General features: G+C 42.9%; 9 protein-coding genes across 11 annotated transcripts; 3 read left to right on the top strand and 6 right to left on the bottom strand.

Annotated features, from left to right (window-relative positions):
- Positions 1-2,366: 2,366 nt before the first annotated feature.
- Positions 2,367-22,085, top strand: LOC131266913 (protein unc-79 homolog). The gene is made up of 27 exons (XM_058269603.1): positions 2,367-2,497; positions 2,691-2,810; positions 3,452-3,784; positions 4,893-5,401; positions 5,787-6,951; positions 7,017-7,159; positions 7,251-7,379; positions 7,469-7,564; positions 7,734-7,866; positions 8,835-8,882; positions 9,604-9,683; positions 11,382-11,499; positions 11,577-11,925; positions 12,823-13,556; positions 13,673-13,744; positions 13,851-13,996; positions 14,167-15,033; positions 15,787-16,330; positions 18,045-18,454; positions 18,518-18,883; positions 19,294-19,472; positions 19,540-19,694; positions 19,756-20,087; positions 20,166-20,552; positions 20,618-20,796; positions 20,969-21,392; positions 21,469-22,085. The coding sequence occupies exons 1-27, from the start codon at positions 2,443-2,445 to the stop codon at positions 21,760-21,762; spliced, it is 8,367 nt and encodes a 2,788-aa protein (XP_058125586.1). The 5' UTR covers positions 2,367-2,442; the 3' UTR covers positions 21,763-22,085.
- Positions 22,086-22,132: 47 nt separating this feature from the next.
- On the bottom strand, positions 22,133-24,814 carry LOC131266914 (probable glutamine--tRNA ligase). Its single transcript, XM_058269604.1, has 2 exons — positions 23,262-24,814; positions 22,133-23,196 (listed from the first exon to the last, which is right to left on the bottom strand). Exons 1-2 carry the CDS (start codon positions 24,757-24,759, stop codon positions 22,376-22,378), a joined length of 2,319 nt encoding a protein of 772 aa, XP_058125587.1. The 5' UTR covers positions 24,760-24,814; the 3' UTR covers positions 22,133-22,375.
- A 370-nt stretch (positions 24,815-25,184) lies between these two features.
- LOC131266708 (small ribosomal subunit protein uS9m) lies at positions 25,185-37,869 on the top strand. Its single transcript, XM_058269321.1, has 7 exons — positions 25,185-25,345; positions 25,443-25,829; positions 25,897-25,985; positions 26,065-26,309; positions 26,412-26,527; positions 37,411-37,573; positions 37,662-37,869. The coding sequence occupies exons 1-7, from the start codon at positions 25,277-25,279 to the stop codon at positions 37,751-37,753; spliced, it is 1,161 nt and encodes a 386-aa protein (XP_058125304.1). The 5' UTR covers positions 25,185-25,276; the 3' UTR covers positions 37,754-37,869.
- On the bottom strand, positions 28,065-33,030 carry LOC131266707 (transient receptor potential channel pyrexia-like). The gene is made up of 2 exons (XM_058269319.1): positions 32,857-33,030; positions 28,065-31,698 (listed from the first exon to the last, which is right to left on the bottom strand). Exons 1-2 carry the CDS (start codon positions 32,988-32,990, stop codon positions 28,524-28,526), a joined length of 3,309 nt encoding a protein of 1,102 aa, XP_058125302.1. The 5' UTR covers positions 32,991-33,030; the 3' UTR covers positions 28,065-28,523.
- A 620-nt stretch (positions 37,870-38,489) lies between the features above and the next one.
- Positions 38,490-43,494, bottom strand: LOC131266097 (ionotropic receptor 25a). Its single transcript, XM_058268455.1, has 9 exons — positions 43,428-43,494; positions 43,128-43,333; positions 41,324-41,588; positions 41,014-41,251; positions 40,577-40,937; positions 39,913-40,505; positions 39,370-39,555; positions 38,970-39,299; positions 38,490-38,895 (listed from the first exon to the last, which is right to left on the bottom strand). Exons 1-9 carry the CDS (start codon positions 43,477-43,479, stop codon positions 38,490-38,492), a joined length of 2,637 nt encoding a protein of 878 aa, XP_058124438.1. The 5' UTR covers positions 43,480-43,494.
- Positions 43,495-44,358: 864 nt separating this feature from the next.
- LOC131266396 (phosphatidylinositol 3-kinase catalytic subunit type 3) lies at positions 44,359-48,441 on the bottom strand. The gene is made up of 14 exons (XM_058268904.1): positions 48,317-48,441; positions 48,049-48,237; positions 47,819-47,978; positions 47,614-47,763; positions 47,427-47,549; positions 47,267-47,362; positions 47,110-47,195; positions 46,769-47,032; positions 46,592-46,694; positions 46,421-46,520; positions 46,122-46,355; positions 45,757-46,039; positions 44,950-45,308; positions 44,359-44,870 (listed from the first exon to the last, which is right to left on the bottom strand). The coding sequence occupies exons 1-14, from the start codon at positions 48,376-48,378 to the stop codon at positions 44,425-44,427; spliced, it is 2,655 nt and encodes an 884-aa protein (XP_058124887.1). The 5' UTR covers positions 48,379-48,441; the 3' UTR covers positions 44,359-44,424.
- Positions 48,442-49,022: 581 nt separating this feature from the next.
- LOC131266399 (PP2C-like domain-containing protein CG9801) lies at positions 49,023-51,877 on the bottom strand. Its single transcript, XM_058268908.1, has 5 exons — positions 51,475-51,877; positions 50,818-51,407; positions 50,669-50,752; positions 50,375-50,590; positions 49,023-50,310 (listed from the first exon to the last, which is right to left on the bottom strand). The coding sequence occupies exons 1-5, from the start codon at positions 51,606-51,608 to the stop codon at positions 49,340-49,342; spliced, it is 1,995 nt and encodes a 664-aa protein (XP_058124891.1). The 5' UTR covers positions 51,609-51,877; the 3' UTR covers positions 49,023-49,339.
- A 560-nt stretch (positions 51,878-52,437) lies between these two features.
- Positions 52,438-56,006, top strand: LOC131266397 (myotubularin-related protein 10). Of its 3 annotated transcripts, none has more exons than XM_058268906.1 (10): positions 52,438-52,576; positions 52,674-52,744; positions 52,831-52,882; positions 52,956-53,104; positions 53,184-53,336; positions 53,422-53,546; positions 53,673-53,910; positions 53,975-54,205; positions 54,290-55,009; positions 55,082-56,006. In XM_058268906.1, the coding sequence occupies exons 2-10, from the start codon at positions 52,682-52,684 to the stop codon at positions 55,499-55,501; spliced, it is 2,151 nt and encodes a 716-aa protein (XP_058124889.1). In that variant the 5' UTR covers positions 52,438-52,576; positions 52,674-52,681; the 3' UTR covers positions 55,502-56,006. The 3 variants fall into 3 exon arrangements, with proteins under 3 accessions (XP_058124889.1, XP_058124888.1, XP_058124890.1); XM_058268907.1 differs by having other exon boundaries at positions 52,526-52,572; XM_058268905.1 differs by having other exon boundaries at positions 52,452-52,744.
- Positions 56,007-56,082: 76 nt separating this feature from the next.
- LOC131266400 (pyruvate dehydrogenase (acetyl-transferring) kinase, mitochondrial) lies at positions 56,083-59,603 on the bottom strand. The gene is made up of 8 exons (XM_058268909.1): positions 59,438-59,603; positions 58,612-58,819; positions 58,309-58,499; positions 58,072-58,233; positions 57,713-58,009; positions 57,532-57,641; positions 57,364-57,462; positions 56,083-56,291 (listed from the first exon to the last, which is right to left on the bottom strand). The coding sequence occupies exons 1-8, from the start codon at positions 59,538-59,540 to the stop codon at positions 56,220-56,222; spliced, it is 1,242 nt and encodes a 413-aa protein (XP_058124892.1). The 5' UTR covers positions 59,541-59,603; the 3' UTR covers positions 56,083-56,219.
- Between the last annotated feature and the right edge of the window lie 3,268 nt (positions 59,604-62,871).

Raw genomic sequence — 62,871 nt, 5'->3', positions numbered from 1 at the left:
TCTTTCGTAATTCTTGTAATATTTCTCATCAACTAATGATAGCTGATAAACATTCGTATTGATGCTCATTCGCAAAAAAAAATGCTCATTCGCTGTGTGCTATGAATCCTTCGAGCCTTATCGAAATTTTATTGTTTTAAATGAGCGAAATACTAAAATGCAACATAACTTTACAATAGATGGCTGGTTTGCTGTTTTTCAAAACCGATTATGTGATACTGTGTATTATAAAAAAAATACAGAACAATGAAACAATCAAATACAGCAAATCATGCAGAGGAACCAATGAAAAAAATCGAAATTAAAATGTAAAACTTTTCATGAACCATACGATGACGTCTAAAAAGGGAAACCAATTCAACTAAGTCAATTACTATACTGTCAAAGCTAACACGAAACCACAATGAAAATAAAATACACAGCTAATTGCAAAATCTAGATGAACTAAGGTTCAGATAGGAGAACAGAACTAAACTACATCAGTGCATATTATATCAAAACAGTAGAAGTAGAGCAAAAAGAGAACGAAATGACTGACTTGAAATTGTATATTTGATAATGGTAAAAATAATCTTAACTGAACGAAATGTAAGGATAAGTATCGTTGTAGCTTATCGATAACATTACTCACTATTGTATGATTCATAAAATCATAAATTTCTATTATTAAAAATACGCGTATATTTACGATTATGTTATTATTCTTATACGAGGTGAAATTTCTCTTTTTCACACATGTCCTATACACATAAATGTTACTGCTGAAACATTTTTTTGAAAATATCTATATATACTGGTAAGCATAGATTTTATTAAATGATTGTAGTGTTTCCAATCTAACAACTCAAAGAATAAATTGAGCATTTAAGGGAAAGACGGTTTTTGTAAAAAGGAGAAATTGCATTTTTCCATTTCGGTTTGATCGGAAAACAAACGTAATGGGTCTGCTGTGCTTTTCCTGGCAGGTATCTCATTTTGTCACCTTTTACAGTAAATCGAACATTTAATGTTATCCGTATAGATGTTTTGAAAGATATTTGTAAACTACAAAGAAAAATAAAACATACAAATAATATGTACAGCGTGTGCCCCCGAAACAGAGGTATAGAAGTGGAAAAAAAGGTTTGTGAATAAGTTGAAAAAACCAAAATAGTCAATAAAATTGAGTTTTTTCTTTTACTATCCGCGGGCAATGGGCTTTGCCTAAACAAAGGACAGTTTTAGTATGTACAGTTGCAATTGTAGTATTTGTGCCGAGAATGATGGATCTTGGATTATTCGATTTAAAAGAAAAACCGAGCGAGAGAAAGAGAGCATTAATGTGACAGCCGTAATTATTGTAAGAGCAGTGCCGGATTCGGAATGTGAATTTCGATTTCCCGCTTTAGGACCGTATTATTAGCAATAAACATAAAACAAACAAACATTTAATCTGAACCAAAGTATTCTATTATTTGCTTACTATTAGCTCCATGCTACAGAAGTATCCGAAATTGGTTCATGAATGCTTCGAATATGTTTCTTCAAATCTACTCGATGTACAGGACATGCAACAGGTGTGTGTTGTGTGAAGTTGTTTATTGTGGAATCTTCAGCTGTAACAATACTTTTAATACATGCAACTTTCCAATGTACCCGAAACTATGAGATGGCGACTCAAATCTTCGTGCGAGTATTCCATGCAGATTTTATTCTATTCTACAAATTCCGATTAATTAACACATGCCACCCCACAACGATGACTTAGGAAATATCTAAGCACATTATTTCGTAACCTGTAGGGTTTGGAGTGTAAAGAAGGGGATTAATTCTATGGATCCTTACACTAGTACCACCGTACGCCGGCATCAAAACAAGATGCAACAAATTGTAAACATTCCAGTGATCCCAACTGCGCATGACCGCTTGGAAAGTTGGAAAACGATTTTGACAGCAGACCTACTCCTACATCCAAACCCAGCAACTGTGGCGAGGACGGCTTTGGAAGATTTTGCATGGACAGTGGAGTGTTGAACTTGTGCGCGATCGGAAGTGCCCTTTAAACTCGGTCAGAAAGTTAGGGAAAAAGAGCAAAAAACGATGTTGCCAGCGGAGCGCATATTTGCTGTGCCAGTGCTTGCGTAACAGGAAAATTTGCCAGAAAACTCGGCACTGGTCAAGTCGATATTCCAAATCATGTATGCAATTCCACGCTTTGTTTCTCTTTTACTATGAATTCAACGAATCTCGGTGAACAGGAATAGTATTTAAAATCATTCGCTGAAACAGACAAGAGAAAAGTGCTAGTAGAAGTAAGTTTAATCTGGGTGCTGGGTGAAAATTTAGATCTCCTCCATGCACCTTTGGTGGAAAAATTTGCGAAAAAGAACATTCAGGCTACCTGAAAAACTGGTTGGTTAAGTTTGGCAAACGGAGCGTACGTCGCAAAGACAACTTATCTCAATGACGGGCAGTTTCAGGATCCAACTAATCAATATGGGCACCCGTGGAGCAGCTTGTAAGTAGGAAAAAGGAGCGGTTCTGGAACGATGAAGATGACAGTATGAGTGTTGTGTGTGGCATAGAGCGTGCATGTATTGTGGGTGGAAAAGAGCGAGAATATGCGTTGAGAAAAAAGAGATGGAAAATATCTGTTTACTAACGGTTTTATTTCGGCTTTTTCAACGGAATGCCAACGGATGTAAATCCAGTTCAAGCGAAGCTACGGTGTCTTCACGAGTACCACGTGCGTTTGCTAAGCAACCAGGTGCCAGCTCCTACAGGTTCAGACGTTGCAAACACTATCAAATACTTCTCGCAAACGTTGCTAAGTAAGTACTGTGCCGTCGAGTCGTTAAGAAATAACACAAGAACAATAAGTCCACATAATACAATATCGTTTTAATTAACGTAAGCTGTTTATTTTCTATTAAATTTTCCATTTTCCAACAAGTTTTGTTGCGATGAAAATAAGTATAATAAAAAATGATGAAATTTTTATTGTAAAAGGAAAATGTAATATCTTTCCAAATAAGATTTTTTCGTTATAGAGTTAAAACTAAACTATTTGCCATTTTATTCTAATACTGATCATGGCATGGATTTTTAATAATGAAGTTGAAGTTGTAATGTTGTAAATTAGGAGTTGAAGTAATAAGCTCCGGATCTTTTGGTTAAAGTGAGTTAGAATGTATTACAATTTGAATTTGAATAATTGTTCCACCATTTAAAATATGATTATGTGTGTGAACAGCAGCTGAAAGGTAATTAAACCTGTGTAGAAACTCATATAGTTTTCAATATAAAATTTACAATGAAAGTACTTGTGCCAAATATTTAAAACACATGTAATGGTAGACCTTTTTTACATAAATTGTTTGAACGAAATACGCAATTTAAACTGAAAGGAAAAAATTACATGGATACTCGTATTAATTCTTTCACCCATTTGAACATATTTTTTGTATTGCAGCTGTGCTGAAGGATGTTCCCTGCTCGCCGCTTGAAATGATCAAAGATCCCTCGCTGGATCAAATGCGGATGGCCAGCTATCCTAATCTGGAGTACCAGAATCTGTACAACGCATTAACTATGCTGCTCGACGTAGCTTCCAACATACAGTCTGGGCTGTACCTCTTCGGAAAGGCGTTCCTACAGTGCTTGGGCTGCATATTGCCCTTTCTTGATCGCGATCTGATCGACAATCTGCCGTATCTAACTGCATCGAGCATTTCTGTGTTGCCGGCATCGCTCCATCAGGACATCATAAACTACCTTTGCTACTACATTCTTCCTTTTACCATCAGTAAGTATGGCTGCGCTATTTCAATCGAGAATACGCAGAGCAATCCATTGGGCGGTCTTTTTGAACACCGGAAGAAGCAAACAAGGCCCTAGAAGTGAAAACTTAAACCACACCAAACGACAGTGGCTTTTGCTGCGCGTGAGAATGTTGAACGTTTGTTCATGCGTGTGCCGGCGTTTTTACCAGCTCAGTTGGCGGATGTTAGTCTTCATTCCTGAAAGACTCTCGTTTTTTTTTGGTTGACGGTTTGGTGTAAGCTGTAAAGGAAGTTAAAATGTGTATTGTGTTGGGAACAAACGGTTGTTTTGACCCAGAAAAACATAACTTGAAACAATTGTGTGTCTGCTAACTGTGGATCATATGGAATTTTCGAAACAATGTACTACAATTGGCCACGCGAAAAGCGTACAATAAATACTTTGTAAAAATAGATAAGATAACTTCTACATCTGAATCAGAATAATGTTTTGAATTGTTTTTGATTGTTTTTGAAATATTATTTAGCTGTTTTCTATTAGCGACACTGAAATTGGTACTATTTTTGTTGAAAACTATGCTGTTTCATTAGATAAAAAAGTTGGAATGATTGATTGATAAAGGATTAGATTTTCTCGAAAAAGTATGCCATTTATTCTTTTTATTGCGGTTGAAATGATAATGGAATGTTTTATTTATCTACGTTGTCACACTGGTCTCCAATGGCGGTATGACGGACTCACTGGACTTGTATATTGGTACTTTGGGACGTGTAATACTATTATTTAGAGGTTTCCTAAAACCCTTATTAAAGCACGACCTCGAAGATGAGTATGGTGTTTTTGATTGAAGGTGTAAGAACCTGCTTATCTATTCGATAACAGTGAAGAAATGGTAATGTCGAGGAAAAGCATACAATCTAACAGGAGTAATCCACGGGTCAAACGTATCATTTTTTCAGATGTTTCTAATTAAACCCTCCATGATAAAATGCGCTTTTACGGCATGACTTTTGCTTGCAGTGTTGCATGTTCCCGTAAGCGCCAATAATTAAAAATCCCTGAAAACGAACACGACGGGTCATCATGATTCCTTTATGGTCTTTTTCTCTTTCTGCGATGCCCCGGTATAGCGCGCCAAAGTGACGACGATCAGGAATGTCACGCGTGCCAATCGGTATCGGCCGTCATTATGCTGGTGTTCCAGTACTCCACCAATCCAGCGCACCACTGCCAGCTGCTCGAGTGCCTGATGCGGCTGAAGCATAACGTCGCCAAAGATCTGCTGTGCGTCATCGGCTACGGGACGGCTATGTCGCGCGCCTCAGCCGCCAAGCTGCTCTTCTACTACTGGCCCGCGTTTGATCCGAACCTGTTCGATCGTAAGGGACTGCTCTGCAAGTTCACCAACGACCTGGTGCCGTTCGTCTGCCAGCGCGAGTCCTGTCCGAACTCTGGAAACGCCGAGGCCGTCAAGGTGTGCTACGATCACTGCATCAGTATTCTGTACGCGTCGGACGCGCCGCCGCCGCTGTACTTGTGCATCGAGTGCGCCAACGAGATCCACCGCGACCATCGGAATCTAACGTTCGGTGACATTTTGCACCCGATGCAGCAGGTTTCTATGGTTTGCGAGAACAAGGTAGGAGCCGGCCGGCGAGAAACCGATACCAAGAAATGGTCTTAGCCCTTTCTCATGTCGTTTGCGACACTGTTATCGTTACCCATTTAAAGTTGAAACGATGCTACAAATTGTATATTAGAGAAAATCAGATAATCTCTTAATACCCACTGATTATTTCAATTCACTACAAGTAGTCGTTGCCTGATTTTCTTTTTTTTTTATTAATGAGCAGACCAATGAGAAATCGTGTGCTGTCTGAAAAAAAAAAATAGATTTGGGTTTTACATTCTTGAGGTTGTGTTTAGTAAGTGTTAACAAATCTCCTCATCAACAATAAAGCAAGTGGATTTTTAATACCCCAGTCGCTGCCCTATGAGGCTAATGAATGTTCCACCAATTCCAGAACTGTCGCTCGCACGAAAAGTCCGCTGTTTCCATCTGCTTTTCCACCGAGTGTGCCAGCTACAACGGCAACCATCCTATCCGGTACTGCCTTCAATGCCATGGAAATCGACACAACAGTAGACGTGGTATCGACCACATCGTGCACCGCAGTCTGCCACCGATGATGATGATGGATGCGGAAATGCAGACCTATCTGGTGGAATCGGTCATCAGCCTGCTGCGAGAAGCGAAGCCACTGAACGTAGATTTTCGCAAGGACTCGTCGAATCAGGAGGCGAAGTCGAATGCTGGCCCCAATGCGAATGGCGCCGAACTATCAGTGGATCTGCTGACCCTGGAGGAGCGGCAGCTGCTTGGCCGATACGGCATTTGGCTGCTAGTTGGGCGCTGCACGCCGACCGTCGACACGCCCGTGGAAATCCTGGGCCGGCTGTTGTCGATGCTGTTCCACTGGTTCCACGTGACGGCTTACTCGTACGACGGTCAGACGGAGATCACACTCGAGAAGCTAAAGCAGGACCACATTTGCAGTTGGTTGAAGGAGGTGCGAATCAGCCACTACAAGGAGTTCATCGACTGTCTGCTGCCCCATCCACCCGAGTACTCACGCGTTGGCGGACACTGGGACTCACTGGCATCGCGCACGTCCCACCTCAAAGAGGGCCTGCAGCGACTGATCTGCCTGATTCCGTACGAGATTATCACGCAGGAGATATGGGACACGGTCATGCCGCACTGGATGGAGGCCATCACCAACGATGTGCCCGAGAAGGAGTTGATTGAGCTGAAGATAGTGCTGAATAAGATTTTGGACGCAGAGATGTCTCCGCTCGGATTTGACGCCAAGGCAATGTACAACTTCGTGGCGATCCGGTTTGAGAAGACCACGGCTAAGGTGCAACAGCAAGCACTGTACTGGTTGCAGAATCTGACCAAGCTAGAGATCGTTATCCCATTGCCGCAGCTGTTTGCCATGTTCGGTGACGGTGTTCGCATCATGAAGCACGGCGTGCAGGCAGAAATTAACAAGTCCAAGGACACGAGTCGCGGAAGTGGCGATGGCGGGATAGGCAAGGGATCTGGCGGTGGTTCCAGTGGAGGAGGCAGTGGGTCTAAATCGAACAAGGAGCGAGATCTACAGCCACCGCGGCGTAGCTCTATTTGTGAGTATATGTTGAAGCATTAAACACCGTATTGAAAATCGAGCTTGATCTTCGTCTTCGCATAGCTCCTGTCGTCGAGGATGAATCGGGCAACACGTCGGCCATCTCGGACGACGAAGTGCCGATAAGCAAATGCATGGAGTTCTCGACTGATGCCGAACATAATCTTACCTGTTGTGTGCTGATGCTGGACATTTTGCTGCGGCAGGTGAATGTGCCATCGGGCCTACGAAATTGGTTCCAACTAAACATGTCACGTAACGTGTTATCCCATTTTTTCACCTTTCTTCCTTTGCCAGATGGAGCTGCAAGAGATAGAGATGCACTCGGGCATCTACACGACTGTTGCTGAAAACGTGTGCCGTCTGCTAAAATGTATGGTGACAGCCGCCAACGTCGGGATGGGCAATCACAGTTGCCGGCTAATGGTATTACCTATTAATCCTTCCAGTCTTCCTTCGATGGAGATTAAGTTCTCTTTTTCCTCCTTTATTTCGCCCTTTGTATCATATGACAGGATTGTGCGTACTGTGAAACATCTGTTATGTGGCATCAGCTGTCGACCAAGTTAGTTCAGTACATGGCACCGATTCATCCCGTCAATCCACCTGACGTAAGCATTCAGTAGCACCCTTATAGTTTTATTGTTTGTTTTAAGTTTTGAGAAATCGAATGAAAATGTTTCCACCACTAAACGGAAAGTGTCTTATAATCGGACTAGTGATTGCACAAAAATAGGGATTTAATCAACAATAAATGATTTTATTTTTGTTGTAATACAGCCACCAATCCAGACTATAATCGACGACGAAAAAACTCGCAAAAGCCCGCCAGAGCTGGAAAAAGAGAGCAAACCAACTGAACGCGACATGTCGCTGTCGATGGCCCCGCTGCATATACCACTTGGTCCATTAGGTAAGCATACGCAAAAGTGTCCATAAATGGTTTGTTGGTATGGTATAGTTTCCTTGGTTTAATTATAATCACATTTGTCCAATCAGTTTCTTGGTCTGTCACGATAGGGTTTTAGTTAGTGGTACATTTTATTTGGTTCTGATTTTTCATTTTCAACTCTACCATCCGTTCGAGTGAATCACGGTCGGTTTAGAACGTGACACTTTTAGCAAAACTGTCCAAATCACTGCTTCGAAATGTGTAGACAACACAAACGCTTTTTCTTTCAGTGAAAAGTGTCTCGATTTAATTTTTTTCCCATTAGGTATATGCGATTTAAATTTAGTTCACAACTAGAAACATGCAACAGACTTTGAATTATGCATCAGTTAACTTTTGCGAGAATACATAATAACGGTTTTTGAATGTACACAATTATTTCAGGAAAAAAGTCCTTGGAATTTAATTTTGCACTTTCTTTGTCAACCTAATCTATTTTTCCGCCTAGTTTATGAGTTATTCCTTCTAGTCCCTTTTCAACACAATTCTGCATTTAGAGTAAAATACAGGATAGCCAGCCTTTTTATGTTTGTAAAATTTGTCTATTAGTTTGTAATTATTATCGTATGTTTATTGGATCACTGTTACGTTTTGACGCTATAAGAACTGTTTTATGTTAAAAATAACATACTTTTGGATTGGTCTATGACGAAGTTAGTTGCAATCGACAGAAATTTCGTCCGTCCTCTTTGCTGTTTAGATGAAATAACTCGCGTATCGTTCATTCCATTCCTAATGTATGTGTATATATGTCTCTTTTTCGTTCTTTTTATATATGAACTGCGACACACCAACATACCATAACTATGACACAATAAAAAATAAACCATCGCCTTGTCAACACGAACATGTAAAAATTTTAAAAAATTCAACACTACTCATTCGTACAAACAAAATACTTCAAAATCAAAAACAAACCCAAAAATAAGTCATGCCTTCTATTCTTGACGATGCCGGAAAAGTTATTATCATGGCAGGTGAATGTTTTCTATCGTCTAGCAATTTATTATGCATATTTTTGTTATCTAATGCCTCTATGATACAAGTATCAAATAAATTTTAGGAAGATTTGTATAAACGAATCGAGCAATATTCCATTGTTCTGCTTTTATTTCATAACTTCTTTTGTTGGTAGTACACCTGGTTTGGCAACATTACATTTAGAAACGATGAAGAAATAGAGTAGAGTAGAGTAGAACCATCCTGTAGAACATTATCGTAAAATCACTAGCCATCTAACAATATTAGGCGGAATGTCCACTAGTTCTTGAATTCGTTTGTTATTTTGCTGCAACTGATCGAAACAAATAATTATTTTTTGGTATTGTGTAGAACCAAACAGGATGAACTCTACAAAATCAAACCCGAAATCAAATTAATGAAATTTAAGCACATGTAGCCTAAAATATTTATAAATGGAACAAATTTTATGTTTATTTCCTACGTAGATTATTAAAATATATAGATTGAAATAAAGTTTTGCATGGTTATAGAGTTACGTTGCCATTTTGCGTTGCAGTCAATCGCGTATTGCGCTTCGCTTATGCTCCCGATGCACCACCGCATTTGCTTATGGGAAGAGAATGCAACTTTCAACACTAAACATTTATCTCGTAATAATATATGCTTTTCTTTTCTTTCTCTCTTTTCCCTTGTCCCTTGTCTTTATGCATACATAAACATAATTCTTCTCTCTAGGTCCAGTGCCGGTAGCAGTTCCACAGCCGGAACCTCACTCGGTTGGTGGTGTATTAGTACATATGCCGCATGTTTGTTCTGTATGTATTATATTAACTGTCTTCTATCTTCTAATACAACCATCTAAGCATCAACAAGCAAACGTCCAAAATGCACTTGTCACGTTTAAGTGCCATTGAAAACTTGTCTTAGATCATCTACCTAATGATAACCCTACCGTACCCCATACATTAGCCGGTTTGACCGAGCGTCCATTTTATCATATACTTAATAGCACAGGCCTGAACATGTCGAACATATCTTCCTCTAATTGGAGGAGGCTCAAAACTCGATATTGAATAATTTCTTGTTTAAAAAAAATAATTTAAGACTCCACGCCCAACTGCTATCTATTCCAAGGTACAGCCCCAAAAGCAAAACAGTCTAGTTTTTGGTAGATTTCCTTAGGCCATGGCATAAGAGCAAATAATATGTATCACCCTAAAGCGGGTGGATCCCGCCTTACAGTAGATCCATCCGGATTCATAGCCTGCTGCATTTCTTAGCGCATTTCGAATGCGATTTCAACGGCGCAGCTTAGGTGCTGGGGCTGGGGATCCAATAAAATAGAAAAACTCCCACGGCCATGACCCACAATGATTCAGAATGAATGAAATGTATACGAATCTTGTCCAGCTCGACTTAATTGTCGATTCATTTTCCCAAGAACGATTGTTCGGGGACTAGAGATTTCGCCTGACAATCTTTAAAATGAAAATTTTTCTACTTGAACATATGAACTGAGATCTTTTAAATTTGTTTCTTTTTTATTATCTATATTGCAATGACTTCAGAATTTTTCTAGTTGAAATTGTCTAATTTTAAGAAGTTTTAAATTAGTATGGTAGTTGTGGAAACTGAAAGCAACTCTATGTGGAATTAAAAGGATAAATTATTGCCGCTAAAATGGATGTGCGAGCTCTGATAAATAATTATACCTTCGCACACGAAAGGGAAATGGTTCATGATCTTTGTACATTTCTTTGGGCATTCGTCCGGTGCAATATAGATTGTGTGTCTCAGCACGGTTTTCCCTTTGGGTTTCCTCTTCGAGTCCCCGTTTGCCCTTTATATTGTCATTGTCAGGTGTTTCCTATATTCGTGCTGTGAATATAAATCAATTGCTGTTGTGATCTTATTGCAAATCCTATATCCAACTTTTCCAAATCTTATATTCAACCCATATTCCTAACCAACCGCTGACTCCCAACGCCATCACCAACCATGAACATAGGGTCAAGATTAATTTATGCACCTTGTTTGACCTGGTCCGGCTCTTCTCCGTTTTTATTTGCGTGTGTCTTTTAACGTCCTTCTTCCATGACACTGTGTCTGTTTAGATCAGTTTCTCGTGTTTCTTTTGCCTTACTGTCGTGATCTGCAGACTGTCCCCTTCCACAACTTTCTTCGCGTCTCATTATTGTTTCTCTCTGTTCTCGTCCACTTGCGATCCACTAACTGTAGCATTTGTCTGTATCTTGTTTCTACTTGATGTGCCAAACTTTTTGCTTTTGGTCCCGAATTTAAACGCGAGCAAATGTGGCATTATTTTTTCCATATATATATATATATATACATATATCTATTTCTTCGTGTGTATACTGAGTCTCCTCCTCTTGAGTGTGCTAATATGTTAAACCCTGTGCGAAAAGAGCCAGAGCCACTGGAAAAACCTCGAACGAAGCCCTTATGCAATCCTGCAAACGTGAGAGTTTACATTTGTTGTGCATTTCGAATAGATCATGACGGCAACTGTGGAGACTGTGTCTGAGCAGTTGGACTTGGCAGCCATAATGCCGTCGGAGAAGGTTGTACCGGCCGTGGCTAGATCCGTCACTTTATCCGAAGCCGACGTAGGTGAGTAGGTGACACTCCAGGCACCTTCCAAAACAAAAAATTAGCGCTTTTTTTTTCCCCGCACCTTTATCTTGCAGCTACGGCAACGGTTCAGATTGCCAAACCGACCGTTATCGGCGAGAGCAGCTCCGAAGGCGGTGGACTAGACTCGGAAAACTTGGACGGCGGCCAGCCGTTCGATGGCGACGAAGAGTTCTGGCACACGTCGGTCGGCAAGTTTAAGTTTTCGATCGACACGCTCCCCCAGTCTCTGCAATTTATCTACCAGCTACTGAAGGAAATTCCCCACATCGACAAGGCGGACATCCTGTACTACGTACTACAGTGCCTCAACGTGATGGTGTTGCACGGGGACGCATTTGTCAAGGCGACTCGGGACAATCGTGGCTTCTACATCTGGTGCCAGGAGAATATGCTGATCAAGAAGTATGCAAAGGGTTGAAAAAAGAAAAAGCACAACTAGCATCTCGTAATGATACCCTTGCAATTGAGACCGGTTTTGTAACGTGTCGGAGCTCTACCGATAATTTTTATTTCCCTTTCTTCCTTAATTCATTATGAAAGATTTACCAAATTTAGATATGCTTATTACGTTATCGTATCGGATACTTTGAATTGCTATTTCGTTTTGTGAAGCGAAAGAGGATGGATGAAAGCGATCTTTAATCTTCATAGTGGCATTGCATGTTTGCCTGCTTTTATTTGCTATGGGTATGGGTGCTTTTATTTGCTTTTTTATTTGCATAGAGGTACTCTGATTCGAACATGTTTAAGTTGAAAATTTTATTTTTGTCTTTTAGTTTTTGTTGTATGTCATTCCGTTTACCTTCACTTAAAATTAATTTAATTTAATTTGACATACAACCAATAACATCTTAAGTAGTTTACAGCAAAATATTTGATAACTTTATTCTTACAACGATTAATACTGAAACATAAATAAAGAATACTTAATTCTTTATCCTCTTTTACACTTTAATAACTAGTAAGCTAAATAAGTTGTATGTTTCCATTATATTTTTATAGACTGAAATTCAAAATTTTACTGTTAAATGTGTTGTTATTACCGGCTACATTATACTTAATTTACTAGAGTTTAAACTTTCATACTAGTGGAGGTTAAATTGGTGGCTGGGTTATCTAGCAAAATCTATGTCGGATGATTTTAACCCACAACAGATTTCGCTAAGTTGGAAGTTGGAAGTGATTTCGCATTATGCAATTATCGATACGAACAACTAGTCTCTAGTCTATTGTCGTGTATTTTGATTCCCAAGTTGAGATATTCCACTGATAGATTAATGATGTGAACTGTCGTTCTAGCCTGTGGGAACTGTGCACGGCCGCCCAGTCGCACATATGCCAAGTGACGGTACCTATTCTGCTGCATTGCATCACTCTGCCAATGGGATCGGACGTATTCTGGAAGGTGGTACAAGAGGCGTTCCACGATTCCGACTGGAGGGTGCGATTCGAGGCTGTAGAACGTGTCACAGTAATCACACGATTCATGGATAGTACGCCACTAAGGGCGGAAGTAAGCCTGCAGACGTCGCTGGCCACCGCCTTCTGTCACCTCATCGCAGCCTGTGACGACCTGAACGTGCACGTGGCGCAACGGGCTACCCTGTACCTGGGCACCATCCACGACTACGCCATCCAGGCGCTCCTGTTCTGCCTCGAGAGCCAGTTCGACAAGTTCATCGTCGACCGACCGGTGGTGTTGCAGTCGATCTACCAGCTGCACAACTCGCTCTCCGACCGGAAGGTGCTAACGTGGGACTTCTTCCTCAATCGCTTTGATACGCTGTTTGTGGAGGCGCAGGTCAACCTGGAGCGTGCCGGAGACATCTCGTACTTGCGCGACCTGCGCAACAGCGAGAACGGCAGCGAGATCCTATCGACCAAGATCAGCAAGGCCCGGGAAGCTCTTAGCCAGTCCGACACTACCGGAAGCATGTCGAAGACGCTGAGCGCATCCTTCGGCACTAAATGGCCGTACAAGCGCACAATGTCCGCGCCGGCAACGATCATACCGCGACAGGAATCGAAAGTCGGTATGTGGACGCGTGGACTACCAAAATCTGGAGGGCTCCTGAGATTGCTTATCTTGCCACTCACGTAGGCCTAATTTTAATTTTTTTCCGTTTTTTCGTTTACTCTTACTTTGCAGAGAAGGAAAAGGTCTACAACCGGCAAGTGTCCGCACCGATACTGAAGCGGAAGAGCTCACGATTCGGCTTGGGTATGTAGTGCGCATGGGAAGGACGTAAAGATTTGAAATTGATGTTTTGTGCCTTGGTTTTTCCCCTGTGCTTCGGTTTTGTATTATGGCTTAATCGATCGTGCAGATGGACATGTCCATTCGATCAGTGGAGCGAACGACGATTTTCACATGAGCAGCCTCTACCGAGTTATCGATCTGGAAGAGGCGGACAAGGAAACGATCCACCTGCTCGTCTTTCTGCTGATGCAGTTTATGTCTCGGCCCGATCTGGTAAGTGTGCCCGCGTTCTTCCCGGTTTTACTTTGCCCCATGTTCTGCCTCTTTTTGTTGTTGTTGTTGGATTGTTGTCGCTGCATTCTCTCACTCTCATGCTTTTGTACCCTTTTTTCCGAATCGTGGCCCTAAAATCGCACCCCGCGTCCGCGGCCAACCCTGCGTAGGCTTATCCGACGGATGAGAAACCACTGTTCAAAATACAGTCGATCGTATTGCGGCACCTGTATCTGCTGCTGGGGTACAATCAGGGGGAGAAGTTCTTCCACGTGTCCCCGGCCCGGCTGCGCTGCTCGTCGGTCTTCAACGCGTTCATGGCCAACCTGCCGCAGGTGCTCGACCAGAACCACCAAATGGGTTGGCTGCTGCTGCCGACCGTCATTCAGCTGCTGCTGTACGCGCCGAACCAGGCGAATGGGGGTTTCCTGCAAACGGGCGCGGCCGGGACCGCCGGTTCCACGACTGGGACTGGCACCAGCGGTGGGGCTGCAGCGGGGGCTGCCGACCAAAATCACCACAGCGTGGTGACGTACAACTTCTCCATCTGGTTCCTGGAGCCGCACGTCCGCCGCAATTGGCTGATGTCGCTGCTGGTCATTCTGTACAAGTATCAGTACAACCAGGCGTCGATGGCGGATCAGGTGCAGAACCTGATCCGGCTCGTGATCAACTCGCTTGACGCGCAGTTCCACAAGTGCCGCCGCATTCCGACCACCATCATCATGGACTACTCGGCGACGCGTCTACGCAATCAAAGCCAGCCGTCGCTCGGCGCCACCTCCGAGCTGGACGATCGGCGTATGGGGACCTCCGATGGGCCCAGTCCCCCGCACAGTCCTCTCCAACCGGCCACACTGTCGCTATATGGGTGCGATGAGTTGTCAAAGGGACGTGGTGGATCGCGGAGCAAGGCGGGCAAAGTCGGCCGGAAGCATGCCGAGCCCAGCTTTGACGGCGACGATACCGAGTCGGAACTAGTCGTCATACCGGAAAGTGACGTGAGCGATAGTACTCTCCAGGAGAGCAGTGTGCAAGTAAGTCTTATTTCAAAGTGTGCTTGTGTGGGGCCATAAATTATGGTTTCTCTTCAAATATGTTGGGCCCTGTCTGTTGTTGCTGTTGCTTTTGATTTTTCACGTTAGACTACGTTAATTAGTTTTCCACATTTACTAACATATCTTTTAGCACAAAGTTTTTGTGCTGAGCTTTGGAGGTCACATTACAAAAATGTACGAACTCCATTTAAAAATTAATTTAAAAAAATAATCAAAGCACAAGTTTGATGCCGGTTTGCGATAGATATTTCAAAAGTTAAATTCAAATCGTACGAATATTCAATCGCATCCCAACTGAGACTGAACCCTCTATAATACTAAAGAACTAATCTGATATGAATATTATTGTAACTTTTTCTTTTCTTAATTTACGTAATATGAACATTTTTGGCAGACAATAATTTTAAATATCTTCAATATACAACATCCTGAAAAAATATGGTTGATAAACGGACAGTGTTTTTTATATCCTTTTTTTTGTTTTGTTTTCTTGCCATACACCGTCACAAAATGTATCATTCGGTGAGATTGAAACTTCAGATAGTTGTCGCTTTGAGCAAAATGTAGCTCAATAGAATTATGCAAATATGGAATCCGAAATGGTCAAGTCTTACTGATGCCACGAATTATTACCCGAGCTACAATAAGACAAAATGCTTGATTTTTTACAAAATTCTGAATAACAATGATTCAAATGTTCGGAGGTTAAATTCCACTTTTGCTTTCAAATAGGGTTCCTTAGAGGACACGGCCAGTAATGACGACGACTCCAATGCGATGAAACCGGACACGAGTTGCAAAACTATGGAAGGACTTGCCAGCGTTAGTCGCACCAATCTAACCGTCATTGGAGGCACCGCAAAAATAGGAACGACGACAATGGTCACTCAGCAGCAGCAGTCAAACAAGAAAGGGAAAACCCACCAAACGTCCTCATTCATTGAGCACGCGGATCCGCACGCCGGTGGCAAAAAGACTGGTGACTCGGGTGAGAAGGTGCCGGAGAAGCCGGAAAAACCGGAGAAGTCCAGCAGCAACATCTTCCGCATGCCTTCGGCGTTCTCCATGTCTTCGCAGAAGTGCAGCGTACAGGAGGGTGTGCGTATGATGGTCACCTCATCCATGCTCGGACAACCGAAGGCGCAGGCCGTTCTCAACCCATTTGCCAATGTGCAGAAGGCTATTGTCGTTACGCAGAGCACCGGAAGCAGTAGCGTATCGAACGTATCGAACAAGGAAATGGTCGCAAAGGCAAGCCAACCGTGCCTGAAACAAGGTAAGAAAGGTGGGAAGGTTGTTCGAGATATGACGGTGTTACTTTTTGTTTTAGAGTATATGGTTTTATTTTAATAGTGCTTTCTAAGATTAGAATTTGGTAGTTTACTTACGATAAGTTAATAAAATCCTCATCAAGAATAATTTTCTCTTACGTTTCATGCAATAAAACTAATTTAAGAATCGATCGTTCCATATATCGAACCAAAGTTTTTTCGCGTCAACCATGTCTATTGCAGATATCTTGTTAAATAATATAAATAATACATAAATTGTCGAAAAGTCTTAGTTGCCTTAAAACAGCAGTGGTACCGTCATTGTAACGAGGCGGTTGTCCGAGCGGGCGCGAAGGTGAACCCGACCGAGTGCGTCGTCGTTTCTCACGCGAGAATTTTCGCCGGATTTGGAGGTCCGTCGATTTCGCGTATCAACGTGTTCGGCCCGTGTTGTGACGTGCCAACAACGGTGCAAACAACGTGTGATACGGAGATCTGAAGTTAGGGCAAGTCGAGAACCCGGTCCGCAGCGTGACGTGCCGCTGAACGGAGAGGTGTTCCGCGAGTTATCCTAACTCTTTTTGGACGAGGAATTGGGGTGCTTTAGTATGACCGGTCCGAGTCGTGACGTGCCGACAACGGAGAGGACCACGCAGAAAGCAGGAAACTTGTCGAATTTTCCAAAGTTCCGTCCGAGCCGTGACGTGCCGACATCGGAGAGAAGCCTTCGGAATTTTCTCTAAGTTTTTAGGAAGGTTCTTACGAGAAGCCGGTCTGCAGCGTGACGTGCCGCTGAACAGAGCAGAATCTAGCGTAAGCTTGGAAGGGTTTCAGGGTATTTCGGATTTTCGGTGCTTGGAGTAAAGAATTTCGGGTACTTTACTCGTAGGTGTCCTGGTGAAAAATAACTCATTTATTCAAAGTTTTGAGCGCTTATATACTAAAACGCTCCTTATCTTCTAATGAACGTAAGCGAGATAGAGGATCTCGCTCTAACACGCGAGATTTCCTGGTACGGTTCGATCCTCGTTACGCAATCTTCTATTCTGCTCTTTCCGCGTGGAAAGCGTGACCTAGATTTTATCTTGTTTACTTAGTTCTTTCTAGAATCCTTGCGAGTTTCGACGTTTATGATCTTAGCCTGATCTCGCTTTCGAACGCATCGTTGCGTGGGTCTTATCTTCGTTTCATTTCGTTAGTCGACCACACGCATCGCCTAAACCTCTTGGTACCGACGCGTCGTGTCCTTTCATTATTGTGTTTATTTAGGATCACGATCGCGAACGTACCGAGAGTTTACATAAAGGATCTAAGCCTAGCGAAGTTTACGGGCGGTCCCGTTGGTACCGCGTTATCGGCTATCGCCGGTTATCCTTATTCTCGTATCCTTCGCGCTGTCCTAAACTAACGGGCGTTGGAAATACGATCTTTATCGTTGTAGATTTCAGTTAAGCGCGCAAGTTCTTCCGAAGGTTCCCTATCGTAAAACATAAAAAATATGTTTCCGGCGCGATTTTCTGCGCCTGGCGATCTCGTCGCACTTTAAAGGGGGTATTCTACCTACATTCCTTCAAATTTAATTTCTTGCATAATTCGGTTAAGCGAAATCCTAAAAAATGAACGAAACATATCGTCCGTTCGTAACAGTCATGTAGAACTTCATATGATTTCATCGTAGTAATTTTGGGCGTTTTGGTTTTGTATGCTCGTTTTTACCAGATGAACCAGTTCCGGTATTGAAGAAACCATCCAACACCGAACCCCCAGAGGATCATGCAGCGGCAGGTTCTATCCGAACCAAAGTGCCCTGCGAGCGTAATGTCCAACACTCGACAAATCCCTCAAATCCCCTACAACCCCTACCGTCGGCCGAATCCGTCGAGAGTAAGCTGCCAGCATTTGAACCTCTCTTCGAGCCCATCAAAGCATCATCCCAAAGCAAACCATCCCTACCAGCGGGATTAGCTAAAAGCTATCTACAGCAGCTGCCAATACCAACGCCAGAAAGATTGCTCCCCATCGGCCAGTTTGCCACGGAAAGTGTGAGCACATTGACGGAGAGGCTTCGGGAGGGATTAGCCTTACAAGAGGTAACAAGCTCGAACGACACCACCGACGACCCCTCCGAAGTAAGTAGACGAAACAAAAGAGCTCGTTTGTTGTTTTGAGTCTATTTTGAACATTGCTTCCAGAGTGCCGCCAGCTGCTGCCACGTACGGGACGCGACATTGGCATCCCCAAGAAAACTGATGAAGCAAAGTGCCCTGGAGTCTCCGCCGCAAAATCTTGAGCCGATTGAGAACGGTTTCGGAGGTAACGGGTGCTCCGGCACTGGTGGTGTTCTGCCTCCGCTCAGTGTTGGAGAAAGTCGTGCGTCGGAGGGTCCAACCGGCAAGCGGAACGATGAACAGACTCCGAAGCAATCCAAACGGACCAAAGTGATCGGCGACGGCCAGAAGGATGCGCGAGTTAAATACGCTGGCTCGTGGGCTCCGGAAACGAAGGACGATGGCTCAGAAATCGACGATCCGGAGAGTTCTTCATGCCCGGAAAAATCGGTTAGTAGAACCAACGTGTCTTCGAACAAATAAAGGTGTACACGGGACGTAAATGAAAAATATTTGTCAATCAAATATTGAAAGTATGTTTGATTTCACATCATTTTAAATACGATACATACTTTTTATACAAAACCCAGGCTTATCGGGTATTTTTACAAATTTAAAAAAATTAAAATCTAAAGTAAAAAAACATAAAGAAACAATATCAAAGAAACAATATCAAACAGTACCCATTCAATAGAGAGTTTTTAGAGTTTGAGAATAAGTGGATTAAGCAACCGTTTACGATCCCACTTAATAAACACAATCCAACCGTTTCCGATCCAACATAATAATCCGAGTAAACAATTAAACAACAAAAATCCTTATCGAAATAATTCTTGTTATGTTTCTAATGGCATCCACAGAGTAGTCTCCGGGTAGGCGACGAGTGTATTTGCGATCGGTGCTCCGAATGTGGGGCAGTAAAGGAACAGTATACTGATGAGGAAATGGGCATCATGCTGATCGTTCTCGGTACTTTTATCCATCGAGAACCGTCACTGGGGGCGCCGTTTTTGCCAGAGATTTTAACTATCGTATCGAGGTACGTGAAAACAGGAATCAGTTTTTCGCGAGTATTGTATTTTCTAATATTCTTCTGTTCTTAACAGAATTTCTCTACATCCAACCTTTCCGTGGCGTTGCGAAAGCTTGACTCATCTTCCTGGAGGATCGCAGTCGGTGGCACACCAATTTATTCGATGCGTTTTACACCAGCTCGCTCCGAACGGGGTGTTCTATCAGCTGTTTCTGACTCAAAAAGACGGTAAGTCGTTTTTCCCCTTCTAAAAAACCATATTTGCTGACTTTTCTTTCTGGTTCTACAGAAACAACCCGCAAACGTTTTTATCGTAGTGTTTCGAACAGCTTAAACGATTTCTCCGAGCTCAACCCAACAAGCCCCATCCAGATGCTGGCCGAAACATTGAATGCGAAGAAAACGTTGCCGGTCGATCTGCTGCCAGTAATCTTCCGCAACTTGGCCGAGTACCTGCAGTGTGCCCCGGTCGATTGCATCGCCGGAAGCGTCTGGTCACCAGTGATACAGGCGCTGGACAGTCTACTACGACGTGTGATTTTAATACTTTCCAACATGAGCGGCGCGGAGCATCTGCTGGAGATTATGGTCTCCTTGCTAAAGGTGCCGCAGCTATCGAAGGTAAACGCATGGGATGCATTAGGGGACGCACTGGGTGGACTGGTCGAAGAACTGTAGTGTCATTGTTTTTTTTTTCAGAGTATTCTGGAGCCGTTTTCAAAGATTATAAGCTATGCCATCCAAAACCTGCACCTCACACAGAAAGTGCTGGTCGAAATCTGCAATCTCAGCGGAAGAGCCTTTGCCAAGGAGCGGGACAAGCTGTACCTCGGTCGCCAGATTGTGTTCGATTTGGTACAGGCGTTGAAGTTTAAAACAAACGTTCCGGACAACAATCTACTATTGCTGGTAGGATTTCTGTTGCAGGACGCCGGTGGTATTTTGCCTCCCGGGATCATTGGGGACGTATCCGGCGGGGAAACGTTTGTTCATATAAGCTGCAACATTTCCGACTGCATGCGGCAACCGTACCTTAACGACATACTGGAGTTTCTGGCCGACTTCCATACGTTGAGCAAGATCAAGGTAAAGTTGATATGATAATGTGCTTTTCAGGAGTCAATTATAAATACGTTCGATGGATTCAACAGAACTTGAAGGCATCCAGTACGGCTCCAGGGTTATGCGAGGATACTATCGGAGGCGTACTTAAAGGAGCTATTGCACAATATTTAGCGCTGGAAATGTCACGAGGAAATTCGAAGGATAGTCGCACGGTCTCCAAATATTTGCCGTGGTTGAACAATGCACCATCTTCTTTGCAACAGGGGTAAGTGGAATTGCAACGATTACCTAAATAGATTGAGGCAGCATGTTATTTAAAATGTTATCATACGTGTTAAAACTATAATTTGTGGTAAAATGTTGACAGTGTTAGAATCTCTTATAAACTCTAATTTCTTGCTTTTGTTCCACATCGATTGCTTCGCCCTATCGTACAGGCCTAAAGAATTTACAGAATGCGTCGGCCACATGCGGCTGTTATCGTGGCTACTGATGGGCTCCCTCACTCATACAGCCCTTGTAGTTCGGCGCATCGGAACGGGCACATCAGCACCGCACCAGAGCCACCTAAGAAACAGCCCACTGATCATACAGCCCGTGCCCCAGGAGGCCAGCTGTCACATTGCCGATCACGTGCAAGTGATTTTCGCCGGTTTTGCCGAGCAATCGAAGACGTCCGTTCTGCACATGTCGTCACTGTTCCACGCGTTCACGTTGTGCCAACTGTGGACGGTGTACCTCGAGCAGGTGGCAAGCTTGGCGGCGATTTCTTCCGAGGCATACAACACAACACTGAGCGTACTGTTCGAGTTTTGGGCGAAGGTGACACCGTGCATCCTACAATTGGTGTCACATTCCAAGGTAAAAAATAGGGGTCTGCTAGCCACGGGAGGGACACACATGTACATAATCCGTTTGTGATTTTAATTTTTCACAGCTTTCTGAGAGTGTTAATTTACATTTTTTGGGACTGCTGGAGTCTCTCAAGGAGACAAGATCAACCATCCTCGCAAAACTGTTGCCCCTTTGGACCCCCGTTCTTTCGTCCAACACACAACTGTCGGGAACACTGCACGTCCGGCTGCAGAACTGTCGTGACGCGGTGCCAAATCTCGAAGAGCAAGATTTCCACGCGTCCGAAGCTCTGCTGAAGTGGCTACAGCGGCTACAGTTTAAGATGGGACAAATAGAGCTGCAATCTTCAACCGCTACCCAGTTCTATTCAATCTAGGTGATGCCAGTGATTATGTTATTAACCCGTGTTATCTCTGTCTAGCGAGAATCTATAAGCAGCACAATTGCTTGTTTTATTTGAATATTTAATCACAAGCAAAAGAAATCCCATGTTACATATATCGAGGGAAATTAAATATTTGGTGAAGTAAATGTAGTTGGTGGTCATCAGCCATGATCGGTGTAATAGAATGTATTTAGTATGGATTGTTATTAATACATGAAGTAGTCTAAGGAATCGTCGATGCAAGAGAATTAACTGAATTTGGATTGTATCCAAACAAATTTATAGCTGGAATAAATGTCCAAAAACGTACTAGCAAAAACCTCTTGAACTCTTGAACAAATTGGGGCAATACAACAAAACGGAGTTTTCTTTTTTATTTATTGGGTGATCATACAATTGGGAGCTCATACAAACGAGGTTATACGTTGAGTATGCAATAAACCTAAAAGTTCGGTAAAAGAGACGGAATGTCTCCTTTTTACCAGTAAGTCATCCTTATCAGTTTATCGCATATAACTTCCTTAACTCAATTTGTTCGGGTATTTTGAGAGCACAACTTCACCAAATGATTCCCAATATAAATCAACGAAATTGTCACACCCCATTAGTTTGTTTTACCAGCATCCTCCTTCAGTGTAACGGTGCGATTGAACACTAGCTGACCAGTCGCACTTTCCGGGTCGACCGAGAAGAAACCAACTCTTTCGAACTGGAATTTGTCGTACACCTTGCAGCCAACAACATGCTCATCGATGTAAGCACAAACCGATCGCATCGTGTCCGTGGCACAGTCACTTAGGAATCCCCCTGGAACTTCATTGCTATCTTCCGGATTTTTATGTACAAACAGTTTTTCGTACAGTCGGACCTCAGCAAGAACCGGTTTCGCGACCCAGTGGATATACGCTTTCGGTTTTTCGGTGCTCGTGCACGGCTCGGTGCGGCACACCAATTCCGTCGGTAATCCAGCAGGCTTTCCAACCGAACGTACTATACTTTCGACTCGCAGCATGAATCCAGTGTACTTAAGACCAACCGTTTGTCCTGGAGTGAGCCGACGGAACGATTTGTCGGCGTTTTCCATGAAATCCGACCGCTCGATGTAGACCACGCGATCGAACCATACCTCGTGTGTTCCTTTCTCGGGGGCATTTGGGAAGTCTGCCACTGGCAGCTTCACGGGTCCGTCGTGCGGATAATTGGTGATGGTGATTTTGATCGGTTCTAACACTGCCATGGTACGCGGGGCCGTCACATTCAGCACATCCCGTACGGAGGCTTCCAAAGCAGCCGGATCTATTGAGGTTTGGGCCCCAGTTAGCCCCATTTGGGCGCAAAAGTTGTTGACGGCCTCTGCTGGGTAGCCTTTACGACGCAGTGCGGATAATGTGAACAGTCGTGGATCATCCCAATCGTTGACGATGTCTAAAGAGTAGTAGACAAAAATGATAAATTGAGTTGTTGAACTATCCCACTATCTTCTCACTTACTTTCGGTAATGAGTTTGTTGATTTTTCTTTTTGAAACAACGGTGTAGTTCACATTCAGACGTGCATATTCCCATTGAACAGGGCAGTAGATATCAAGTGCGTTACAGAGCCAGTAATAAGATGAACGTCGTGATTGAAATTCCTTCGTGCACAAGGAATGGGTGATGTCCTCTAAGCTGTCGCACAAGCAGTGCGTGTAATCGTACGTTGGATAGATACACCATTGCGTCCCGGTGCGATGGTGCGGTATGAATTTAATTCGGTAAGCCACTGGATCCATTTTTCCTTCCTCGAGTGTAATTTTCATGCGAAGCGTAGCCGCACCTTCATCGATTTTCCCATTCTTCATATCCTCGAACAGCTGTAGGCTTTCTGCGACAGGGCGATCACGCCATCTCGAAGGCTCAGTCGTGAATCCCTTCATCTGTTCTGCTGTCTGGTGGCAAACATACGCCATATCCTTCTTGATCAGCTTAACAGCGAACTCGTACAGTTGCTGGAAGTAGTCGGACGAGTAGGTCACTTTGAACGGCTTGTACCCCAGCCAGTTCACGATGTCACGAATGCCCAAAACGAACTTCTCTTCCTCTTTCTCCGGATTGGTATCGTCGTAACGTAGGAAGCATACTCCATCATTCGCTGCTGCGTACGCAAAGTTTATATTGATTGCTTTCGCATGGCCGATATGCAGGATGCCATTCGGTTCCGGTGGGAAACGTGTACGCACTTTACCACCTGTGCGCTGCAGATGTTCCTTCAGCAGACGTTCTGTTTCCGAGGTTACCACGTAGCCATCCGTTTTGAAGTTTTCTCCAGGGCGATGGAAGTCTACATTTCGCATCAGATCAACCATCGTTCGAGGACCTTCCTGTATGGAGTTTACCGTGGCTTTAGGCGTAGCTTCAGATGGAGGTGCAGTGGAAGCCGGCTTTTCTCGACGTTTTTTGCCAGCCTGCTCATCGTCAGCCTCCGTTTTAGGGCCTAGCAAGTCGAAAATTTGCACATCCACTTCACTTTTGAGGGCCTTTCCGTCCACCCAAGGAAGTGCAGCACGGAGTTCCGTAAGTAGCTTGCCTACATTGAAGCGATAGCGATTCTGGACGATGTCGTCCCGGTACTTGCTAATCGTTATTTCGACCGCCTTTTCAATTTCCTCAGGTGTCACCGTGATACCCACACCGCATGCCGCATCAAACGCAGCCTCATCGAACGTTGGTTTCGTGGCATTTGCTAGCACATACTCCAGTGCGGTGTCGACCCGTAGGCTAGTATCAAGACTTTTGTCTACGATTTTACGAACCAACAACTCCAAAAATTGTGCACTTTGGGGTTTTATTTTGGAGCACGCTTGGAAAAGCAGTGCTTTTTGCGGCGCACTCAATTCCACATCACCTGGTGTGAAGGAAAACGCCCGTGTAATCGTTGCAGTAAGTGCAGCGTTTTTCAGAGTTTCCTTTATTTTCTGCTCACTTAGTCCGAGAGCTTTCAGGTGCTCCATTTTTACAGTGCTACGTTAGCAAGACGTCACGACACAAGAACGAAATACCGGCAACAGATGATGAAACACGAAGTGAAATGGTATTCCAAAAATATGTTTGCGGACGGGTTTGTAGACTCGTTTATAGTATCCGCTCGATTGTTCCAATTTTGTCTTTTTACAATTGGGCGTTCATATCGGGACGGTTGCTAACACAGTGTAGCTTACGTTTCATCATTCACTGCCATATGCACAGATGGTCTTCGTCTTATTTGTTTGTCATCCCATTTGTTTCTACATGAAAATGATAAAAATGTTTTTTTAAGAAAATATTGTAGCGATGTGAATCCAGAAGGAGTTCCAGTTCCTTTGAATTAACACAAGGTTTCTACAAACAAAAGATCCACAACAATCCTATCTATCTGTCAAATTGCACGACGTTCGTTCGAGGAAAGAAAACACAGGAGAACCAAAATAGTGCAAAACCGGTGTTATAAAACCCGTGTAACTTTGGATTGTTGCTTCCGTACTTCTCAATATGTTTTCGACACTTTTTCGAGGAATAGGTGTTCGATATAGACTTGCTGAACATACAACCGTACTCGCGGTAAGTTTCGTACATAACAAATTGATCCAACATGCATGCCGGCGAAACCTCCCGAAGGATCGCAAATGATTATATCTTATCAAACCATTTTCTCTAGGCTCGTTTCCTTTGCACACCCGCCTACAAGGCTGAAGATGGAAGCGTTGTGCAAAAAGCTAAAATTAGCAAGGCAATGAAGGCGTATCTGGAAAGGGCGAGAGAATACGAAAGTAGTATGGAACAGGCCCGGTCAGAATACCAACTAGGCAAACGGCATTTAGCTAACATGATGGGGGCAGACGTGGAAACATTCACCCAGCAGGACATCGATCAAGCAATACAGTATTTGTTTCCGTCTGGCCTCTATGATCCGGCAGCACGTCCATCGATGAAACCACCGGAAGAGTTCATGCCAAAAAAGAAAGGAGCCGAGTTTGACGAAACAGGACGCCCGTTCCATAGCTTGTTTTACACGGGTCGTCCAAATTTCTTCCAGCTGCTTTACGTAAGTGTTACATTTGTTGATGTCTACTAAATAAATTAATAAAAGACTAATCCACTTTTTATTTTAGGATATTGTGGAAAACATAAGCAAACTCAATGCGCTTGAAGATGGTACAAGGATCAAAGGAAAATCTCTGGATTCAGTGGGGAATAAGCTGTAAGAAATACAATTAAGTACAAGTCCTTCGGGTGACATATTCTATGATATTATGTATTTGATACGTTTTATCCCATAGCGATGTTACCGGTTCCGAGTGGCTGCCCAAAGAATTGCTGGAAAAAAAGATAGTGGAAACAATAACTGACATCGAATATGATAACTTTGTCAATGCCATGAATCGTCTCGTGGACCATCCGCTTTCGGAACGATCGAAGGAGTTTATCAAGGAGTACCGAAAACCGTTGATATCAAAGATGGAAAATGATACAATTCCTGCACCACAGCATGATGCTGATGGTCGCCAATATGTTACAATCTATGGTAAGGAATATGTTACAAACTAAGGTTTTTCTAACAAGTACTTAGCGGAACAAATCTAGCTTATACTTATTGCAAACCCTATGCACAATTCTCATTGTATAGAGTGTTTACGGAAAACGGCTCGTGGCGATGTAACGATGAAGTTCCCTGGTACCGGCAGTGTTTTAGTGAATGGCAAAGACTTGCGTACCGTAGGAAAAACGCAGCAACGCGAGCAGGTAAGTCAGTTTCAAATACTTCCTTTAAACACTGTTTTCATTTGCTCGACTGCTAGTCGGATGAAATCTAACCCTCTTATTGGCGTAACGTTTTTCTTGTCTCGGTTCCGGTTTCGGATGGGGTTACTAAATGGGATTTGCGGCATCATTTGTAATCGTAAATTTGAAACTATTTTTGAAACTTTATGTATTTTTTTTATTATTTCTATTTTCACGGTACGGCCCGTATTGTACATATTAAACTATATACTATATCCTAGAGAACTGATATCTCCTTATCCTATTTGGGTCACGTCGAGGCAATCAGGGCGCTCGTTGTGGGAAATCAAGCTGTCCGGAACCGTCCTGGACAGGGATCTTCTGCTTCCAACTCTTGCTTGTTGGTGTGGTTTGAGTCTATTTTGGTCGGGCCAGCTAGGTGCTTTAACGAGGACGCATTAGGAGGTTCATTGGAGTGGGAGAGGATACGTATAGATGGAGGGAGCAGAATGGGGAAAGGAGAGCGTGAACTGAGCAGAGAGGGGGATGGAGAGAAAGGAAGAGGGGGGGGGGGGGGAGATTAAAGTGCGAGTCCGTTGTTCCGTGCAAAACGGAAAATTGCTTTGAGGTACTGCATATCGTTCTCCGCTAGAATGTCTCGGATCGGGACGGCCGGTTTGCCGGTGTTTGCCCAACCCCTCTACTGCGTCGATCAAAGTAGGTCGCGCGGCTCCGTAATCCACACAGGACCACAGAAGGTGATCCACGTCGTGGAATCCAGAGCCACAGCCACACAACTTCGTCTGAGCCAGATCTATCCGATGTAGGTGCGCCCCTAACGCAAAGTGGTTCGAGCGCGACCTGCACATTATTCGGATGAACGCACGGTTCACCGTCAGTCCATTAAACCAGGGTCGTAGTGATACTTGAGGAGTGATCGAGAGGAGGAAACGGCCAAATTCATCCGACTCCCACAACTTCTGCCAGCAACTTTATGTATTTGTATACACAAAAAGTAGCCGATTATGAATATGAAAGTTTTTCCAAAAATGTCGAATTTAAACCGGTCAAAAAAACAGCTAAAAGCATTCGGGCAAGATTCCAATGTATTCTTGTAGTTAAAAAAATACATTTCATTGATTTACGTTGAACAATGATCGATGTGCTAAAAAACGATTGTTTTAAGACAAAACAAAATTAGCATGCATTACACACTTCAATGCATTGTCGCGTTACCCAAACCGATTGAACATGGCCAGTAAGAAGTAACACATTCAGTCCTAGTTTAGTTGGAAACTATTTGGTGTGTAGCCGAATCATGCTTGCCCGATTAAGGGCTTACTAAACTTTTTTTTCTCTTGCATAAGTGGAGTTCTCTCGTGCATTGGAGGGCCCGGGCTCGGTTTTAATTCGAAATCATACCGTCAACGTGATGAGGCTCAGGCAATGGGTTGATTTTCTAACCAGCATAACCGCTAATTAATATATATAATATAAAAAAAATAATATGAATTAAAACTATTTCTTTAAATTAATGCATCATATGCATAGTGTTTGCAAGATGTTTATTAGAAATCACATTAGTATATTATGAACATCGTTAGAGCAAAGTAATTGATCTTATGGTTGATGGGGTTTGGATAGACGGTATTGTCAATCAATAAAATAATTAATAAGGACTAAATTGAATGACCTACGTTAAACATACTGCAGCAGGTAACGTCGCAATGCATAACACCCTAGCCTGTAAAACTCTGTACGAAAATCGTATAATGATTACATGTTGGCTAAATACTTAGAGAGGGAGGGTTTCGTATAAACGGTCTGCAGAGTTCTGTAATGCATTCGCTATTATTATGTATCATTTAAAATCACATCTATGTTGTTTTTATTCGTCCATGGTCGCAAAACAGCAGAATGCATACGATAATTAATGCAATTTTTATAGCACCGTACATGAAACGACAAACAAATGCTCCAGATGCTGGACGGCGTTAGATTGGGATTATCAACATGTTTAGCTTGGCTGTATGTTAAGTTTAGGATTCTTGGTCAAAAGTTGCAGCACCTGGCGCAGCATATGCTGGGTCTGCTCAAGCGAGGCACGCAGTTCCGCGATTTCGGTCGCAACATTGCCAATGTTTTCGGTGTGCTCATCAAGTTTGTTGGTAATACCGTACAGTGTCGGTGTTTCGTACACGTAGCCGAACTTTGCGGAATGTTCGCTATTGGTCGAGTTGACTCCAATGGGTCCGTTGTGGTAGCGGTCACGCCGGTCGGATGGTGCGGTGTTGCTACTATCGGAGCGATCGTATACCGTCGATTTGATCCCGTTTGTTGCTGTCGGTAGGAGCGGATCGTATGTCATGTTACGACGAAGAGTAGAAAAGCTTTTCCTCACATAGTGCTTCTTCTGTTTGGCGACCTCGTATGCGGCCATCATAATGTCTCGCGGTAGTCTCGTTTCGCCAGGATTCAGTGGTTTGACACTAAGCACCACGCGGTACGCTTGCGGGGAAACAAGTGCCGTGTAGTAGAGCAGATTGCGCAACCAGTTTGGTAGCCAGCCGTTAAATAAGGCTGATTCGATATAGGAAATGAGCTTCGTTTGACGGACCAGCTTCGATAAACCGGCGGTCTTTTTCAACCCCTGTATATCGTGAACAGCGATACCGATAAGTAGGTTCATCAGAATGACCGTAACGAAGAGTAGGAAAAGCACAAAAGTTATCTGGGCGCTAATCTCGAGCAGAAAAGGTGGATCCTTTCCATCTGGATCGTTGATCAGCAGCTCCAGGTCCTGCTCTCCCGTCATCATGACAAGCACCGTAATGAAGCCCATGAACGGATTGGCGAACGAGGAGGACGACGGAAAGATCACGCAGAAACTAATCGTAAATCCAATCAGCATGCAGGAGTACGCCATGAAAAGTTTGGCAAACTCGACCTGTACCTTCGTGTACATAGCGACGTACGCTCCAAACACCGGCAGCTGTCCAATCATGAGCATCAGGTTCGTCCAGCCTAGTAGCACTGCGAACGCTCCGACGTGATTCTGCCAGGTGTAGGTTCGCTTGGTGTAAATGTACGAAATAACGAACACGCTCAGTATGATAAACCACTCAATGGCGTTTTCGGTCTGCGTAACATAATGTCTGAGTGAGGTGTACCCGGTAATGCCATAGATTTTGCGACAGATCTCAATGGCTGTGATCGCAACCAGTACCATCCACTGCATTTCGATCACAAAGGGATTGTTGCGCAACAGCTCCCCAAAGATGGACTGCTTTTGGCATAGCTCTTGCTCTTGCGTTGTCTCTTTCATGTCCTTGCTGCCGTTGTAGCAGTTGTGTGCCAGTGCCGTCAGCACGTACAGGGTCAGAAACAGCACAAAGGTGAAGCAAAATAGCAGCCGGGCGATGTAGTATTTGCGTATTTTGTTCCACTTGATGTAGAGAAAGGCCGAACAGAGCGGATGCTGTAAGAACTCTTTCTGCCCGTCGTCAACGAACGTGTTCAGGTAACTTATTTCCCGTGGGTGACAATGCTGCAGGATGCTGCGAAAATCCAGCTCAAGCTCTACCTCCCTGCTCGATGAGTCCTGTGAGTGCGTTAGGGTAATGGCCGCATCTAGCTTGCACTGTATGACCCCGAGCGAGGCAGGTGTTTTACGGCTGATAATGTTGAGTGCACTGGTACCCTTGCGCGACTTCATTGTTACGTCTGCGCCGTGGAAAAGCAACGTCTCGACACACGGTCCGAGGGCATCGAGGGCCGCCAGGTGCAGTGCGGTGAAGCCGTAAACGTCGCGCTGATTCACATTCGCCCCCCAAGCGACCAATGTTTCGATCATCTCGACGGCGGCATCCGATTTGCTTACGGCTGCATGCAATGGAGTCCGTTGATCGAAATCGGCCACATTCGGATCACAGCCACCGAGTTTTAACAAGGCCTCAACACACTCTGCACTTCCACTCCTTGCAGCTAAATGCAGTGGCGTGAAACCTCGATGGTTACGGGCACGTACATCGGCCCCCTTGGCAAGCAAGAGAGTGACACACTCCAGATTGCCCTCATCGGCGGCCAAGTGAAGGGCGGTCATCTGCTTATCCCCCTGCTGGATGCGCACATTCGGGTCGGCCACGGGACTCTCCAGGAGTGCCGCAAGACACTGCGTATGGCCCAAGTCGGCGGCCAGATGTATTGGGTTGGTGCCATTGCGTTCCAATGCATTAACGTCCGCCCCGTGTGCGATGAAGAACCGCAAACATTCGATCGCGTTCGATCGGACCGCACAGTGGAGCAATGACTCCTCGCAATGGTGCTTGTTGGTTGCCATATCGATGCGAGCCCCGTTCTTGATCAACAGTTCGGCGGTGGCTAATGAGTTACCGAACGCGGCACAGTGCAGCGGGGTGTACCATTTTGGTTGCAAATTCACATCCTGGCCGTGACTGATGAGAAAATCACAGCACTCGGTGCAGCCACTGAATGCGGCCAAGTGTAACGCTGTCAGACCATTGCTGTCGCAGAAGGTCAACTCCGCGCCGAGTTCGACGCACTGCTCCAGGAGTGGAAACTTACGCAGGAAGGCCGCCCAGAGGAAGCAGATGTTTTTCTCCACCTGGATACCGACGCCCGAGCCCGAGGTTGGGTCGTTCGGGACCTTGCTAGCAGCCGGTGTCGCTGGTACTGGAGGTGCCATACTAAACAGCTGCTCCACGGTGGCACGATCCAGTGTATCATCCGTTTCGAAGCTTTCCAGCAGAGTCACGCGACCTCCGGCGAGACGCATCTGTTCGGTGATGGATATACGGATTATATCATTGCACAGTTGGGCACTTGACTCTGAGTACGTTTCGTCGTAGCTGTCGTACAGATTGGGCGCGCTTTCTGCCGGCGGTGATGGTCCCACCTCCATATACTCGTAACTGTCAATGTGTGATTTACGTCCGCCGATGGGCACCGTTGCCGGCGAAGTTGACTTAGGCACGGTTGCGGCACCATTTGCAACAATCGGTGCCTTGTCTGCTGCACTGTGGCCATTTGCAGTAGTGGTTGTGGTGACGCCATTAAAACTGTTCCGTAACACCGTGTCCTCTCCGCCAAGACCATTCACAATCACCGCTGGGTTGACGAGGGCTGCCTCAGCATCCATATGTTGCCCCCATTTGGTGGAAGATAGATTGAATCTATACGAATATATTAGAGAAAGTTTAAAAGATATACTATTAGTGCTGAATAGAAACTCGATTTGAATTGTTAACAGTGGGTTTAATTTCATTTTCTATAAAAGGTAATGTAACCGGAAAGTATGTTTAAAGTTTTTTTTCTTCAGAAATTTAAACCTAGAAATATGAGTTGCCCATACAAGCAAGAAGAATATTTTGTGCAGGATAATCGACTATCGGCGATGGATTTTTAAATTTCATCCATGCAGACATGTTGTCTGTTTAGAGATTGAATGAAAAAATATTTCAAAATAGTAGGAATTTTGACATTTGCAAAAACAAAATTTTATTTCATTTGTAACTTCCAAGTTTGCCTTCACGAGAGACGAATATCGTGTTGCGAAGGTAACATGACCACACAGTTGGCAATTCAATACGAATAACTAATTAGGCAAACCGATCGGTGCCCCTTCATGTTTCCTGGTAAAGCTACCATAGAAGAATAAAAAACATCTTCTTGACCATGAGTTGCCATCTTGTTTGGACCATAATAGTAGGGTGTAATAAAATGGGAAGAAAACGTGTGCGTTAGCAATTTGAAAAGACATCCTAGTGTAGTAAGTTAACGAGGTTGTAATTATGAGTAAAATTTAAATCGTTTTAGCTAGGTTTTTTTTCGCCTAACTCTTAAAGTAAGATCGCAATCCGCAACGACTGCAAGACCAGGATTAATGTTCAAGTAAGAAAAATTAGCAACATTAATCTTTGTTTCAGCGACAAAAGGGGGTCAGCGATAGCGGTAGCGCCGGTTAGAAAATCGGCCCATGAGCGCCGGGGCTCACCACCTCGACGGCGTGGGTTCGAATCCCAACCGAGACCGGACCCTCCCCTGTACGAGAGGACTGACTATCCACGTACAACAGGGAAACAAGTCTCGTAAGCTCTTAACGGGCAGGCATGACCAAGAGGTCGTTACGCCAAGAAGAAGAAGAAGAAGAAGAAGAAGAAGAATCTTTGTTTCTGAACTCACTTCACCTTCATTATCGTTTTCATCTAATCTATTCTGTGAAAGATTCCGGCTCCGGAAACCCTTGTTATAGCGCCAGATCATTTGATTTGGAACATTAATCAAAAATTGATCGTGAATCTCTCGCCAAACGGATTCCCACCACACGTTACCTGGTTGACAATCGGGGGAACTTGTTGGAGCCATTCTCGATGCAGCTTGTCGTCCGCAAAATCCTCGGTGGTCGAAGTGGTGGTTTCGAGGGCGGTATGGTGTCACCATCTTCTTTGAACCCGTAGTTGTCCATACTGTATTGCGCGCCTGGTGCTCGGAAGCTTCGGCTTTTGTTTTGGTGTTTGGTGGCGTTTGTTTGGTCAGTTAGTTCAATTTACTGATCTATATATTGTTTCTAGCCCTGCTATTATTTGGTCAATTTCGAGTGATGGCTTTTGAATCGTGTTCGCACTAGAATGGCCCCTACGCCCGTATACACCTGTGACTGTGCGGTGCACACTCATGCTGACTGGTGATCCATTCGATTTGTTAGTCGGTTGTGAGAAGCGAAGAGGGTTCGTTTGGTTGGTTCTCACAGGTTAGGTTGATTTCATTAGACTTGTTTTTTTTCAATCACCTATCGTTCCGGCAGAGGAGAAGGCTGTAGTGTCAACGAACATTTATGGTTTTTTTGTTGCTTTATTTTGATGTTGCTGTTATGTGTCCCGTGTCTGCGCGAAATCACCGCCGGGTGATCAGCAGCAGCAGCAGTGGCCAAAAAAAGATGGTCCAATGAAACGCACTGGAATACAGCAGGTAAAAAGAAAGAGGTTCAGATCATTAAGCTGATTCGTGTTTCAAACGGGTTCTTGTGGGCACGCAATGAAATCGCGCTTTTTATCGTCGAAAAATCCCGCGAACTATTTCGCCCCGTCTGATTGGTTTTTATAACTAAAGCTCGAAAAGGACAGTATTTGTAATCACAAGTTTGTTTACTCAATGAAATGAAATTTGACATTCACGCAAAAATAATTTAAACGTGAATTTAATATGAACAATGTTTCTGTTATATTAGCTGCTGTACGGTGACTGACATAAATACTGCTCTGTACAGATTGATCGGCGAGGAAGGTGAATAAACTGCATGTGCTTAGCATTTCAAATTTAATAATTTCTAGATTAGAATCGCGACTCTTAGCAACAGGTGAGCATGGGAGAGACAATAGAAACTGTTACTAACCCACCGAAGCGGAGCACCTCGAGGCTATTGTAAATTCAACATTGTTCGAAGAGTCTAACCGTCCAACGTGAAATGATGGTTCAGTGTGAATTTTTGCTGATCGACAGTCATCGGTCGGGCCAAACCTATGCGGTGTGTAGAATCGAATACATGCACGCCTGCGAAATATGGTGCATGTATTCAAAAACGTGTACCAACATTGTACCCTTGCGCCGTCACGATGGGAATTGCCGTAAAATGCAACGATAAACTGTCTGTATGATGAACATTAACAATGGCAACAATCTATTCCGTTTGAGATGCTTCCAGTGATGCGACCGCCAGCCCAGCACCGGATTTCGAGCTCTGGACCATTGGAACGAGCGCAGGGAGTAGTTTGTGGCAAACAAAAACGATCACGATCAATTTTTCTTATCACAAACACTCATCCACGGTGGTAGAAGCACACTAAGAAAAATATATCCTACTCGCCAAGGTAGTGGACTTGATGACGAAGATTAGCGAAAATCTTGTAAATGCCGTCAAGAACTGCCGTGTTACAACTTGCCGTTGTCTGAATGATGAGATAATTAGAGGTGAAAGTTAGAGGCACTTAGCACGCAATTTCACCGGTGCAAACTTTTTTGTCAATATTTTCTATTGATGATCTCAGTGAGGACTTCTCAATAACACTTTGGTTGAACAACAGGAAGGAATGTCCGTTGGGAGGCACTAGTGCGTGCGTAGCAGACGAACGGCATCGACAGAAAAGAAGGAGAGAAAAAAACAACTATCCTAACTCGTCCGTGTAAGCACACCGAAAACCGGATCGGAGCGACCGAAATTCGAAATGGAATGAAGAAGTTCGAGCCACTACCAGCACTGGAGCAGCCACGCGACGATCGCGAACGGCGGTAACTGTCCGACTGGGCGACCAAATCTGGCTCCGGTGCGCATTGAACTTACGAGCGGTCGGTCGGATGAGAGCTACAGATATTACGGGGACAGCATGAATGTATGTAGTCGCAACCAGGCGTTTGGAACAAAGCACATTTGCGCTCGTGCGAGAGATCAAGCTCCGCGAACTGTAGCTCTCAATCTCTTCATCCGGCCAAAAGTCACATTGGTCTTTTCCAGTGAACTGGACAAGATCTATCATACACGCGAGAGGAAGTCAATCTCAAATGAATAAACAGAGATAAATGGCTGATAAGGCTGAGGAATAAGTAGAAGCAGAGACGAGCTAGTGTTGTGTTAGAAGCGTTTGAACGAGAACCAGTGCGAGCATATTTGGTTATGGTGCTCTATTGAGTTTGGTCACGAATCGTTTACTTTACAAAATAAACAGGTGATTCCTAGCTCCCTGATCGGTAAACGATCGGGTTTGGAGTTTGGATTCAACGGAATGAAACGTTTTGTCCATTGCTATAATTACAAAATAATGAAACAATGTGTCCATTGCTATGGATCCATTCATCGATTGAAACGGACGCAATGTCTGGAATGATGAAAATATTTGAGAAAAACTGAGTGCATATTGCTGTGCCATTTAGAAAACAACATTTGGAAACGAATCGCAACGAAAATGGAATAAAAAGTTAATTTCCGTAGTATTACAAAAAAAAAACTGCAGCATCACTGGATGGATGCCGTGAAAATGATGTTGGATAATTCGCAATGTCCGTTGTAAAGTCCACCAATACACTCGCTCGATCGACAACTACTGTATTGTATCTGCTGCTCGTGGGATTAGGGCAGTGATGTCAAACATCCGGCCCGCAAAAACGTTGGATGCGGCCAGCGACACTTTTGAAACGTTACATGGAAAGTTTTAGACCTTGAGTATTGATTTTCGTTTGAATGGCAAAAATTGGTTGTGAACGTGGTTCCACGAACTGTTAATTTCACACGAGCAGGAGGCTGAACCACCATCAATTTAAATAATTTCTTTAAGTCATACTCACCATTGATCTACATTATGCCGACATATGTCGATGGATACGAGCAAGGCGTTTACACAGATTTTTCGAGACAGGCGAATATGATGAACTACAAGAGCTTTCGCAATTAAATTACAGGTGTGTAACAGTGTATACCCAACGAGAAATTTTGGTGTTCTTCAGGTGTAAAAGAATTCTCTTCAGAACTCCCTCTCTTCTTTTCAGAAATAGGTGTAAACAGAATTCTGAAAAGAAGTGTAAAACAATTCTGTTTACACTTGCGGTACACCTCAAAAAAAGAACTCTTTTGACAACGTGACTGTGCGTTTATAATACCTATTTCTGACTACATGGCAAAACACGTATACCCATTAGCAGTAGTTTGTATGAGCTGGGTTCAGGATATCTTTTCTTTCCAAAATAATTATTTCCATGCAGGAAAATATTTTTACCATATATTTAATAATAATTAATTTATTACTATGGTTTATCGATAATAATTAATTTTCGCAATACAAAATAGCAAGGGAAATTTGTCCATTTCTTATTTTTAGCTGTTCATTAGAACTAGAAGTTCATAAAAACTTTTACGGCTCTGAACAGATTTGCAGGAACACTCGCATATAGTCAATTTTTGAATGTTTAAAAAGCTCACGTTACAATACCATGCTCCAGTACAGCTCTAATTCGACAATTCGGTGTTGGTTTAAGATTTAAGTCAATAGATTGAATCTCATATGCAAACCAGCATCTTTCATTTTTCGATTCAAAATGTCATATCGTCTTATCGAAATGATCATTGTGTTAAGTATAGAAACTTCAGTTCTTGCAGTTCGTTCATCGATGCCAGTTACAGCAATTGTAACTGAACATGCTTCTCGAAAAGTTTGTTCACACCATACCCGTCACAGTCCGCAATGGCTAAAACAAACCAAAGGTATTCGTTTTGGATGGATTGTGTAAATTTGCTCTAAATCAAGCCACACTTAGATTCTGTACTTTTGATACTTGTCTCATCTCCTTTACTAACAAAAATCGCCATATTGCTGCGATGTACGTGCAAACTTGTTTGATCGATTTTACTGAGCTTAAACACTCAACGTTAATACGTGTTTTGAATGCGCACAAACAATATAGATTCATATGATATGAAGCTGGTGTTTTCGAAAGAAAACCACATGGCTTTTTGTGAATTCATTGTACAACATACTAACCAAGTAGGCTTGTAGTAGTCCTCCAGGCTCCATGAACCATTGGAACAGAAAATTTTGCAATAGCAAACATTCTCCTATCCGAAACCCACAAAAGCAAGGGTTCCAATGACTGCTTAGCGCTTCTTGTGACCGAGATTGAGTTGGCTCATTCTCGTAACGAAATGATGACCTCAATTTTCCTGGATGTCCACAGGGGCTTTTGAGGTAATATTTGTAAATATACTGTGTGGAAAGTTAGAAAAACTGAAAACAGAAACTGAGATGCTAATTTTTGTTTTTCATCATAACTTTGCCGGAAATAGTCAAATAAATCTTGTATACCCAAAATTTCATGTCCATATCCTTGTTTCTTCTTTCCAGATTCTTTTTCCCTTATTATTCACCAACATGGTCGGCAAAGTAGATGTCTTGGCTAACGTTAGCGGCGGCGGCCCTTCTTCACAGGCGGGTGCGGTACGATGGGGAATAGCGATGGCATTGCGCAGCTTTGTTGATGCGGAACTGATATCACGAATGCGCATTGGTAAGTGTGATTTACGTTAGTTTTAATAATAACATTTTTAATTTTCACCCAATGCTTGTTTGTCTTCATTGTCCATTGTGCAATGTAGCCGGTTTATTGACTCGTGACTACCGCCGTAGGGAACGAAAGAAGCCTGGACAGGCCGGTGCTCGAAGGAAGTACACTTGGAAGAAACGTTAAAAGGACGCTATCTAATGATGGTGGTTGAGAATTTAACATTTCAGAGTCTTCAAAAACACACAAATTTAGTGAATAAAAGAAATTTGGCGCCGTTATAAGGTAAACAGGTGTCTCATTGTAAACGGTATGTTTTATTCACAGTTGTGTGCTAACAGTTTTAGTCAGTTCCGCTAATAGAGGATTTTAAATATGTAACTAATCCGAATCTTGTACGTGGGAAATATTTGGGATTTGGAATTAAAAGGGATATTAGGGCGGGCGGTTCGCGACAGCCGAGCGGTAGCACCGGTTAGAAAAATCGGCCAATGAGCGCCGGGGCTCACTACCTCGACGGCGTGGGTTCGAATACCAACCGGGACCGGACCCTTCCCTGTACGAGAGGACTGACTATCCACGTATACATAGGGTAAAAAAGTCTCGTAAGCCCTTAACGGGCAGGCATTACCAACAAGGTCGTTACGCCAAGAAGAAGAAGATTAGAGCGGGGTGGGTTTTGTAACAGATTAACAACAACACACACATTTGATGGTGCTTCATTTTTATTTTTCAAAAAGTACATAAGTAAGCCTTATTGCTTTTGCTTAGTTGTACAACAAATGCAAAAAGTATGTGTACCGTCGTTAATATCAAGATCCCTGTTACGTATAAATATTGAACAAATCAGCAACAACATAACTACGCGCATTTGAAATGTTCTGTCGATTTAAAGATTGTTATCTCGACATCCTGGCACTTTTCAGAACCTAGGCTGAAATTTACTCAGATTCGGCATCAAAGTGCGCGTCCGAAGGTTTTGGTAGGTTTGCCCTTTAGTTGCGTCCTTCAATGAGTCCTGCTTGATGAGCTTCCCGGCCGGACGCACATGTTTAATGGTGGAACCATGATGTTGGTGATCGGTTGATTCAATGACGTCAATAATCTTACCATTGTTGCGATACTTATAGTACCAGAACTCAAACAGGAGCGTTATGCAGGCCATCCCAATACCAACGAAAATAACGATGAACACGCCACCGATGTTCTGAATAGAAATACCGTCCGATTGATCGTCCGGCTTTTCACACTTGTTCTGAACGTCATCGTTTTTCCACCATTGCTCCTTTAACTTTTCCAATTCCCGTCGGTTGAGAAGCATCAGGATGCTGGAAGGGAATTCAGTAACATTAATAGTTGTCTATCGACACAGCCAGTCCTAGTGACGATGTTCCCTCCTTACGCATTATTGAACTGATCTTTCAGTGGCGATCCCTGCTGGACAGCGATTGCGTAAGGTTTGCGGGAAAACTCCTCCCCTACCATTTGAAGATCGCAGTTGGTCAGCACTTGGTAGCGAATATCGGTCGCATCACCCAGAAACGCAAATCCAGACGCGGACGTTGAGTTGCGAATACGCTGCACTGCTTCCTCGAGACTGTTCGGGAGACCGGCCTCGAGCATAGCTTGCCACATCTTGGTGTATTTGTCACTCACCGGGTAGTCCCAGACGGCAAGCTTCGATCGTTCAACGGCCGTTAGCGAATCATTCAAAGACATCTCTTTCCAGATCCTTGCATTGAACCATAGCGTGAAGCAAGAGTTAACCCTCAGCCTGTAATAACACCGATGGCAATACTTACTCGTAAAATTTCCTCTCAATGTCTGCCATACGCTGGAAGTATGTCATCGCCGAAGATCCGTTTAGTGGAGCGTATAGGATTTTATACTGTTTCGAGAGATCGTCCAATGATTCGACGGGAGTATCCAAACGCGACACAGTAAGAAACGCCGCCAAATTGGCCGTATATGAAGCAATTATAATAAACCTGTGTGACCGAATGGAACAGCAATGCGATGAGAGTGTTAATTACATATTCAAATGAATGCCATTTGGGGCATTTAATTAGCCTTTCTTTATCTGTTTTGGTGTCTTTTCCAAAACCAAAATATCGATATATTGGACGAACCTTCTTTTATAATCTTCAAGCGGTTTCCCGAATACAGAAAATGTAAGAAGCTTTCCTTGTGTGGTGATATTATTTGACCTCAAAGCCACAATGTTGTAAATAGGAGGATTAGCAAATCGCAAAATATGTCATATCAAGGTCCATGTATCAATAAGTATAGGATGAAAAGTACAGTGCCAATCCTTGGATTCCTTGTCAAGTTTTAGATGCACTTACCCGAACAACCACCATGTGGCTGCCACTAGGCGACCGGAGAGATTTTTCGGTGCTTCCCCACCACCCTGGGGTGTCAGCGAGGTCATGCAGAACCAGAGACACTCTTTGATGTTGAATTCGCGTTTTTCATCGTCGTTCTTGTACTTTTCCCGGTTGTTCTGGTAGCTGTACGGACTGTAGCGATCGAAGATCCACATCAGAAAGCTTGTGAAGAAGTAGGCCGCCAGAATGCAGAGCCACACGTTCGTCTCGAGGACGGTCAAAAACTTGAACAGCGAACTGGGTGTGCTCGGCAGCTGCATCATGATGCTGATGCCCACGAGATCGTAGTACGGAACGGTAAAGTCAATCACCGTCTCCCGCTCGGCCATCACCGACATCGAGCCAAGTCCTATGTCCGCCTGTTTGTCGATCAGCTTGCGCACGATCCCATTCCATTCGCCATTCTCGTTCATGTTGCCAAACTTTCCGTCCTCGACTTCGCGGATCTCGTAGTCAAACTCGACAATCTCGGCAATCTTGTTCAGCAAATCAATGCAGTACCCCTTGAAGCCCTTGGGAGCCGTCGGATCGCGCATAATGAACGGTGCTTGCTGTGTTCAAAGTGTCCGATTCGATTAGAATCGGCTGGCTGAGAATAGCTTTTCCGGCGCTGAATACTTACCACGACCGTATACACTCGGTACACCACGTCGGCCGTTAGGTTCTTTATTTCCGCCTCGTTTGCCACATTGATCGGTGCGGCAAGGCTCGCCTCCCACGTGCCCAAATTGCGTGTGTTCACCGATGCTCCGGCCCGGATCGTCACCGCGTTGATATCCATGTCGAACTTCATGTAGGTGTTGCCATTGAAGGGAATTTTACCTCCCTTGGGAATCTCGAAGGGTCCGAAGGTGGTCGGCTCCGTCACTTCCACGAACGCCGTCTTCAGATCGATGGTATGGTTCGGTGTGTTGGTACCATCGTAGTCTTCACACGTGATGTACTTCATGTTGGACGGCCAGGATCCGGATTGAAGGATGTTCCTGATGAATATATCAAGCCAGTTGTTAGTGAAAACAAAAACTACACAAACCGGACTATGTTATTGCTGGATATTACTTGATCGCTATTAGCGCGCGAAGTGTCAGGTCGAAGTAGAAGAAACCAGTAATTTGTGGCTCTTGTTTCAGATTGTAGGTGGTCCGGATGCTGCCCAAACGATCCTTACTGGAACTGTCCGACATCGGGCGCAAAAACATGATGGTCGCGTTTTCCACGTTGCACGTGAGGTCCTTCTGTTCTTGGGTGATGACGTGCCAAGCAAAGTTACGCTCAAAGTATTCATTCTTCGCCGATTCTATTTATGTAATAAGGTGCCTTAATGAAATTTTAACCCTAGTTATGAAAAACAAGCTCGACCGAAACATACCCAACACCTGTTTGATGGACGCCAGTGACCCAAGGACAAAAAAGTTGTTAATGTCCAAGTTCCGTAGCTTCTCTATCTGACCGGCACGGTCGCGATCATCTGCTATGCCGGTGATGACGTGCCGGGTCGGAATATTCTGTAGGAGTGCCTTGTACTTGTGGTCCATCACGAAGGTATTGTCGTACAAGATGGCGGCGTTTGTAATGTTCATATAAATGATGATGGATCGAATAACTTGTGGGATCATATCTGCCGGTGGCATAACCTACGAAACATTTTGAGCATTTGATTCATTACCAATTATTCTTGTTTGTTAGTGTTAGCACTAGGATCCAAGCGCGGGCATTTTGACCGCTACGCAATTTTAGATTTTGATATCTCCTAAACAGAAAATTGATAAAAAAAATATTTTTCTTAAAATCCAAAGCTACGGCTTCAAAAAAATCAGATTTTCAGTGTGATCAGTTTTGGGCACCAAACTGACCAGGCCCCAATGTGTTTAGCGGTACTTTTGACCGCTCTGGCCTTTTTAGATCTTGGTTTTGGCGTAAACGGCCTTTTTAGATCTTGGTTTTGGCGTTTATGGTTTTTTTATTGCACTACTCCATCATTCCGTTGGGTCGGTGTTAAGTAAAAAAATCAAATAGAAACAAATTTAAACTTTTATGTTTTCAAAATGTGAAATCTAAATTCAGAAAAAAATATGCGATAAAGGTAAATACATAAAGCCACCTTTAAAAAATAATTTCACATTTTTACGATTACACAAATTGACTAGACTTTTACTAGCTGTACACAAAAATGCAACTTAAAAAATCCTCCGATCATCACGCGATGAAAGATTTTGAAGACGACCAGGAGACTTCTGAGGCCCATATTAACTGGAATCTTTTACATAATCGTTGATGACGAACCGAAACACATTGACCTTGGACATTGAGTAGTTCGTAATAACTTTGGGACATCCAATCCACAATTACACCTCCCGCCCTTAGTGCCCAATGAGGTTGGCGTCCGGTGACTGGAAAGATGTTTCAAGATGCTTAGAGAGATTATACATCACCTACTAGCGTACTATGTACAAACTAAGATTTGAACCGTTGTGCTGCTGGAACCATGGGTCACCAAGTTAAATTTCTTCGCGATAGATTGTTTGCTTCATTTCAGAGTGTTCAAACAACCCATTTTGGTCATGATGTTTTCACTAAGCTGTATACTTAAGGATCCACCAGTTACCATTGAACCCCATGGCACAACGTTGTCTTAAGCGTGCTTAATTGTAGGGGTTTGTAGAAAGCCATAATCAATATGAACGATTTATACTAAAGCAATTTCTTCGGTAAATGTTTTCTCGAGTTATAATAGGAAACTCAACTCTCCTTCGGAAGTACGCTTAATATTGCGACTAATTGTATATCGTAAATGTTCATACAGTCAATAAGATTCGCCAAACTTTGGTGCGCTATATGCCATTAATAAAGGGCGATCCACCCTGTAAAATCCGTCATAAATGTCCCGATTCACGCTGCACGAATCAGACCAAATAAATGAGGGTTGGCTAAACCACCAGTAAAACCGAGATCCGTTAGGAAATTATTCCGCAAAAACGTTTATCAATATAGGAAGGTATTCTTTGCAAAGCTTAAATTGGACAGGTAATTCAAGATTTATTATGTAAGTAGAGTGTATAATAATCACGCAGCTGTTTCCATCCATGTTGGGACAATTCAAATTAGTCCCTTTTTAATCGCATATTACTCAAACAGGGACATGGAAAAAATCGAAAGTAATACTATGTACGAACCTGCAGTAAATAGCCGCGTTTTGCTGGGCTTAAATCTCGCCATTGGCGTAAATCACCCTCCTGTCCGAAAGATGCCGATACGGTAGGAATGCCGAGCGCCAGACTGAATGACTTGACCGTTTCGGACGATACGCCGGTCAAGGTGGTATCGAGCAGTAAATGCGGTGGCCGATTATTGGTTAGTGACTCGCCATACTTTGCGCACACTTGCGAGCGAAAAGAACACAATTCACAAAACAATAATTTTGTTCAGTTTCTTTAAATAACCTAAAGTTTGTTGCACTCAGTGATTATGCTTACACGCTTGCAGTAGATCCTTGGAGTCGGTGCGATTGCCTTCCACGTACATCATGTCGACCGAAAGGCCAAGTTGAGGATTTTTTTTCACATAATTCAAAGCCACCTCAACGGCAACGTTGGCCAAATTGTTGTCGACTTCATTCACGAACACTGCGGAAAACGAATAGAAAAAAAATGTAGTATGCAGAGCAAGCGATCAATAAAATGCATAATTGATAGGACAATATTCTTCTCTCATTTCCTTTTCTGTTAACGAATACGAGCACAACACGTGGTTCTTACGAATATTTATATTTTGTGTTGTTTGTCCCTTTATTGGCACAATTATGATGGAAAGGATCTGTGATAATATTATAAGAAGTTGCTTTGCCACGATGGTAGTCATGATGGTTCAGTGGAACCCTACTATCGATGAGCACGACAACGGGAATCCCGGATATGACCACTTGCAACGAACGTGTACCGATCAATGAACGACAGATGGAGCTGCCGAGCAACAGGGACATTGATGGCCTATTTTTTCCTCCACCATGGTCTATGTCTGTTGTCTTTCAAGGGTTGTCAAGGAGATTTTTACTTACCAACGATTCGTATGCTGCGAGGACATGCGTTGTCATACCCATCACTGATAATTTTGTCCATCGGCCCTACACTACTTAGCTGAACAAATGTACAATGAATAATGTCTCTCTCTAGAATTCTCCTGTTACATCACCGTGAAAGCATTTGCCACTGGTAAACTGAATGAATAGTCCATTAACAAGATATTCAAGCATTTTTATTCCTTTAGATTGTGAACAAAAATGCTCCTGCTATACTTCTATCCAATCAAATATATATTTGTTCCTTAAATAATTCCCAAATGGATATGGCATGAGCGAGATGTGAATTTTATTTGGAAATCATAAATCGTAGATATGTATGGTTATTTTTACTAAAGACTGTTTATTTGTTTATAATAAATTATAAAAATAAATTTACATAACGAACCGAGTTGTTACTTTCGCCAATATTGGGCCAGCTTGTGTATCTGCTCTACCAGCGCAGGCATGACGGCCGTTATGGAAACATCCAACAGATTCTGCAAGTGCTGGACTGCCTCCTCATCGGAAAGATCGAGTCGCAAATTGTCCTCCACCTTCTTCACCGACTTGTCAGGCTCCAGTGCAATATCCGGCACCGAAGCGTCCACCATTAGGCCGAACAGATTCAGCATAACGTTCGCGTGGCGGCGCAGATGCAGGAATGCTGTGTAGCATAGCTTGCGGAAGGTGTGATAGAATTCAGATGTTAGCCCACCCATCGCTTCCACCATCTCTTTGCTGAGCTTCATGGGTGGAGGCATTGGTTTGGGATCGCGTCCCAAAATATAACCAAAATCTATGTGGAACAGCTTTCCTGATGACGTAAGCAGCAGATTGTCCAAATGCCGGTCGCCAATGCCTGCAAACGCATTGTTGTTAGAAAAAAAATGTTAGCAGGGAATTTAAGGCAAAATTGATTCAACACTATCCGAACTTACCGAGAAGATACGTTATCACGCAGTACCCAGCACAGCTTTTGATGTACGTGTCCATTATGTCTGGCATGATGCCGAACGGACCCGTTTCGCAAGGATTAAACTTGCGGAAGTAATTATGAATGCTGCCTTCGGTATTGAGCACTTCAGCCACGGTTACGGAATCGATATACTGCATAAAACCGTGTTTAGAGCTCGTGGCCAACACGCGATACGGAGTGAGCCTGAGGTCAAGATTTTCCTTCTGTAAAAGTTTGTCCATCAGAGTTATCATCTGCAATATCAATTGATCTTGTCGTAGATCATCCCCATGTTTAAATATTGCCACGTAATCGGTTCCAGTTGTGGTCCGGAAGGTTAACCTACACAAAAAATACATAAGTGGGGTGAGTACAACTATACATTCAAGATTGTGATGCTTTCGTTCGGAAAATTTGTGATCAATCTATTAACGGAAAACAGTTAACATTAACGTTGTTTTGAAAAAAAATCTAAGTTTGAGAAAACAGTGACTTTGGTATGATTCCGCACTATTCATGACATCCTACGACAGAGCCATAATATTTACGCACATGAAAAAAAACCCTGCTAACCAAGGATAATTTATACATAAAAAACACAAAAAAGTATATTGAATAAGATTCTGGGCTCTGTACTACATTGAAATTTGAAATCCATACCAAGGCGTCATGAGATGTAGAAAATATTTGTTTTAGTAAGAAGCTTATCACCACCATAGTAAGAAGGCTCACTTAGATTGTATAGCATAGGAATAGCATAACTCGATGGCATGTGCTATTATTAACTTACTTCGATGGCATCAATGCGCTTTTGAATAACGACACTTTTTCTGGAACGATGCCTACGATCTGCACATCCGGATCGAGCGGAAAAACGATCGGACCAAAGTGATTGAAGTTGAACTTGGCCGAGTTCGACGTGCTCGATTCAGCCAAAAATTGTTGAAACTTCTCCGTCTTTCGCTTGCGGTTGCCAGACTCCTTGGCAACTATCTTTACCAGCGTTACTAGCCGATCGACAAAATGCTGTTGCTCCTTCAGCTGGGCATGCATTGCTTTCATTTCACCTGTACCTTAAAGGGAAAACAGTTCGAAGGAAAGGGAAGCAGTTCGTTAGCTCATCTAAGAGATTGGAACTAGTCGAGTTGCATTTACCTTTATACAAGCTGTGCAGGAACAGCCGCAACACGGCATCGTACATTTGGCTGATGTTGGAATCCTTTTTAAGGCTTCTTTCATCCTCACACTCAATCGTTAGATACCAGTAAAGATAATTTGCTAGAGTTGGATTCTTACAAGCACGTTGTATAAGAAAATTGGCTAAATTGTTAACCTTAGTGGTTTGATATCGGTTTGTTGCTTCGCCAGTGACCGTATTACGCGGAGTGCCTAAAATTGGTAAATAAACAGTTGATCAGTTTAGTGAATACAACCATTCTAAAACCCAACTGTACTCGAATTTTCTGCTTCCGAATCTTCCAAGTGCACATCGGTTGTATCATCGTATGATTGAAAAATCTCTTTACAATCCGGCAGGCCTCGTGCTGTCAAATTCTTCAAAATAGAAAATAAGATTTATTTATTCTGGCTCTACTTTATGCTAGTTAGAACATACAAGTACTTACACATGTTTCATTGCAAGACTCATACTTTAAGGCTTGTACCAGCTGAAGCAAGTACAACAGAAGATACTCATCCGACGCTTCGTTGAGCCGAGTGATGGCGTACCTGGAGAAAAACAATACACACAACACAAAAATATGATGTCGTATTTCTACTTGAGGAAAACAATCATCCCATACCATCTAACATCAGGATGACGAAACGTAGAATTGAGTAATTCAAGAGCATCCTCGACATCCATAGGAGCCCAACTTTTAAGCAATTCCAGCGCCTGCCGCACTTCTGTGGTCGTTTCCCAGTTAACACATTTTAAAAATTTAGTCAATGCCTTTTTGTGGCTACTAAGATAGAACCGATACTTCCATATGATGTCCTGCTCTTCGCTGCTTAGCGGATATGTGGACGAATATCGATACACGATTGAGTTCAATGTATCTCGAACGCTACAATAAATGTATATTGTAAAATGTAACCATATAAGTAAAATGTAACGAATTTACAGTGATCGAAATGAACTTACATTGCGTTTGGCTTGACGTCTCTATCCGAAGTGCCGGAACGAGCCGATCGTGAAAGTCTGTGATGTTTACGTTCGACCAAATTTTCCTTTAAAAAAATAATGGTATTTAAAGTAAACTTAATCGGAAAGCACACAAAAAAACACCAGCATTAAGTACCTGATAGATTTCGCAATCCGGAACAACGACAATCTTTGGCTTCGGTGCGTAAGTTAATACGGATTTTGCATTTTTTTCCAGATGAATCACCGAATACTTTGGAAATGGATTATAATAAATTAATAAAAACAAACATATAGTTTCGCCTACGAAAACTTACCAACTTTTCGTTGATATACACTTGAGGGAATTCGACCATAAGATAGAGGAACTGTGAGTTGCGCTTTTCCATTTCATTAATTACCTCCAGCTCCCGAAAAGTCAGACGATCCAACCAATCAATCTACAGTGTATAATATTAAAGCCATTAAGTCACTTATTTAAACCAGTTTACCAAAGCATATTACCTTTTCCATCTGGCCGTTCCTGTGTTTTTTAGCCAGCTTTGACAAACGTTGCATCTGACTTATCCCTGCCGCTGGACATTTGCCTGGTGTTGATGAGTTACAAGTACCATCCGGTTCCATCTGGGGCCATACTTTCAGATCGTACAATCCCTAGCAAAAGGACAAGCTTTAGGCAAGCCGATGGCAATATATCTGCTGTTTTCACCTGTCGAAAGATTCCGTTCGTGCTGAAAAAGGATATCGATGTCCCACCGACGACCGTCATCTGTTCTCTTCCGCCAGCACAATCATAAATGGTAAGCCCTAGTACGGCAGTTCGTGAGATGTCGGTGAAGTTAAGTGACAAAGTTACCCATTCATTCCAGCTGAAAACGAATACGAAACAAAGAACCGTCATCGGGGTCAAATGTTTGCAAAACAATCCCAGCTACAAACCTCCATCGAGTTGTAAAATATTTATGCGATGTATACACGGGCAGCCCCACAGGAACACCGTTGTCAAAGATCTGCAATTTCACCTTCAGGGGTGGAGTTTTTTCGGTATACACTCCGGAGAATTTGAGTAATGGTTGCTCGATAAGCTTTTCATAGGAATAGCCTATGTTTTCACCTTCCAGTGTCCCACTAAAGCAAGAAAAGAACAAATTACATCAGTTACTGCTTTGGATTACACATTACGATCGGTTTTTGAGTAATCTTTTACATTTTGATTGAAAGCTTTTGATGTAGAGATGAGCTCCCAATGTAACGAAATGTGCTCTCCATGGTGTCTCAATAACAAAAGCAATCGTAAAACCCGACTGATATCACCGCTGCTGTTTAATCTTTGTTGATAACCGACACACGAGTGAAACCTATTTTAGTGACGTTTTTTTATTGTTTACGAGTTTGTTTTGATCATCGACAGTGAGGCTCCTGAATTGGAGGTTGTCGCAATAAGACGAACTTCCAACGTTGCATGCGTTTACAGTACATGGCTTGAGTTTAATTTGCATGCCATATCATACAGGCGAATTTGTTCATAATTGGCCTAACATTTGAATTTAGTACATTTTTTCAATCTATAAAATTTGATTATTTCGCATAATAATTCCGTCCTTACTTTTCTCAACACAACCTAGAGTGCAACTGGTAAAAGTAACATCCACTTGGTTCCTGAAATCAAATGAGGGCACATCTTATACATGATTTGTCTTGCTTTTGAATTCTCCTTTCCTGGAGGATTCCCATATAACAAAATCGCAAAATGTCGGATGATGGCAAGATATGTTGTTGGTGGCATAGTGACGAAGTACCAGATTCTCCGGATAATTTGATGTAGTTCGAGCCCTACGTCATGGTGTTCAGCTAATATGTTTTCATAATGTGACTCATTCAACTTTGAAACTGATCATTGTAGAAACATTTGGTCTAAGAATATAGTAATTGAACCAACAATGTCTTTCCCGTAATTTTTTATTTAACATCCATGCTAAATGTATTTAGACATGTATGCAGCATTTTCTTTCGAGATACACTTGCATTTTCTGAAAACCGCAGGGACTTTCACAATGAAAATGGTCAATTCCCAATAAAATATAGCGTAGAGAAACCACTTCGGTACAAATATTATCTGAAAAGGACATCATGCTCCGCTAGTTTTTGTTTAATGTTAATGCAAGCATCTTGGATGATTAATTGTAGGCAAAGCACAACTAGGACATGTTCGTTCACCAAACTCTTCTCTTTAGATTATTTGTTCAGGCGCAGATTCGATCGCTGATGATCGTCTTCTTACTGTATAAGCTACAATCGAAGCATGATCCAGTTTGCCAGGTAGCAATGAGAAAGTGGTTCCATCGACCATACGCTTGCGTATTACCTTGTGTTCATGCGCACTGTATGGAACTTCTTTGCGGACTCCGTCTGCACCGGTTACCACTTTGTAGTACAATTCGCGTTGCTCCAGCAGCTTGCGCTTGGCCGCAGTTATGCATGACACAAAATCGATCAATAACTGGCATAGCTGTTTGGCGTTGGTGCATGGACGCAATGAACCGTTGATGCCGTAAACAAGCAGATCGGCTATCCGCAATAGGGTCAACACGTGTCTCTGCTGGGCGGTTACCTGAGGCAGCGCTTTCGGCGAGGACGTCATCTTTACACCAACATTGTTGGACCGTCTCGCAGCTGGTTCGATGAAGGTTTTTGACCGTGTTACATATTTCGAACCATAACTTTTGTCATGTGTCGCCGCACTATGCGCGACTGTTTTCCTCACTGGAACTGGTACCTTTCTGTCAGTGCGAGGCAGGTTTTGGTTCGGATTCGACGGATGCATTTCTGGCGTACAGCTTCCATGGGCAAGCGCCAGCATGGGTGCACTCTTGTTTTGTCGCTTTGGTGCCAATACTGGTTTGATGTTTTTTCTCTCAGCAACTTGACTCGTCTGTGGTTTACTTGAGTTAGCATTGGTGTTACTCGTGCTACCACTAACTGTTGCATTGCTGTTGCTGGCAACAGTAGCTTCCGCAAACTTACCAACGACGGGATCGAAATTGTCGCTTATCCCATCAGAGGTTAGAAACACAATATCACCCTCATCAACAAAGGACATTGAGAGTGTGAGATTACTCATTTCTGGCTTATCCCCATACACAGGTCCCAATGCACCAAGGGCATCTCGCATATCTCGCATGAGAGTGACATCATGAGACGCTAAAATTACGAGAAGTGAACAATATTAGAGTACAATCTTATTTGTCTTTGTAGTGGCACATACCTGTCGTAATCTCGCGTACAATATTATCTTTCGAGAAAATATATCCTAACGAGTCCCCAACATTACAACTACAGACAATACTTTGCTTCGATCCTTGGACTGGCAGAACAATAGCGACAGTTAACGTGCTTAGAGCACCTCCAACTTGTAGAATGTACTTGTGAGCTTCCCAAAAGCTACGAATTAAACTTACAAATATTTCCTTTGTGGATGTTACTGGAAAGAGAACAACAAAGTTAATTCATGCACACGGGACACATTAGTTGATTCGTTCTGAGCAGAACATAGTTTTACCTTGATGAATGCCAAAAATTGCAGAGTTTAAATACTCAATCGAGCCTTGAATCGCCGAACGTGCCGCCACACGCGCTCCTTCGCCTAAAATGGACGATATTTGTCATTTTTCGTAACGCTGAACCACACGCTATAATTTCTCAGCATACCCCAATTAACACCATCGGCCATGGCCATTATACACGAATCAGCCCTGGAGACAACTCCAAAGCAGTCAGCTATCGGGTCACCTACGTTTCCCGCATTATGCAAATGCTTTTCGTACAAAGATACGGATATTCCATAAGCATCATCGTTTGGACGGTTCCAATCGGTTATGTTAGCTATGGGATCGTCATTGGAAATGGCTGTCACAGAGTCTATTCGCTTCGTTCCAGGCCATTGTGTCGAAGGGTTTGTTTGAGATTCCTTATGATTTTCAACCGCATTGGAAGTGGAGTGGTAGCTTTTCGCGTTCGAGTTGGAGTCCAGTTCAGGTACTGTTGATTTGGAGAGGGTTTCCTTTTGTGCAATGGATCCTTGTTCCTGAAGTACATCGATATAGTCTATATCATCAGCAATGCCAGCAGTCAGATGAGACTTGGCACGCCTGACTCCTGTCAATCCTTCAAGTGGTCCAGTGTAGGCAGCGTCGTCGTGCGTCTGGCAAACAACATAATGTCCAATCCGTACTTCTGGCAAGTCTTCCGGAGATTTGCCATTCTGGATCAATGATGACGGATCCGGCGGTTCCCAGGCGCTATTATTAAAGTACACTGCCGTAAGTATTCAAACCACGCAAAGGCAAAAGATATAGGCTTACTAACCCCTCCAAGTATCTCGTGATGAAGCTTCCGGTCGCTATGGAGGAGCCTTGTTGAATTGTATTGCGTTGGTCCCGTTCAGACACAAAGCTAAGCTGACGGAAATAGGTGGTCACTTTTTGTCTGAAGGATGGCATTTATTCTTCACTTGGTCTATGCTTGTTATTGAAGAAGGGATCAATGGACAACTACGTTTCGTGTCAGGAAATCTTTACTGCACTCTTGGCTACAGCAATGCATCGACAACAAAATACCAAAAGCGAAAAAACGATTGGCACACTTGTTATGTTGCCCTCACTGCAAAAACTACTGGCAGGAAACCATTTCTGCGGCGACGAAATTAATGATTCAATTGATCTTCACACAATGGGAAGAGGATTAATTTATGAAATTTAATGTTTTCCCGTTTTTCTTTTGCGTTTAGTCAACCACTGTCAAAACAACAAATACCATCGCATCATTGTCAAGATGGATATATCACCAAGTGTGCTTTACTTTGACTCAACGTACTTATAGGGAGCCAGGTCTAGTCATATAGCACCAAATTCCTTTACAGAAACGAAACAAAAAAGATTCTTGTACGATTCAATAAATTGACTGCATTTTTATGCATTTGTGTCCGTTATGCGACCCCGTTTCTGGAATGATTCCTTTTGCGTGATAATAATTATATACATAAGCTGCAAATCCGTAAATTCTGCCTCCATGTAACGTAAGTTGATAACCGAGAAGAGAGTTTGAAACAGTATCCTGCATAGTGTGAAATTTTGGATTTCACAATCAAATGAGCCACTAGCAACTAGCAACAATTTGCTTAATAAAACCGATAAACCGCGTATGACTAGACCTTGTTATCGCATATTTAATATCCGTACACCTTGTGGAAAATACAAAAATGTGCATTCTGTCAGGTTGCTTGTAACAATACTGTGGAGATTTTGTTTTCTTATTGAGTTGTAGGAAGAAGTGTTTTTGGATCATTTTAAAACATTTCTTTAGTTTTGCAAAACAGTGTATTAACATGGGCGTCAAGACCACAAGCTAAACCAGTGCTAAAGTAGTAAACAATACGAATATCAATTCCCCATAACTAAACGGGCAGTAGGTAAACACTAGCGCTTTCGTGAAGTACAGCACATCATATAGGAGTACACATTAATCTCGGCGATTTCTTCCATTTCTGTCCGTTCGAAAATATTAAGCATTCCGAATGCCAACAATGACAGAGAGAAGGAATAAAACACAGGAAAGTTTTACAAGCTACGTAAACCAGGTCCGTTGAATCGATCCGTGTGGGGGTGCATGGAACCTGATTTGTCGGACATGATTGAATAATCTTTTCCCGTTACCTTGTTGTAGATCGGCGATGATAACTGTGTCAACAATGACTACAAACCAAAGCTTCTTACAGGTACTGTACCGTTGATCTTTCTATGTGGCTTGGTATATGTTCGGAGTTTTAACGGCGTTTCCAATAACCGCAGGTGAAATTGAAGCCGCCCGAGCCAATAATGTATGCATGTACACTTCGTCCTACGTAAAAGATGGCAAGGTGATCGGAGAACGAATGGGAATATTACTGATCACCAACTTCCGGTTATCATTCGTTTCGCGGGATATGGAAAATGACCAAGTAAGAGGAGCTAAGAAATTTTAGCCAAGCTGAACCTTTTGGTACAGTGTGATGATACGTTGTTTATTTTCCTCATTAGCTCTCATTTCAGAGTAATCGGTTCCTCGGTTCATCCGATGTATCTCTGTCTAACATCGATAAAATTTATCAGATAGTCGAGAAAAAGAAACGAGTAATTAACCCACAGATTAAGAACAGCAGTAAAATAGATAAAATAAGGATTATTTGTAAGGTAAGCTGCTGCGAGAAGCATACAAAATCCCGCCCTTCTATTAATATATCTTTGAATTCCTTGTCTTTTTTATTCATTTATTTAGAACTTCAAAACATTTACGTTTGGTTTTCAACTGTCGGATATTGGCAAAGGCAAATACATTGCAGATGCGCTGGTAAAATTTGCCTTTCCAGCGAGACACAATCTGTTATTTTTGTACCAATTCAAGTGAGTTCACCAATCCATCTATCTATAGGGTAGTTTAAATCGAACCGATCAAAATGAAAGACGTATCCGGGTAGCATGTAGTGGTGGTGTTAATCACTTCTTTTCTCCATTGCGTTCCGTTTACAGAGAAAAGTACTATAGTGATGCTGGGAATAATGCTGGCGTGAAAATGTACAACAAAAAACTCGACTGGATACAAGAGTTGGAACGATGTAACGCGACCGGTGGATGGCGGGTGTTTTCCAAAGACTGTAGGACCTCGAACAGCTCCCTACCCATGCATTTCGTTGTACCGAAGCACCTGGGCGATGTAGAATACATGAATATATCGAAACACTTTCGCAACAATCGGTCCGCTATTTGGGTATGTACTGGACGAAACTAGGTGTATCGTAAGAACATGTTTGACTCAAATCTGCCCATCTTAGGTTTGGGGCCATCGGGATGCTGCATTGATTCGCCTGGCGGAGCTTAACCCGGACATAACCAATACCACGGTGGAAAACATGCTGTTAGAGCACGTTCGTCGCTGTGATCCGCAAAAACGGCAGCCTGAATTGTTAGAATTGTATAAAATTTTACCTAGCATCCAGGATGTGAATTTGAGCTATTTAAAACTAAGAGATCTTTGCACTCCAGACAACGATCAAGAGTACATGGTGAGTCTTAATTTGGAGGACTGAGTTTAATGCACAAGGAGGATGCAACTTTTCATTGTCGTTCTTTCGGTTGTCAAATTGCAGGCCCAAGAAACGAGGTTCTATACGTTGTTGGAAAAAAGCTACTGGCTGCTGTATGTGTCGTTATGCTTAAAGCACTCGGACAGTGCAGCAAAGTTGCTGCGTAAGGGACAAACGGTCGTTCTGCAGGAGATCAATGGACGAGATATGTGTTGCGTTGTGTCCAGTTTAGTGCAATTGCTGCTGGACAGCAGCTATCGTACAATACGAGGCTTTCAAAATCTCATCCAAAAAGAGTGGATCATTCTCGGGCACCCGTTCAGCGATCGGTTGGGTCACGTCGCTTCCGTTAAGTCGACGGAGCGTAGTCCATTGTTTTTGCTGTTCTTGGACTGTGTATGGCAGTTGCTGCTGCAGTTTCCCGAGGCCTTCGAATTTTCGGATGTCTTTCTGGTAACGCTGTGGGACTCGCTGTTTCTTCCGATTTTCGACACATTTCAGTTCAACTCCGAAACCGAGCGCAACCAGGCGCTGCATTCCGATCATGTCGTCCTGCGGCCTGTCTGGGACTGGGGCGAACAGTTCGAGGACAAAGATTTGGCCCTGTTTACCAATCCATTGTATCGTGCTAACTTTACCGATGGGCCATCAAGGGCGCAAAGCAATCGCTCGAGTCCTCCGATAAGACCGGTATCAAGTATGCTGTACAGTATAGGCCAACGCGCGAGTAATCCCAATGGCCATACCGTGTTAAATGGCGTAGACAGCATGCAGTTGGCCAAGGTAAAAATCAAAGATTAATTTTGTCGTTAAATCGTACGTTATTAAGTCGTTTGATTGTAATGTGTTTTCTAGCACGACGAACAGTTCCTGGAACCGCAGTTCTGTTTGAGAGATATTGAACTGTGGCAACAATGTTACCTCCGTTGGATACCGCATCTCGAGATTAAACAAGGCGGTACAGCCCAGTGTCTTTTGCTGAATCGAATGTTACTAAACAACATTGGACGACTTCGCCGAACGTTAGGCCGACCGGGAGCGTCGGAAGTTGCCGATGAGCGGATGGATGCACTGGAGCAAATACTATCAGCGACGATGGTACAGACACGCGATCCCGATATGGCGTCAGAAGTTTCGTTGGCCGTTAGTTCGTTCTTTCCATTCACCACCATACTCCCCACTGCACAGCCCTTTACTTCGGAGCTGTTGATTTCGAGCAACGAGATCAGTTTTTCGCATGATTCAATGTATGAAACGTCCTCCCTGAACGATTAGTACCGTGTGGCAGTATAGTCGTCATTCACAAGCAGGTGATACTGACGCCCACACGATAACAACAGTGGCTGGTGTTTAACAGTTGCACATCAAGATCAGTCGGAAGTTATTCTCTAAGAAAGATGAAAATCTTCACCAACCCTAGGTGCAAATCTTCACCAACCCCACTTCACCATCACCTAGGAGCTTATTTCGTACGTTGTATCAATTTAATTGCTAAGGTAATTTTAACTGAATCAAAAGGTAATGAATTGAATGCCAGCGAAGGGGCACACAGAACAATAATGACACATGCAGTATCGGTAGAATAATGTTAGTCTTTTTCCAGATCCCTAACAAATAATGCATAATTTTCCACATCGTTAATTTCGTCACCTGTTGCTTGCGATTTTCGTATCCTTGTTTAGGTATATTTGAGAAATTGACCATACCTTCTAGAAATACGGGGCAAAGCAAGTAGAGTAATAAAATTCCCTTTAAATTCGCAACAAATCTTGTTCGCTTTGTTAACCTGGCGGTTAGAAATGGGGTACCGGGGTAGTTTAAAACGATTTTAATTCGTACTTGGTCAGTTTTACCGTAGCATAAGCAATGAGTTCAGGGTATTACATTTAGTTTATTCGGATTTGGTTATATTCATACTTATAAACACGATTATATGATGTGTTTACTTAAGTTCTGCATCTCCGTTCTCACTATCCTCGCCCACGGAAGGAGATTATGTGTTGGTGCTAAATGAACCAGCACGTCTCGTTTGAGCATTCATTTGCTTGGAGTTCATATCGGAGTTCTACAAAAGAGTAATAAGGAAATACGGGTATGAACGCTTTTGCAGTTTGCTTTCAGAGGTTGAAAACCACTTAGGCTGGACATAGAGATCAAATCTACTGACAAAAACAAAAACAACACACACACACACACACACACATACACACATTCCCATACCAAGTGGTGGATGAAACGAAAAAATTCGGATAGCAAATATAACCAAGTAAATAAACAGTTCCAATAACACTGCTAATAATCAAAGAAACGGTCATGCCGCCGTTCAATGGCTACCGAAACTAATCGATGCAGTAATAAATCCAACTAGTACAGCTACAACTACATGTATGGTGTAAATATATTGTATATATTTCTCTTTCTTATTTTTGCAGCCTATCTAGTTTAATTGCCTACCAGCTAATCTTCCCAAATTCTCGCTAAGTGGAAAGCTCTAATAAAGATAACAAAACAGATAATGCAGCACTACAGGATATGTAGATGTAAACACTTGTTCATAGCAAAAAATAAAGAAGTCATCTTAAAATGTCCGAGACAATAATTAGTGGAAGTTGATAGAATTCGTGGGCCATCGTTAGAAAGCGTCGTTCTGGCCGTACTAACAACTCTCCTCAAATGTACTTTACTGCTACAACAATCTGTTTGTAAAATTTTTACCCTAGCAGAATAGAAAAGAAATCAATTGACAACTGGTAATGATGAAAAGAGGTATCTCAGCGTGCACGTAACAACAGAAAGCAACAAACTAAAAATTGAATTGCAAACCCTACGACAAACAAATTCAATTGCAAGTTTTCCAGTCGGTGGTAGATGTACGAATTGCTAGAATGGTTGTTTTGAAATTATACTATCTGTGAAGTAATGTGGTGGATGGATAGTTGCTCGAGTGATCGTAGAAAAAGATCTATCGAAACGTGCGATGCCGATGGTACATGAACGAGCAATAGTTTGCCGGGTGGTTTGCAATGCACCGGTTGGGTTTTTGAAATGCCTAGTGATTCTTAATTGAGCCAAGTCGGTGAAGTTAACTACATTTTACCTAATCATATGACAATAGGCTTCACTTTTTTACCCTTTACCTGGTTTGACCAATCACCGGTTGGTACTGTTGCTTTGTAGAATCTGGTACTGGTTTTATTAAATATCGGGAGCAACTCATTCGCCTCGTCCGAAAATGCCTGTAAGTCAGATAAGGAAGAGAATATGGAGATCATGCATTATATACTTTGAACCATCATCAATCTTACCTTGAGGTAAATTATTGCATCCGAGCCGTAGCCTTCGCACGAGAAAAGAACCAAATCGCCGTGAAAGTATCTGGCGTACAATCTCGAAATTGGCAAACCGTATCCGTAACCTTAAATTGAAACAAGAGAATTCAAACCACGGTTATCTGTGGTAACATTTCGACCCTGCATTTCAACCTACCAGCCAATGGAACCAGCGGTAAGTCAGTTTTCGATTTTGGCGGCTGCGGAGCTGTGCTGTACATGTACTTAAACAGCTGATCCACCTGCGATCGCGGTATTCCGCCGCCCTGATCTGACATCTTGACGCAGATGTCTTCCTTTCCCTTCACGATAGTTACCTTGATCGGTGGGACATCGTTCTCCGTGCCGTGGTGCTCCATGACGGCACGCATTGAATTTTTAAACAGCTCAAATAGCATATGATAGAGGTGAGAGGGAACGTACACTATTTTGATCGGATTCCCCTTGTCGATCTCTGTAGGATGAGTGAGTTATCATTATTATATCCACGCGCTTGCTAGAAACATTTTCATTTACCATTGTGCTCTATGACTTCCAGCTCCGGACTAGCAAGGTAGTATTGATCACATAAAAAGCGTGCATTTTCGTATGCATCCTGTACCACCATGTGAGGATCGCAAAGGGGATCTATACTGCCGATATGTCGTCCAGTTTGTGGTATTTCACCGAACAATATTGCTTAAAAAAAAGACGAGCATACGTTTGCATGACAATCCCGTGGGCTATCCCCCTATCAATGCTAAAGCCACTTACTGTGTTGATTGATGAGCATGCGTATGCTGATACGGGACATGTACAGGCGGTCGAGAAAGTACTGAATCGAGAGCTCCGTCGACGGTTCTATCGCTCCGTTGCGACTTTCTTTCAGCTCAAGTATACCCTGGGCCATGGTCTGCACGACATCGGAGTGCCGGTCGCGGATTTGTATGAGCGACTTGCAGAATCTTCATTGTTCGTCCCCATTACACAGCGGTCAAAAGGGTGAGATGAAACGTCGAATAGAAAGGGGTATGGTGACTTTTCAAACAAGTTTTACGAAGCGTCGCAGGTAAGTACTTCTCTAGGTTGCCCTCCGATGGATCTGTTTTCTCGAATGCGAGCACTTCTTCGAAGCTTTTCACGTACCATGCGCTGACCAGACCAACGGATGGCATTCGAAGGAGACTTTCCGGCAGTAGTGTAATCTCCTTCATAATATTCGCCAAACGAACCGGCAGTTCCTTCCGCAGGAACACGTACGATTTTCGTGGACATGCGTTGAGACCTAAAAGCAAGCATTACAACAAACACGTTTTGAAAAAAACTCAGGCCCATCCGTGTTCTATTTTTTAACGCAAGCAAATCGCAGCTAGAACGAATTACAACAAAAAAATCGAACACTTGCAGATGTGCGTCAATCGTTTTCATCAATGTCAAGCGGCGTTTTGGTGTGTGTGTGAAAAACTGAGACAAACATTTCAACCGCTTTGCTAGCATACCCTTCGACTGAGAATGCTAAAAAATTAGCTAGACAATTTACGTTTCGATTTCATTCGACAAAGTACAACTACGGTCGCGTATCATTCGCGTCGCGAATCATTGTTTCATTTAAGTTATCGCTTTCAATAATCTCTGCCCATATCAGTCAAAGTTGGAGCGAAAACAACAACAAACAGCATGGTCTTCTTTTTCGTGTGTTGATGACGATGCGCTGAATTATGGGACGTGCGAATGTGGGTCATAATGCAATGGATAAAGCCTTTTTTGAGTTACTCATTTTATGAATCAATAACACACACGAGGATATTATCAAGGTAAACTAAGCTTATTTTTGCCGTTGGCGAACATCTCCCATCCATCCGGGGGATGGAAGTGAAGGTCACAATAGGTTAATTGTACGTACCGAAATCGATGAACTGCTTGATGCTCAATGGAGATGGGTTGAACTGGGAATAGAAATCCAACATTTTATTGATGTTGGACAATCGCACGGGGAAGAGCCTCATTTTCACAGGTCACACTACGCCTAGTAGACGCACGGTTTCGACTGGCGAGTTCAGAACGATAACAAAACAAGCCCGTGCAGCCGGGTCGAACGAATGAAACTGACTAGTGTTGGCAGAATCGGGATTCGGTAGATTCGAAGATTCGATCTCTACCGCGTGACTACATTAGGCGTACCATACCAAAAAACTGGTACGCTCCTAGTGTCAAAAACCGATTTTTCTGTCAGAATCGAGCGATGCAAGTGTAGTCACGAAACCTCTCACTCCAACTCTATGCTTTGTCCTGCTCTTATGTATTCAAACTGAATCCAGCAGTTTACGGTTAAGGCTGATTCGCACGTCGGCAAGTGCAAGTGGCAAGTAAGCAGGCAAGTGGCAAGTAGCCGTTCGCACTGCAGGCAAGTACTTGCCAGTAACTTGATCACTCACACAAGTACACAATAACGAATAAATTTTATTTTACCATTATTTCATCATCAATAAATGAAAAGATCGATCAACGATACTATCAAATAATATTTCTTGAACATTAGTCGAAAATTATCCTAAATAAATCACGAAAATGAAACAGTTTTTGTTTGACATCTTGTATTTACACGAGTTGTCAACCAATACATCCAGCTACTTGCCCGAAAAATAGACTCGGTTCTATTCAAGTGGCAAGTAGCTACTTGCCACTTGCCACTTGCTAGCTCCTGATTCGCACGGGGTAGGTACCCGGCAACTTGCCACTTGCACTTGCCACTTGCCTACGTGCGAATCAGCCTTTACAGATAGTAATTACAGGCAAATAAAAACAATAAGATTCGTTTTACCACATTGTTTCATGACTTAGAAAACATGAGAATATTTTTATCAACGTATTGAATGCTGCATAACTCCTTTCGAAACGAAATAGTTTTTGGATTAAGAACTATGACCAACAGAGCGGGTAGAAAAATTTTAAGCAAGTACATCGTATCACTTATTATAAAAGAAAAAAAAACGATGAAAAGCGACCCGGTTGACAGAAATTGACATAGTTGCTGGTACTATGTAGTTCCAGCAAGAGTCCCAGCAATCTGTCATGGAAAAACTTCCCGCTAGGCAATTTCGAGCAAATCGTCCTCAAAAACGTCCTCCATGACACAAACATCGAGCAGTTTTGTATGGTGAGGAGGACAAGGAGGACGATTGCTCGAAAAACGTCCTCCTTTTGTTTCATCTCCATACAAAAATGGAGGACGTTTGTTCGCGTGGAGGACGTTTTGAGAACGATATTTCGAGCTGCCTAGCGGGAATTGCTGGTACTACATGACAGCTGCAAAAAATTTGAATTTTTGTCAACCGGGGAGTATTTTTGTTTGTTAACGCCTGGTTGGAACGACAGTTGCAGCGCATTATTTTCATCCATGGAGTAAAGTTGTCATGTTTCAACAATATTATGGTACGGAAAAATAATAATAACAGTTTTAAGCTCCATCATGATTCTAAAATATGCTATTATTTTCTATCAATTAACTTTTTGGAGGTGCTCTTCACAAATAAACTGATAATTGCTCGACAAGTTCTTACCAATATGAAAAGTCGAGCACTTCATCGAGCTCTTTCGAGCACACCATCGTCAGCCAACCCAGAAGTGCTGGGTTGCATTTGGTATGGTACGCTGGAGCTCGACCGTACCAAGTTTTTGGTATGGTACGCCTAATGTGGTCACGCGGCTAGACGGTTTCTAAAGATTCGAATCTCATTTGACGGATTCTAAAGATTCGAATCCCATCTGACAGATTCTAAAGATTTGAATCCCATTTGACGGATTCTAAAGATTTGATTCGATTCGATTTGACCAATCAGATTTGATTAGTTTGGAACTCGATATGATTCGATTCTGACTTAAAGTTCTTGCACACATTGCCAATGTTGGCGCCAACTTTCACTGCCAATACGCAGATTCTATAAGTTCTTGCACACATTGCCAATGTTGGCGCCAACTTTCACTGCCAATATGCAGATTCTATGGTATCGCCATCTGTCGGAAAAGTTTGCAACCAAATCTTGCTCAACCAAAAAATTTTGGTTGCAACCTCGCCAATGTTTGACAATTCAATATTACCCGGTTGACAAAAATTCAAATTTTTTGCAGCTGTCATGTAGTACCAGCAAGTTTTTCCATGGCAGATTGCTGGGACTCTTGCTGGAACTACATAGTACCAGCAACAATGTCAATTTCTGTCAACCGGGTAGTCAACGGCCATGTTGACAAATGCAATACTACGGGCTCAAAAACTATAACATTTACTAAATACATTACAAGCACACGTCACCGCGTGACCACATTAGGCGTCCCATACCAAAAACTTGGTACGGTCGAGCTCCAGCGTACCATACCAAATACAACCCAGCACTTCTGGGTTGGCTGACGATGGTGTGCTCGAAAGAGCTCAATGAAGTGCTCGACTTTTCATATTGGTAAGAACTCGTCGAGCAATTATCAGTTAATTTGTGAAGAGCATCTCCAAAAAGTTAATTGATAGAAAATAATAGCATATTTTAGAATCATGATGGAGTTTAAAACTGTTATTATTATGTTTCCGTACCATAATATTGTTGAAACATGACAACTTTACTCCATGGATGAAAATAATGCGCTGCAACTGTCGTTCCAACCAGGCGTTAACAAACAAAAATACTCGTTCTCTTTTCATCTTTTTTTTCTTTTATAATAATTAATACGATGTATTTATTTAAAATTTTTCTACCCGCTCTGTTGGTCATAGTTCTTAATCCAACAACTATTTCGCTTTGAAAGAAGTTATGCAGCATTCAATACGTTGATAAAAATATTCTCATGTTTTCTAGTCGTGAAACAATGTGGTAAAACGGATCTTATTGTTTTTATTTGCCTGTAATTACTATCTGTAACCGTAAACTGCTGGATTCAGTTTGAATACATAAGGTGAGCAGGACAAAGCATAGAGTTGGAGTGAGAGGTTTCGTGACTACACTTGCATCGCTCGATTCTGACAGAAAAATCGGTTTTTGACACTAGGAGCGTACCAGTTTTTTGGTATATCCTCTTATATCTTCCTTTCCTTTCCTTAACATAGGCAATGCCTGATTGTCAAATTATATCCTCTTATATCTTCCTTTCCTTTCCTTAACATAGGCAATGCCTGGTTGGGGTACGTACAACACTTCTGGGGTATTCATATGGATTTTGAAGGGGGGTATCGGAAAAGGATTGGGCTTTTGACATAACTCTTCTCAAATATGGCACCCCTTCCAAAGCGACATAAAGTCACCTTCTATATTTATACACCTTGGTTGCAACCAAAATTTTTTGGTTGAGCAA

This window comes from Anopheles coustani, chromosome 2 (assembly GCF_943734705.1).
Source record: "Anopheles coustani chromosome 2, idAnoCousDA_361_x.2, whole genome shotgun sequence".
NCBI lineage: Eukaryota > Metazoa > Arthropoda > Insecta > Diptera > Culicidae > Anopheles > Anopheles coustani.
This window is presented reverse-complemented; position numbering and strand designations above follow the sequence as displayed.

Excerpts from the sequence above, each read along its gene's own strand:
- LOC131266913 (XM_058269603.1), top strand. The coding sequence starts at position 2,443 with ATGACGGGCAGTTTCAGGATCCAACTAATCAATATGGGCACCCGTGGA. Across the intron at positions 7,867-8,834 it reads TATACCACTTGGTCCATTAG|TCATGCCTTCTATTCTTGAC; the intron begins GTAAGCATACGC and ends CCCAAAAATAAG. Across the intron at positions 11,926-12,822 it reads GAGAATATGCTGATCAAGAA|CCTGTGGGAACTGTGCACGG; the intron begins GTATGCAAAGGG and ends CTGTCGTTCTAG.
- LOC131266914 (XM_058269604.1), bottom strand. The coding sequence starts at position 24,759 with ATGGAGCACCTGAAAGCTCTCGGACTAAGTGAGCAGAAAATAAAGGAA. Across the intron at positions 23,197-23,261 it reads CAACAAACTCATTACCGAAA|ACATCGTCAACGATTGGGAT; the intron begins GTAAGTGAGAAG and ends ACTACTCTTTAG.
- LOC131266708 (XM_058269321.1), top strand. The coding sequence starts at position 25,277 with ATGTTTTCGACACTTTTTCGAGGAATAGGTGTTCGATATAGACTTGCT. Across the intron at positions 25,986-26,064 it reads GATTCAGTGGGGAATAAGCT|CGATGTTACCGGTTCCGAGT; the intron begins GTAAGAAATACA and ends TTTATCCCATAG. Across the intron at positions 26,310-26,411 it reads CCAATATGTTACAATCTATG|AGTGTTTACGGAAAACGGCT; the intron begins GTAAGGAATATG and ends CTCATTGTATAG.
- LOC131266707 (XM_058269319.1), bottom strand. The coding sequence starts at position 32,990 with ATGGACAACTACGGGTTCAAAGAAGATGGTGACACCATACCGCCCTCG. Across the intron at positions 31,699-32,856 it reads TTCCCCCGATTGTCAACCAG|ATTCAATCTATCTTCCACCA; the intron begins GTAACGTGTGGT and ends ATATTCGTATAG.
- LOC131266097 (XM_058268455.1), bottom strand. The coding sequence starts at position 43,479 with ATGATGTACGTGGAAGGCAATCGCACCGACTCCAAGGATCTACTGCAA. Across the intron at positions 40,506-40,576 it reads ACCGAGTGTATACGGTCGTG|CAAGCACCGTTCATTATGCG; the intron begins GTAAGTATTCAG and ends CTTTGAACACAG. Across the intron at positions 39,300-39,369 it reads ATTGAGAGGAAATTTTACGA|GATCTGGAAAGAGATGTCTT; the intron begins GTAAGTATTGCC and ends GTTCAATGCAAG.
- LOC131266396 (XM_058268904.1), bottom strand. The coding sequence starts at position 48,378 with ATGGAGAGCACATTTCGTTACATTGGGAGCTCATCTCTACATCAAAAG. Across the intron at positions 46,695-46,768 it reads CGTCATCCTGATGTTAGATG|GTACGCCATCACTCGGCTCA; the intron begins GTATGGGATGAT and ends GTTTTTCTCCAG. Across the intron at positions 45,309-45,756 it reads AGCGCATTGATGCCATCGAA|GTTAACCTTCCGGACCACAA; the intron begins GTAAGTTAATAA and ends TTTTTTGTGTAG.
- LOC131266399 (XM_058268908.1), bottom strand. The coding sequence starts at position 51,608 with ATGCCATCCTTCAGACAAAAAGTGACCACCTATTTCCGTCAGCTTAGC. Across the intron at positions 51,408-51,474 it reads ATCACGAGATACTTGGAGGG|CGCCTGGGAACCGCCGGATC; the intron begins GTTAGTAAGCCT and ends CTTTAATAATAG. Across the intron at positions 50,753-50,817 it reads GGCCGATGGTGTTAATTGGG|GCGAAGGAGCGCGTGTGGCG; the intron begins GTATGCTGAGAA and ends CGTCCATTTTAG.
- LOC131266397 (XM_058268906.1), top strand. The coding sequence starts at position 52,682 with ATGCCAACAATGACAGAGAGAAGGAATAAAACACAGGAAAGTTTTACA. Across the intron at positions 53,337-53,421 it reads AAATAAGGATTATTTGTAAG|AACTTCAAAACATTTACGTT; the intron begins GTAAGCTGCTGC and ends TCATTTATTTAG. Across the intron at positions 53,547-53,672 it reads TTATTTTTGTACCAATTCAA|AGAAAAGTACTATAGTGATG; the intron begins GTGAGTTCACCA and ends TTCCGTTTACAG.
- LOC131266400 (XM_058268909.1), bottom strand. The coding sequence starts at position 59,540 with ATGAGGCTCTTCCCCGTGCGATTGTCCAACATCAATAAAATGTTGGAT. Across the intron at positions 58,234-58,308 it reads CATGCTCATCAATCAACACA|CAATATTGTTCGGTGAAATA; the intron begins GTAAGTGGCTTT and ends CTTTTTTTTAAG. Across the intron at positions 58,010-58,071 it reads GGAAGTCATAGAGCACAATG|AGATCGACAAGGGGAATCCG; the intron begins GTAAATGAAAAT and ends CTCATCCTACAG.